Genomic DNA, 72,089 nt, shown 5'->3' with positions numbered 1-72,089 from the left:
ATCCTCCAAGAGAGAATGGATCTGCTGCACAGCGCGCAACAGGTAAGGGCCCAAAGCCAGCCCGGCACTTACTTGCACGCTTACTGGCTTTTGAAGGCCGCTTTCCATTTCTCCGTCCTAGAGGAACAAAGAGCTGAAAGAATTCATCGAAGCTCAGAAGAGACAAATCAAACAATTGGAGGAGAAGTTTCTGTTTCTCTTTCTATTCTTCTCCTTGGCCTTCATTCTGTGGCCCTAACACCAGCTGGTGAGTGAGCTCCAGCGGCACCGCACTCGACACTTCCGATACACCGCCAGCCGGTCTCAGACGTTGGCAGACGCTCCGATGCCGACGTATACCCCCCGCCACAGTGACAGAGGCACCGCGTCACACCGGCGCTCATCCAATCAGAAGGCAGGAAAGGCAAATTCACATGCAGGGCACTCTTGAACCAGAAGAGAGCGCCACAAAAAACGGTTGTTGCCCCAAACGCGCACTAAAAAGGGTCAGAATAACAAGAGTCCCACCGGCCAGCCGGGGCCACCCGTCCATCCATTTCTTCAGGGGGGAAAAAAATTGGAGTCACCGGTGAGTACATTTTGCATTTAGCTCTGCTTTTCTGCTTCTGTCTTCAAGTGTGTGGCATCCTGCGACCAAAGATTCAGCCAACCCCAAAGCGGTTGACCTCAACGTCCCACCACCATGCCGACCAGAGCAGGTGACGTGATGCTTTGGACATCCTTCCGTCTCAGATGCCCAAAAGTACTCTTTGCCACATCTGCGGCAATACGGTGTCTTTTCAAAGGTGCAAATAAATCCAGCGTGGGCGGAACACGCACTGTTAGAGATTTGCTCACTCCAACTTATTTTGCAAGAACCAAACAGAAGACAAGCAAGTTCTTTTAGACACCTGCAGGTGGAGAGTCCATTCGTCGCTGTCTGAACAGCGATTATCGAATGAAGTCTAAAAATCTCCTCCCTGCAAGGGCATATTTATTAGGAGGAACAGAGTGGGGGTGAGTGGACAGGTTTGGTGAACCCCCGGGCTCTGATAAGATCAGAGCAGGGGGTGTTTTACACTGTTGTGGGAAACAGAACAACTTTGATTGCTTCCCCTGCAGCTGGTCAATCAAGCAGAGGAAGCAACCACTTCATCTTACTCTGCATTGTGAGGGCAAGACGTGATTGATTTAATCATTACATTGTGAGGGCAAGACAAGATTGATTTAATCATTACAGTCTACATTCCAACATAATCCTACGATAAAGATAACCTGGAAAACCCTAACATCTCCCTCCTGTTTTATCATATGATTATGCCACCCCAAACAACAACGATAAGCAAGAAGAAAAAAAAAAAAACACATATATATATATATATATATATATATATATATATATATATATATATATATATATATATATATATATATATATATATATATATACGTATAATGAAGAAAGTAGAATGGTAAAAATAAAAACAACAAACAATGATAGCAACACTTTCCAGTGAAGATGAGGCATTACCTCAATACCCCAGATCAAACTTATTGTGTAAGCGAAAAACCTGCTGGCCAGATGTCATTAGCAGGAAAATTCTTACACGGCCCCGTTGCCACAGGCGACCAGAATGCTATCAATAAAAAAGAAAAAGAAAAACACAGAAACAGTACATCTGAGGGAAGAGCGCAAGGACAACTTTGTCTCCGACGGACCATACTTTATGGTCATCTGGAACGTTCGCACCCCAGACAGGGTCATGAGGGTCAAAGGTTGCAACTGCTCTGCGTCGAGTCCAGAAGAGTTGTGTGCTCCTGTCAGCTGATGATGCCATATCCTGTAGGTGTGGTCTGTCACCCACACTGGTGCACACACTCCTGTCCAGTTGGCGGGCAGCATCGGATAAACCTTGTGACCACAAAGCCACCAGCCATTCTGTATGAAGTATGTTCCGTTTGATGGTGTAGCCATGTTGGTTGGAGAGCCCTGACCACCTGAAATGGCTCTCTTATCTTGACACTCATCGGTGATGTCCAGAGCTCCCATCCAGTTTCCTCCTGGAGAGCAGTCGTCGTTAATGCAGACGTGGGTCTTGTTACCTTGGATGTAACATGTGTAATTCACTCCAGCTGGTCTCTCTGTGTAGGCCACTTGTGGTATTGTTCGTCCTTTAACAGTCACATTGAGATTTGCCCAGAAGTGTTCATCATAGGCACCGTCTGCAAGTCCAGAGTGGGATGGGTCGGCATCACTGATTGTGACTGCTCGGCGTTGATATCCAACTCCTCCCATGGATGCCATACGTTTCGCTTCAGTGACATTCATTGCTCTGGCCTCCAAGCGAACTTGCGTGGAGGAAGGGGGGAGTTTCGAACACGCATAGCACGCCTCCTGTGTGTGAGCTCTCACAGTGAACCTGAGGGTTGTCCACCTGTGAGGGGGAGAGATCAGGCGGCAGTAAATTTGCATTGGACACATCTTTCAGTTTGAGCGTCCTGATTAGATAATCTGCCCAGGACTGCTCTTCATCTGTTGCTTGCAACTCTCGTAGTCAATTGTAGTGCCCATTTAACTGGCAAACAGGAGTTTTTTTTTTTTTTTTTTTTTTTTTGTTTGTTTGTTTTTTGTTTTGTTTTGTTTTTTTTTTTGAAACAAGCTCTACAAAAAAAAAATGTTTGTTTTGTTTTGAAAATATTTTGAATATGAATCAAATCCATATGTTGTATAAAGCTGACTGACCTGCCCCACTATCCCTCCTCTTGAGCCATGTGACGCGCACCATGGCTCAATATTGCAGCCCATTTGCATAGGTTCTTTGGTAGGGTAGGTCATTTATAGATGCCCTTCTCTAATCTTGCCCCTGTTTTGACAACTAGCTTAGCAAGTAAATGGATGGCCTCCCCGAATGGGGAGCGACTCAGCTAGCAAATGATTACACATTTTCACTTTGTTGTAGTTTCTTTAGTTACTTTTCAATCGTTTTCTCATTGTTTATCACAAGAATCTTAGAAATTTGAATACAAATCAAAACGTATGTTTTATTTTACTCAATTGTATGATTTAGAGAATCCATATGTAGTAAAGTTTTGTAGTACTACATATGATTTCATCATCATTTAGTTTGACTTTCTTTCCAAAACGCTTCTTAATTTCTCAGTTCACACATCTTCTACATGTGTTACTGGTTCTCCATTTTTTTTCTAGTTAATTATCAATCCAAAAGTTACGTGTTTCTTTCTAACATTCAACCTGCTCAAAATCATTCTTTCATCAAAGTCGCTCTACTAATTTTCCATAGTAGTCGCCAACGACTTCAACCATTCAACCTTTCATTCAGGCAATCATTCATCAATGCTCATCATATGTATCTCACACAGTCTCCAAAAAGGAGTCTTCCTATCACATTGGTCCCAATTCATCCAAGCTCACCACACAACATTCATATATCATTTTCAACTCAGGTTTCCTGGTAGAACAATCCACCAATTCAAAAAAACTTAACTAAAACAAACAATTGGCAAATTAATCTGAATTTTTTCTTTGTTTTTAAATTTGAAGAACTCAATCTCTCAGATTTAGCTTGCAATTAGAATTTTGCATAATCTTATAACACAACCAATCAATTATTCCTATTAAATGTAGCGTTGCAAAATCTTAAATTCACAATTTAGCTTCTTCCAATTCCTGAAAGCATGTTCTGTCATTTTTTTTTTTTTTTTTTTTTTTTTCTTCGAATTTCTCATGTGGGCTCGACACTTAACATGCACTAATGTGGATTAGTTTCTGCTTGCAAACAGATTTCTCTCTTTTTCCTCTCATTTTTATCTTTCAAAATCATTTCTGTTCTGCGGTGCAAATTGGATAGACCACAGTCTAGCAAAATTTTTTTTTTTTTTTTTTTTTTTATACTAAAACTTTAGCCAATGTTCATCATTTTAACATACGCACACACATGCACAGCTCTCGCACGCAAAAGGTAGTTCCCAGCACCAATGATTCGTCACAGGCTGGCCATTTCCTGTGGTCGATCATGAGCTGGTCCCTCCCATGCACACGAGGACAGCACATTCTAATTTTATTTATTTATCTTCTAGAAGCAAGTTGCATTTCTTTACCACTTGAACTCTCAACTTCCTTTCTACTCCATACTTTCTCTTCCACTTCGGCATATATTGCATACAATTAAGAAATCTACTTGCCATGAACTTCTCGTTTTAAAGAAGAGCAGAGCAAGAGATTTACCGTTTTTATTTCCCATATTAATTCTAGTAGTTTTAGATACAATCTCCTTGTCTCAAAAATATTATTATTATTATTATTACTATTATTACTTATTTATTTCTTTAACTATTGCTTTGAGGATCCTCAATGCAGGTTTAAATTGACCTTTCAACAAATTACTAGCCTGTTTTTTTGCCATGGATCAACGCTAGAACTGCTTCTTAGTCAATTTATCCTACCAGTCACACACTCAATCACACTAACTCCAGCGCTTTTTTAGGCCTCATGGCTCGGACAAACCAAAGCCGTATCTCATAGCTCGGATAAACCAAAGCCGAATCTCATAGCTCGGACAAACCAAAGCCGAATCTCATAGCTCGGACAAACCAAAGCCGAATCTCATAGCTCGGACAAACCAAAGCCGAATCTCATAGCTCGGACAAACCAAAGCCGTATCTTTAGCGCTTTAACTTACTTGTCCCCTGGTTCATTGCACCGCCGGATCCCGTCAATCCACCTCTGTCAGACGAAGGCAGACCTAAGATGCTGGCCCAGCGAAGAATTCTCTTCCCAGGACTTTCTTTTCCAGGTCCTCCTAATGGACGCTGGCTTGTCGACAATGCAGCACGTCCTCCTTCGCCGGTCAGATGGTGGGTATGAGGATCCCGGGTCACGGCACCAAAATGTTAGAGATTTGCTCACTCCAACTTATTTTGCAAGAACCAAACAGAAGACAAGCAAGTTCTTTTAGACACCTGCAGGTGGAGAGTCCATTCGTCGCTGTCTGAACAGCGATTATCGAATGAAGTCTAAAAATCTCCTCCCTGCAAGGGCATATTTATTAGGAGGAACAGAGTGGGGGTGAGTGGACAGGTTTGGTGAACCCCCGGGCTCTGATAAGATCAGAGCAGGGGGTGTTTTACACTGTTGTGGGAAACAGAACAACTTTGATTGCTTCCCCTGCAGCTGGTCAATCAAGCAGAGGAAGCAACCACTTCATCTTACTCTGCATTGTGAGGGCAAGACGTGATTGATTTAATCATTACATTGTGAGGGCAAGACAAGATTGATTTAATCATTACAGTCTACATTCCAACATAATCCTACGATAAAGATAACCTGGAAAACCCTAACACGCACGTCTTCGTTTTTTCCCGCTTTGTTTGTGTGTGTGTGTGTGGGGGGGGGGGGGTTGTGCGTGTTGGCTTCACTTGAGTTCAATTTGGTATTTTGGTCAAAAGCGCATGTGGTGAAATTCCACAAAGTAGGATGGGCAAACACATTCCAGTAAACTATTAGTGTCAATTGGGCTCTCGAAATGGCAGGGAAAAGATGCACAGCAAAACGGAAATATGTAGATGAACACAGGACGTTTTTATCAGAGTGGGAAAGTTTCTATTTTTTGTTGAACGTGATGGCAAACCATTCTGCCTGATATGTCAGACCTCAGCGCATTTCAAAGATTCAAATCTTCAGCGCCATGCACTTCAGCTCACTCCATGGCTAACATTGATCAGGCGTCGAACCCGCAACATCATGCTTAAGAGGTGGACATGCTAACCAGTGCGCCATTATGTCAACGCATAATAACTAAGTCTACTGATCAAAACAGCGGTTACTATATGACGTCGCTACGTCGTGGTCAAGTGACGCAGACAAGACATCAATGGACGGACCTTCCTCCGAAATTAGAATCCGTGGGCAGAGTTAACTTGTTTAAAAGGGAGTGGGCAGAAGAAATATTTAATTTATTTAAATCTATTTTGAGTGCACACCATTATGCCAATGCATAACAACTGTAAATCTACTAAATGGAATGTCTGCTGTACGCGCACTTGCTCCTTTTTTTTCTGCTCCTCTTACTTATTTATTTATTGTTGTGTTATTTATTCATTATTTATTCAGCACGCTTTTGTTATACTTGTTTACTTGTTTGTCTGTTCATTGTTCTTCATGTCTTGTCACCGTGGGATAGGGGGGAACGAAATTTCGGTTTCTTTATGTGTCTTTGGCATGTGGAGAAATTGACAATAAAGCTGACTTTGACTTTGACTTTGAAAACAAAACAGCGGTTGCTATAGGACATCTGCCACGTTGTGGTCACGTGACAGACGTGACGTCGATGGGCGAAACTTCCGCCGGAATTCAAATCCGCGGGGAGAGTTAACTTGTTTAAAAGGGAGTGGGCAGAAGAATTATTTAATTTATTCAAATCCATTTGGAGTGTGCGCCATTATGTCAATGCATAACAACTGTAAGTCTACTAAACAAAACAGCGGTTGCTATATGACGTCTGCCACGTCGTGGTCACGTGACGCGGATGTGACGTCGACGCCTACTTTAAATCCCACCGATCACAGGACCCCTCGGCTGCATAACCGCGCCCCCTTCCCAACCAATCGGATTTGCTATACGCGAAAACGACGCCAATGGGCGGGCTCTTCCGCCAGAATTTAAATCCGTGGGCGTGGCTCGCAACAGGAAGTAGGAAAATGTTGACAAAGACACAGCGGATGGTAACATACGACTAACGAGAGAAATATTTTTATTTTCTGCTTGCAACTGGACCGTCCAGAGTGTACACGGTAAGTACAACTCATCGTTTTTAAAAAGAAGTACTTTTGTTGCCCTGAAAAGCGAGTGAGTGTGGCGTTTGGGGGGGAACGTCGAATTTCGACGATTATTTCGACTGGTCAACGGTTGTAAATGATTGCGTTGATTAAAAACTTTATTTAACTCTACTCTTAACTTTGCCGTTTCAGATATGCGGGTATTACACCGCGGAAATGACGTCAATAGGCTGAACTGTCACCAAAATTCAAATCTGTGGGCGCAATGGCCTTGAGCGAGACAACGGATACAAACACGACGACTATCAACAGAAATATCTTTATTTTCTGCTTGCAAGTGGACCGTCTAGAGCACATATGTCAGAGTCAAGGCCCGCGGGCCACATCCGGCCCGCGAGAAGGTTTTGTACGGCCCCTGGGATGATCTTGATTTATTATTAGAACCGGCCCGCAGACCGCAGCAAGCCGGCAGCCCGCAGATCTTTCACACGCACCAATACTATATTTTCCCACAATGCAACGCTGAAGCACCGAGCAGTAGGCTGCTTGATTTCAGTGTTTATTAGCAAAGCAGTCGTCAGCATAACTGTAAAATTAACCCTCAGATACCCATCATAAATGGCAAAAAGGAAGGTGGACACTGAGAACCGGGGGTTTCAAACAAGGTGGGAGTCGGAGTATATGTTCGCGGAGGTAGCTGGAAAATCTGTGTGTCTTCTGTGTGGAGAAAGTGTGGCGGTACTGAAAGAGTATTATCTGAGACATTATGAAACGGAACACGCGGACAAAAACAAGAATATAGACATGGAACAAAGGCTACAGAAGGCCGAGGAATTAAAACGAGGCCTCAAATCTCGACAGGCTCTGTTCTAAAAAGCCAAAACACAAGGCTAGGCTGCTGTCAAGGCCAGTTTTATTTTGGCAGAAGAGATCGCTAAATTAGCCCGGCCATTTAAGGAGGGGGATTTCATCAAAAACTGTCTGATTAAAGTTTGTGTTTTTACTCAGTTCAAGTTTAAAAGTTAAAGTTTAATATTTTTTTCACTGCATGTTACTTATCCTTGAGGAAAGTGTTGTTTTTGATTAACAGATTTCTGCACTTTATTTTATTGTATTTCAATCCAATTATATTTTTAAAATATTTCAGTTGAGTGGATAATAGAAAATTGCTATTATTTTTTTCTTTGAAGTAAATTTAGCTCACTTTTGCTAAAATAGAAAATATAGGTTACTGGTGGTGCCTTGAATAATACAGGTTTCTTTCATTTAATGTTCATGTTATGGGGATTTTTATATAAAGGAAATTTGTCTTTTCTGTCTGTTGAAAATTAAAGATTATTGACAAAGCCATAAGAAAATATTGCTTTATTTATCTGATCATATTGGAATATATTTGTTAGGTTTTCAGTAGGTTCAATTAGGTTCACTAGACTACATGCGTCATTTAAAAAAAAAATTCAATGAACATTCGATCAGTCCGGCCCTCGGCTTGTAGCTAAATTTTTTATTGGGCCCTCCGTCCATTTGACTTTGACACCCCTGGTCTAGAGCGTACACGGTAAGTACAACTCATTGTGTTTAAAAATATTTACGTTTGTGTAGTTTGCGTTGCGTTACATCTGTGAATGTTGGTTGAGGCTAAATGTTAATGTTCAATTTCCTTCCTTTAGGTTCCACGGTGTTTGTTGGCTGTAAGTTTTCCACTGCAAGAAGAGGCTCGTATCATTGACCAGGAGCGAGCTACAAGTATCATTGACCAGGAGCGAGCTACAATGGTGAGTAGCCATAACATTCATGTTAAACACTTCCTATTTCATGTCTAACAGTACTTGATTTAACAAATAACCATAAATAAATACAGTGTGGGCACTGAAGTTAACATATGTGATTATACTGCCTAATCCGTCACCGAGTATATTGTTGCAAAGTAATAAAAGATCCAAAGTTGTAATTCAGAATAGTTTTCAAAAGAAGGCCATTAGAATTATATACAAGTCTGATTACCCTGAACATAATAACAAGCTATTAATTAAATCACAAATTCTTCAACTCAAAGATTTGGTAGATTATCAGACAAATAATGTCTAACAGTAATTGATTTAACACATCACGATAAGTAGATTGAGTGTGGGCACTCTCAAGTTAACATATGTGATTATACTGCCTAATCTGTTACAGAGTATGTTGTTGCCAAGTAATGTAGAATAGATCCAAAGTAGTAATCCAGAATAGTTTTGAAAAGGCCATTAGAATAATAAACAAATCTGATTACCTTGAACATAGTAACAAGCTAAGTGTTTAATATGTCCTATGAAGTCAAAATTGGGCACCATCATGTGGTGAAATTTGGAATTGCATCACATCCAATTTTGCCTGGGAACAAACAGATTAAATAAATCTTAGTTTTGAATAAGCCACTCCTTCTCAAACAAGTAAACTCTGCCCATTTTGCGCAGTAGATGTTCTGTTAATATCTAGTATTTATACAAAGTCATAATTTAAATTGCTTTCAACCTTCATTCATCGGTTCAACCAACATTACTCGCTCTTATTACCAATTTGTATCGATTTAACTAAGCGTTTAATACTTCCTATCAGGTCTCAAGTCAAGATTTGGCAAAATACAATTTCAGCAAATCCAATTTTGCCAGGGAACAAAAATAGATTAAATAAACTAAATAAGTCTTCTTCCCATTAAATACATCAGAAAAGTTTGTCTTGTAACCAGTCCTCTTCAAACAAGTAAAGTCTGCCCATTTTGTGCCGTAGATTTTGTGTCTATGCCTAGTATTTATAAAAAATCATAATTTAAACGACTTCTTTCCTTCATTCACTTTGGAAATTTGGAATTGCAGCAAATCGAATTTTGCCAGGGAACAAAAATAGATCAATTAAACTAAATAAGTCTTCTTCCCATTGAATAAATTAAAGAAGTCTGTCTTGTAACCAGTCATTTTCAAACAAGTAAAGTCTGCCCATTTTGTGCCGTAGATTTTGTGTTTATGCCTAGTATTTATACAAAATCATAATTTAAAGGATTTCATTCCTTCATTCACTTTGGAAATTTGGAATTGCAGCACATCAAATTTTGCCTGGGAAGAAAAGTAGATTAAATAAATTTAATAAGTCTTACTACTTCCCATTAAATAAATTAAATACGTCTTACTTGTTCCCACTCCTTTTCAAAAAAGTAGTTTAAAACGAGGGCCCTTCACTCAACCTTTAACCCTATTTATTCACCTTCTAGGCTAAGTGTTAAAGGCTAAATGTTAAAGGCTAAGTGTTAGAGGCTAAGTGCCAGAGGCTAGGCGCCAGAGGCGAGTTTTTGTGGGCTGAAGTTTTAGTAGGGTTAGTGTGAATACAATCCAAAAGAATACAACAGAATACAATACAATAGAATATAATACATAGATTAAATTCAATAGCTCTTACTACTTCCCATTAAATAAATTAAATACGTCTTACTTGTTCCCAATCCTTTTCAAAAAAGTTGTTTAAAACGAGGGCCCTTCACTCAACCTTTAACCTCAACCCCGCACGTCACATTGTGTTGTATCTGTGAATGTTGGTTGTGGCCAAATGATAGTTTTCTTTCATTCGTTTAGGTTCCACGGTGTTTGTTGGCTATATGTTTTCCACTGTCAGAAGGATGAAAATACAAAGTACAACGCTTGGACGTGGGCAAAGACGTCACCGGTGAGTCCTTCCTGTTAAGGATCGGACAGTACAGCCAAGTGCGGGACGACGGACTTTATTGGAAGGGGATGAGGGGAACAGCCGGCGCTGGAGCGGCGATCGGGCTGGAGAGGACAAACGGTTCTGCGGGGGTTTCGAATAGTCAAGCGAGTCAAGTTTCTCCGGGACTGATGAGCGAAGCAGCATCAAGGGACAGACTGGCACTCGGTTCTGCGCTTGCAGCGCTGATATAGCGCTGTCCATGAATCCGTGGCAGGTGACGGTGATTCCACTGACAGGGGGGGCGTGGTCCCGTCGCAGGTGGCACCAGCACGTGACAGAACCCCCCCCACAAGGGACGGCTCCCGACGTCCCCAGGAACCGAAAACAACAAAACAACAACAAAAAAAATGGAAGGCAATACCCCGGGCGGCCAGGTGGAGGGGTCAGCACACCGCTGAAACGTCCGACACCTCGCCAGACGCAGGCTCGACGGGCGCGGGGGCAGAAGAACCCGGTACCGGTGGGCAAGACCTCCCCGGACCCTCACCCCTGGTCCCCTCGTCCCTCCTCGGGCGCCCGCGCCGAGGACCCGGTTGGTCCGGATGACAGCGATGGAACTCCGTGATGAGCGAACGGTCGAGTATCCAGCGGCTCGGAACCCAGGAGCGGTGCGCGTCGTCATAACCCTCCCAGTCCACGAGATATTGTAGGCCCCGACCACGCCGCCGCGATCGGAGCAGGGAGCGGACAGCGTAAGCCGGGCCCCCATCGACGAGCTGGGGCGGCGGCGGCGGAACGGGCGCCGGCGCCAACGCGCTCTCATGGATGGGCCGCACACGGGACACGTGGAACGTGGGATGAACCTTCATGGAGTCTGGAAGGAGCAGACGGACTGCGGCCGGGCCAATCACCTTCTGGATAGGGAACGGTCCAACAAAGCGGGGCGCCAGTTTGCGGGATCCCGCTCGCAGCGGCAAATCCCGCGTCGAGAGCCACACACGCTGCCCCACTCTGTACTCCGGAGCCGGCGTCCGGTGCTTGTTCGCCTGGCGGGCGTAGCCTGAAACAGAGCGGAGAAGAGTGACCCGGCCCCTCGCCCAGGCACGATGACAACGGCGGACACAAGCCTGGGCCGACGGGCACGCCGCACCACGCTCCTGGTGGGCGAACAAGGGTTGCTGGTACCCGAAGACGCAGTGGAAAGGCGAAAGTCCCGTGGCCGAGGTGGGAAGGGAATTGTGAGCATACTCTACCCAGGAAAGCTGTTGAACCCACCCGCGCTGGTCCCCGGCGGCCATGCATCGGAGAGCCCTGCCCAGTTCCTGGTTCAGGCGCTCCGCTTGACCGTTGGACTGAGGGTGAAACCCCGAGGAGAGGCTGGCCGTGGCGTCGAGGAGTCGGCAGAACTCCATCCAGAAGGTGGACGCGAATTGAGGTCCTCGGTCTGACACGATGTCTTGTGGAAGACCGTGGTGACGAAACACCTCCCGCACCATGATGGACGCCGTCTGCTTCGCAGATGGGAGCTTAGGCAGAGGGATGAAATGCGTCATCTTGCTAAAACGGTCTACCACCGTGAGGACCACCGTGTTTCCCTCTGAGGGGGGGAGGCCTGTGACAAAGTCAATTGACAGGTGAGACCAGGGACGCTGGCGAACCGGCAAGGGTTGAAGCAGCCCGGCCGGAGGACGAGTAGACGTCTTTTAGCGGTTACAGATTGAGCAGGCTCTGACGTAATCGCTGGTGTCCACTTGCCAGGTGGGCCACCAGAAACGCTGTGCCACCACGTACCTCGTGCGTGCAGCGCCGGGATGACAGGCCAGGCGTGAGTCGTGCGCCCATTGCAGCACGGCCAATCGCAGGCCTTCAGGGACGAACAGGCGACCCTCCGGGCAGTTGCTGGGGCCGGGTTGATCGCGTGATGCGGTTTCCACTTGGCGTTCGATCTCCCATGTGAGAGCCGCCACCCGAACCGAGCTCGGGAGGATAGTGGGAGGCGGACCCTGTCCCTCCTCCCCACCAGGAAACAAACGCGACAGGGCGTCCGCCTTCGCGTTACGGGAACCCGGTCTGTAGGAAAGAGAGAACTCAAACCGGTCAAAGAACAGAGCCCACCGTGCTTGTCTCGCGTTCAGTCTCTTGGCCGATCTCAGATACTCCAAGTTGCGGTGGTCGGTCCAGACAATGAACGGAGTGGTGGCGCCCTCCAGCCAATGTCGCCACTCCTCCAAAGCCAACTTGACGGCGAGGAGCTCACGATTACCGATGTCATACTTCCTTTCTGAGGCTGACAAACGGCGAGAAAAGAAGGCACACGGATGGAGACGATCGTCTTGGCGGCTACGTTGAGACAACACCGCCTCGACACCCACGTCCGAGGCGTCCACTTCGACCACGAACTGTCTGTCGGGATCGGGAACTCTGAGGATGGGAGCGGATGTGAACCTCCTCTTAAGCTCCTGAAATGCCTGTTCCCCCTGTTCTGTCCATTTGTATGGGGAGGCGGGGCTGGTAAGGGCGGTGAGTGGCGCGGCCACCGTGCTGTATCCACGGATAAAACGTCGCTAAAAGTTCGCGAAACCTAAGAATTGTTGCAGCCGCTTGCGTGTCTCGGGAACAGGCCATGACGTGACCGCCTCCACCTTCCCAGGGTCCATTTCGATGGATCCCTCACGCACCACGTAGCCGAGGAATTTGACAGAGGAGGCGTGGAACTCGCACTTCTCTGCCTTCACGTAGAGCGAATTCTCTAGGAGGCGTCGCAGCACCGCCCAAACATGCTTGATGTGCTCAGGAAGCGAGCGGGAGAAGATGAGGATGTCGTCCAAATAAACGAACACAAATTTGTCCAGCATGTCTCGTAACACGTCGTTTATCAGGGACTGGAAAACTGCTGGGGCGTTGGTGAGCCCAAACGGAACCACCAAGTACTCGTAGTGTCCGCTCGGGGTGTTGAAAGCCGTCTTCCACTCGTCTCCCTCCCGGATGCGGATCAGGTGGTAGGCGTTGCGAAGATCCAGCTTTGTGAAGATGGTGGCACCCTGAAGGCTCTCAAAGGCGGAAGAAAGAAGAGGCAGAGGGTATCGGTTCTTTACGGTGATCTCGTTTATTCCCCGGTAGTCGATACACGGGCGGAGCGTGCCCTCCTTCTTCTTCACGAAGAAAAACCCCGCTCCCGCAGGTGAAGAGGACGGCCGTATGATACCGGCTGCCAGGGACTCCCGGATGTATTCCTCCATAGCCCGGCGCTCAGGAGCGGACAGGGACTAGACGCGTCCCTTGGGAGGGAAGGTGCCGGGCAACAGGTCGATGGCGCAATCGTAGGACCGGTGTGGAGGAAGAGAAGCGGCCCTGGCTTTACTTAAAACCTCCTTGAGTTCGTGATAAACTGCTGGGACATTGGAGATGTCGGGACTGTACCTGGGCAGGGCTCTGCCGAGTGGGCTGGTGGCCGCCTTCAGGCACACTCGATGGCAGCGTTCGCTCCACTGCCGTACCACCCCCACCTCCCAGTCCAGCACCGGGTTGTGCTGCCGCAACCAAGGGTGCCCCAGGATGAGCTGCTGTCCTAGGAGGGAAAGAAGAAAAAACTGGATGGTCTCGTGGTGATTGCCGGAGAGCATTACCTTAACCGGTTCCGTCACGAAAGCCACCTCGCCAATCAGACGGCCATCAATGGCACGCGCGGGAATGGACGGGCTCAGCGGGAGGAAGCCGACACCCCACTGACGCGCCAGGCTAATGTCCATGATGTTCCCCTCCGCGCCGGAATCCACCAAGGCCGCCACGTTCTGGTCGCCCGCCGCAAGCTGGACACGTGCCTGTAGCGTGAGCGTGCTGGGACTGGGAGAGCCGGTGCTGGTCGAGCTCACGCGGATCCCCCGACGCCGCGTGAGCTCCGGCCTTTTAACGGGCACCCCGCCACCCGATGGCCCCCCTCCCCACAGTAAAAACACAAGCCCAGCGAGAGGCGTCGACGGTGCTCCTCCGAGGGAACCCAAGCCCCTCCCAGATCCATGGGCTCGGCGGGTGGTGTGGTTGACGGGTCCCCAGCAGACGGAGGAATGTGGCCACGCGGATTCCGCGGGGACCTCCTCTCCCGATCGCGCCGCCGCGTCCGGATCCGCCGGTCTACTCGGGCCGCCAAGTCCATCGCGCCCTTCAGGGTTCGCAGGCGATCGTAAGACACCAGTTCGTCTTTCATATACTCGGCGAGGCCGTTTAGGAATGTGCTAACGAGCGCTGGCGCGTTCCATCCGCTGCTGCCGGCCAACGTCTGGAACTTAAGGGCGTACTCCGCGACCGATCGGCTACCTTGACGCAGCGTCGCCAGTTCCTCGGCGGCGTCTTCGGCGGCGGATCCCAGGTCGAACAGGCAGAGCAATTCCTCTGCGAAGGCGTCGAAGGAATCGCATGCCGGGGCCATCCTTTCATACTCTGCCAAACCCCATAGCCGCGCCTCGCCCGTGAGGTGGGTTAGAACGAACCCGACCTTGGCTGATTCTGACGCAAACGTGATGGGCTGGAGGCTGAACATTATGCGACAGTTGGTCACAAACGCCCTCACGTGCTTGGGATCGCCGTTGAACTTCTCGATGTTGCCGAGGCGGGGCTCCGGGACGTCCACGAGCCTCCTGGCCTCGGCAGACGGGCGGTGCTGGGGTGCTGTGACAGCCGGGGACGCAGCCACCGACAGTCTCTGGAGGGCTTGGGCCATCTCCTGCTGCTGCAGCTGTTGTTGCTGACCAACCTCGATCAGGTTCCGGATGTCGGCGGACAGGTTGCTGATGGCGGTCTCGGCTCGCTCCAGTCGGCTCAATGCCGTCTCGTCGTTCGCTGACTGCATAGTGTTGGCCAGTCTGTACTGTTAAGGATCGGACAGTACAGCCAAGTGCGTGACGACGGACTTTATTGGAAGGGGATGATGGGAACAGCCGGCGCTGGAGCGGCGATCGGGCTGGAGAGGACAAACGGTTCTGCGGGGGTTTCGAATAGTCAAGCGAGTCAAGTTTCTCCGGGACTGATGAGCGAAGCAGCATCAAGGGACAGACTGGCACTCGGTTCTGCGCTTGCGGCGCTGATATAGCGCTGTCCATGAACCCGTGGCAGGTGACGGTGATTCCACTGACAGGGGGGGCGTGGTCCCGTCGCAGGTGGCACCAGCACGTGACACTTGCTTCCTATTTATTTACCTTCTAGGTGCTAGAGGCTAAGTGTTAGAGGCTAAGTGTTAGAGGCTAAGTGTTAAAGGCAACACAATCCGAACAACACAACACAATACGAACAACTCAACACAATACGAACAACACAATATGAACAACACAACACAATACGAACAACACAACACAATACGAACAACACAACACAATACGAACAACACAACACAATACGAACAACACAACACATTACTAACAACACAACACAATACGGACAACACAACGATACTGCACTGAACAACACGATACCGCACTGAACAACATGATACCGCACGGAACAACACCATCCCGCACTGAACAACACCATGCCGCACTGAACAACACCATGCCGCACTGAATTACACCATGCCGCACTGAACTACACCATGCCGCACTTAACAACACCATGCCGCACTTAACAACACCATGCTGCACTGAACAACACCATGCCGCACTGAACAGCACCATGCCGCACTGAACAACACCATGCCGCACTGAACAACACCATGCCGCACTGAACTACACCATGCCGCACTGAACAACACCATGCTGCACTTAACAACACCATGCCGCACTGAACAACACCATGCCGCACTGAACAACACCATGCAGCACTGAACTACACCATGCCGTACTGAACAACACGATGCCGCACTGAACAACACGACGCCGCACAGAACAACACGACGCCGCACAGAATAACACAATACCGCACAAAACAACACAATACCGCACAAACAGTTTTAGATAATATTATGTCGCAGTCATGTGACGCGGACATGACGTCAATAGGCGGAACTCACGGCAAAAGTATAATCCGTGGGCGTGACTTGCAACAGGAAGTAGGAAAGCGGCAATGCTGGCAAACAAGACACAGCGGTTAGTAACACGACGACTAACAAGACAAATATTTTTGTTTTCAGCTTGCAACTTGACCGTCTAGAGCGTACAGGTAATTACAACTCATTGTTTTGAAAAATATGTTTTTTTTGTGTAGCCCTGAAAAGCGAGGGAGTGTGGCGTTTGGGAGGAACGTCGAACTCGGCGTCTGCTTCCAGCCACAGACGCCAAATTTCGACGATTATTTCGACTGGTCAACGGTTGTAAATGATTGCGTTGATTAAAAACGTTAACTCTACTCTTAACTTTGCCGTTTCAGATATGCGGGTATTACACCGCGGAAATGACGTCAATAGGCTGAACTCTCGCCAAAATTCAAATCTGTGGGCGCAATGGCCTTGAGCGAGACAACAGATACAAACACGACGATTATCAACAGAAATATCTTTATTTTCTGCTTGCAAGTGGACCGTCTAGAGCGTACACGGTAAGTACAACTCATTGTGTTTAAAAATATTTACGTTTGTGAATGTTGGTTGAGGCTAAATGTTAATGTTTAATTTCATTCCTTTAGGTTCCATGGTGTTTGTTGGCTGTATGTTTTCCACTGCAAGAAGAGGCTCGTATCATTGACCAGCAGGAGCTACAATGGTGAGTACCCCTTTCGTCGTCCATTTATGTGAAACACTTCCTATTTCACGTCTAACAGTACTCGATTTAACAAATAACCATAAATAAATACAGTGTGGGCAGTCAAGTTAACATATGTGATTATCCTGCCTAATATGTTTATCACAAATATGTCACTAATCACTAAAATGTTTGTTTATCACAACACCTTTGGACCTTCAGCAATCGATTATTTCCCTTCATCTACATAGAGACAGAACGATGGTGTCATAAACATCTCATTCATTTCACCAAATAACTTCACGCAGGTGGATAACGGCCGTCTCGGTCACGCTATGTTGCGTGATGCAGTTTTGAAGAACTAAATGCATTTATTCAATGAATAAGTCAAGCTAGATCTATGTTTACGATGTTGTAAGTTACGGTACCGATTGAAGTTGAGTCCGAAGCCAGTGGAAAACAGCACTGCGTTTGTGCTCTCCAGGTACAAATGTTGTGATCTCTGACTGACGACCGGGCGAGACTCGAGTAAGAGATGTCCAAACGAGCTCCGGCAGGGCGGGCCGAGGCGGAGTGAACGGGCACCCTTCAGGCCGCCAATGACGAGCTGAGAGCCAAACTGATGGACGTCCAGTTAGAACTTCAGCAGGAGAAGAACAAGGTGAAAACCTCAACAGACAGACACTGCCTGCCTCCAGTGGCAGAGTTTACTTGTTTGAGAAGGAGTGGCTTATTCAAAACTAAGATTTATTTAATCTGTGTGTTCCCAGGCAAAATTGGATGTGATGCAATTCCAAATTTCACCACATGATGGTGCCCAATTTTGACTTCATAGGACATATTAAACACTTAGCTTGTTATTATGTTCAAGGTAATCATATTTGTTTATTATTCTAATGGCCTTTTCAAAACTATTCTGGATTACTACTTTGGATCTATTCTACATTACTCGGCAACAACATACTCTGTAACAGATTAGGCAGTATAATCACATATGTTAACTTGAGAGTGCCCACACTCAATCTACTTATCGTGATGTGTTAAATCAATTACTGTTAGACATTATTTGTCTGATAATCTACCAAATCTTTGAATTGAAGAATTTGTGATTTAATTAACGGCTTGCTATTATGTTCAGGGTAATCAGACTTGTATATAATTCTAATGGCCTTCTTTTGAAAACTATTCTGAATTACAACTTTGGATCTTATATTACTTTGCAACAATATACTCGGTGACAGATTAGGCAGTATAATCACATATGTTAACTTCAGTGCCCACACTGTATTTATTTATGGTTATTTGTTAAATCAAGTACTGTTAGACATGAAATAGGAAGTGTTTAAGATAAATGTTATGGTTACTCACAATTGTAGATTGCTCCTGGTCAATGATACGAGCCTCTTCTTGCAGTGGAAAACTTGCAGCCAACAAACACCGTGGAACCTAAAGGAATGAAATTAAACATTAACACTTCGCCTCGACCAATATTCACACGTACAACGCAACGCGGCTACACTTCTGCTAGGGTTAGCGCCTCAGCTACACGTTGCTATTACCGTGAACGCTAGCTACATCGACAACTTTAGTCAAACTACACAAACGTAAATCTCCTTAAACACAATGAGTGTTACTTACCGTGTACGCTCTAGACGGTCCAGTTGCAAGCAGAAAATAAAGATATTTCTGTTGATAATCGTCGTTGCTCAGTGGCTCACGGCCATCGCGCCAACAGATTTGAATTTTGGCGGAAGTTCCGCCAATTACGTCATATCCGCGGCACATGACTGCGACGTAATACCCGCTTATCTGAAACGGCAGTTAAAAGTAGAGTTACATCAAGTTTTCTTGGAACCTAAACGAATGAAAGAAAACTATCATTTGGCCACAACCAACATTCACAGATACAACACAATGTGACGTGCGGGGTTGAGGTTAAAGGTTGAGTGAAGGGCCCTCGTTTTAAACTACTTTTTTGAAAAGGAGTGGGAACAAGTAAGACATATTTAATTTATTTAATGGGAAGTAGTAAGACTTATTAAATTTATTTAATCTACTTTTCTTCCCAGGCAAAATTTTATGTGCTGCAATTCCAAATTTCCAAAGCGAATGAAGGAATGAAGTCCTTTAAATTATGATTTTGTATAAATACTAGGCATAAACACAAAATCTACGGCACAAAATGGGCAGACTTTACTTGTTTGAAAAGGACTGGTTACAAGACATACTTTTATAATTTATTTAATGGGAAGAAGACTTATTTAGTTTAATTGATCTATTTTTGTTCCCTGGCAAAATTCGATTTGCTGCAATTCCAAATTTCCAAAGTGAATGAAGGAAAGAAGTCGTTTAAATTATGATTTTTTATAAATACTAGGCATAGACACAAAATCTACGGCACAAAATGGGCAGACTTTACTTGTTTGAAGAGGACTGGTTACAAGACAAACTTTTCTGATGTATTTAATGGGAAGAAGACTTATTTAGTTTATTTAATCTATTTTTGTTCCCTGGCAAAATTGGATTTGCTGAAATTGTATTTTGCCAAATCTTGACTTGAGACCTGATAGGAAGTATTAAACGCTTAGTTAAATCAATACAAATTGGTAATAAGAGCGAGTAATGTTGGTTGAACCGATGAATGAAGGTTGAAAGCAATTTAAATTATGACTTTGTATAAATACTAGATATTAACAGAACATCTACTGCGCAAAATGGGCAGAGTTTACTTGTTTGAGAAGGAGTGGCTTATTCAAAACTAAGATTTATTTAATCTGTTTGTTCCCAGGCAAAATTGGATGTGATGCAATTCCAAATTTCACCACATGATGGTGCCCAATTTTGACTTCATAGGACATATTAAACACTTAGCTTGTTACTATGTTCAAGGTAATCAGATTTGTTTATTATTCTAATGGCCTTTTCAAAACTATTCTGGATTACTACTTTGGATCTATTCTACATTACTTGGCAACAACATACTCTGTAACAGATTAGGCAGTATAATCACATATGTTAACTTGAGAGTGCCCACACTCAATCTACTTATCGTGATGTGTTAAATCAATTACTGTTAGACATTATTTGTCTGATAATCTACCAAATCTTTGAGTTGAAGAATTTGTGATTTAATTAATAGCTTGTTATTATGTTCAGGGTAATCAGACTTGTATATAATTCTAATGGCCTTCTTTTGAAAACTATTCTGAATTACAACTTTGGATCTTTTATTACTTTGCAACAATATACTCGGTGACGGATTAGGCAGTATAATCACATATGTTAACTTCAGTGCCCACACTGTATTTATTTATGGTTATTTGTTAAATCAAGTACTGTTAGACATGAAATAGGAAGTGTTTAACATGAATGTTATGGCTACTCACCATTGTAGCTCGCTCCTGGTCAATGATACTTGTAGCTCGCTCCTGGTCAATGATACGAGCCTCTTCTTGCAGTGGAAAACTTACAGCCAACAAACACCGTGGAACCTAAAGGAAGGAAATTGAACATTAACATTTAGCCTCAACCAACATTCACAGATGTAACGCAACGCAAACTACACAAACGTAAATATTTTTAAACACAATGAGTTGTACTTACCGTAGAGTTGTAGACCAGGGGTGTCAAAGTCAAATGGACGGAGGGCCCAATAAAAAATTTAGCTACAAGCCGAGGGCCGGACTGATCGAATGTTCATTGAATTTTTTTTTTTAAATGACGCATGTAGTCTAGTGAACCTAATTGAACCTACTGAAAACCTAACAAATATATTCCAATATGATCAGATAAATAAAGCAATATTTTCTTATGGCTTTGTCAATAATCTTTAATTTTCAACAGACAGAAAAGACAAATTTCCTTTATATAAAAATCCCCATAACATGAACATTAAATGAAAGAAACCTGTATTATTCAAGGCACCACCAGTAACCTATATTTTCTATTTTAGCAAAAGTGAGCTAAATTTACTTCAAAGAAAAAAATAATAGCAATTTTCTATTATCCACTCAACTGAAATATTTTAAAAATATAATTGGATTGAAATACAATAAAATAAAGTGCAGAAATCTGTTAATCAAAAACAACACTTTCCTCAAGGATAAGTAACATGCAGTGAAAAAAATATTAAACTTTAACTTTTAAACTTGAACTGAGTAAAAACACAAACTTTAATCAGACAGTTTTTGATGAAATCCCCCTCCTTAAATGGCCGGGCTAATTTAGCGATCTCTTCTGCCAAAATAAAACTGGCCTTGACAGCAGCCTAGCCTTGTGTTTTGGCTTTTTAGAACAGAGCCTGTCGAGATTTGAGGCCTCGTTTTAATTCCTCGGCCTTCTGTAGCCTTTGTTCCATGTCTATATTCTTGTTTTTGTCCGCGTGTTCCGTTTCATAATGTCTCAGATAATACTCTTTCAGTACCGCCACACTTTCTCCACACAGAAGACACACAGATTTTCCAGCTACCTCCGCGAACATATACTCCGACTCCCACCTTGTTTGAAACCCCCGGTTCTCAGTGTCCACCTTCCTTTTTGCCATTTATGATGGGTATCTGAGGGTTAATTTTACAGTTATGCTGACGACTGCTTTGCTAATAAACACTGAAATCAAGCAGCCTACTGCTCGGTGCTTCAGCGTTGCATTGTGGGAAAATATAGTATTGGTGCGTGTGAAAGATCTGCGGGCTGCCGGCTTGCTGCGGTCTGCGGGCCGGTTCTAATAATAAATCAAGATCATCCCAGGGGCCGTACAAAACCTTCTCGCGGGCCGGATGTGGCCCGCGGGCCTTGACTCTGACATATGTGCTCTAGACGGTCCACTTGCAAGCAGAAAATAAAGATATTTCTGTTGATAGTCGTCGTGTTTGTATCCGTTGTCTCGCTCAAGGCCATTGCGCCCACAGATTTGAATTTTGGTGACAGTTCAGCCTATTGACGTCATTTCCGCGGTGTAATACCCGCATATCTGAAACGGCAAAGTTAAGAGTAGAGTTAAATAAAGTTTTTAATCAACGCAATCATTTACAACCGTTGACCAGTCGAAATAATCGTCGAAATTCGACGTTCCCCCCAAACGCCACACTCACTCGCTTTTCAGGGCAACAAAAGTACTTCTTTTTAAAAACGATGAGTTGTACTTACCGTGTACACTCTGGACGGTCCAGTTGCAAGCAGAAAATAAAAATATTTCTCTCGTTAGTCGTATGTTACCATCCGCTGTGTCTTTGTCAACATTTTCCTACTTCCTGTTGCGAGCCACGCCCACGGATTTAAATTCTGGCGGAAGAGCCCGCCCATTGGCGTCGTTTTCGCGTATAGCAAATCCGATTGGTTGGGAAGGGGGCGCGGTTATGCAGCCGAGGGGTCCTGTGATCGGTGGGATTTAAAGTAGGCGTCGACGTCACATCCGCGTCACGTGACCACGACGTGGCAGACGTCATATAGCAACCGCTGTTTTGTTTAGTAGACTTACAGTTGTTATGCATTGACATAATGGCGCACACTCCAAATGGATTTGAATAAATTAAATAATTCTTCTGCCCACTCCCTTTTAAACAAGTTAACTCTCCCCGCGGATTTGAATTCCGGCGGAAGTTTCGCCCATCAACGTCACGTCTGTCACGTGACCACAACGTGGCAGATGTCATATAGCAACCGCTGTTTTGTTTTCAAAGTCAAAGTCAAAGTCAGCTTTATTGTCAATTTCTCCACATGCCAAAGACACATAAAGAAACCGAAATTTCGTTCCCCCCTATCCCACGGTGACAAGACATGAAGAACAATGAACAGACAAACAAGTAAACAAGTATAACAAAAGCGTGCTGAATAAATAATGAATAAATAACACAACAATAAATAAATAAGTAAGAGGAGCAGAAAAAAAAGGAGCAAGTGCGCGTACAGCAGACATTCCATTTAGTAGATTTACAGTTGTTATGCATTGGCATAATGGTGTGCACTCAAAATAGATTTAAATAAATTAAATATTTCTTCTGCCCACTCCCTTTTAAACAAGTTAACTCTGCCCACGGATTCTAATTTCGGAGGAAGGTCCGTCCATTGATGTCTTGTCTGCGTCACTTGACCACGACGTAGCGACGTCATATAGTAACCGCTGTTTTGATCAGTAGACTTAGTTATTATGCGTTGACATAATGGCGCACTGGTTAGCATGTCCACCTCTTAAGCATGATGTTGCGGGTTCGACGCCTGATCAATGTTAGCCATGGAGTGAGCTGAAGTGCATGGCGCTGAAGATTTGAATCTTTGAAATGCGCTGAGGTCTGACATATCAGGCAGAATGGTTTGCCATCACGTTCAACAAAAAATAGAAACTTTCCCACTCTGATAAAAACGTCCTGTGTTCATCTACATATTTCCGTTTTGCTGTGCATCTTTTCCCTGCCATTTCGAGAGCCCAATTGACACTAATAGTTTACTGGAATGTGTTTGCCCATCCTACTTTGTGAAATTTCACCACATGCGCTTTTGACCAAAATACCAAATTGAACTCAAGTGAAGCCAACACGCACAACCCCCCCCCCCCCACACACACACACACACACACAAACAAAGCGGGAAAAAACGAAGACGTGCGTGTTAGGGTTTTCCAGGTTATCTTTATCGTAGGATTATGTTGGAATGTAGACTGTAATGATTAAATCAATCTTGTCTTGCCCTCACAATGTAATGATTAAATCAATCACGTCTTGCCCTCACAATGCAGAGTAAGATGAAGTGGTTGCTTCCTCTGCTTGATTGACCAGCTGCAGGGGAAGCAATCAAAGTTGTTCTGTTTCCCACAACAGTGTAAAACACCCCCTGCTCTGATCTTATCAGAGCCCGGGGGTTCACCAAACCTGTCCACTCACCCCCACTCTGTTCCTCCTAATAAATATGCCCTTGCAGGGAGGAGATTTTTAGACTTCATTCGATAATCGCTGTTCAGACAGCGACGAATGGACTCTCCACCTGCAGGTGTCTAAAAGAACTTGCTTGTCTTCTGTTTGGTTCTTGCAAAATAAGTTGGAGTGAGCAAATCTCTAACATTTTGGTGCCGTGACCCGGGATCCTCATACCCACCATCTGACCGGCGAAGGAGGACGTGCTGCATTGTCGACAAGCCAGCGTCCATTAGGAGGACCTGGAAAAGAAAGTCCTGGGAAGAGAATTCTTCGCTGGGCCAGCATCTTAGGTCTGCCTTCGTCTGACAGAGGTGGATTGACGGGATCCGGCGGTGCAATGAACCAGGGGACAAGTAAGTTAAAGCGCTAAAGATACGGCTTTGGTTTGTCCGAGCTATGAGATTCGGCTTTGGTTTGTCCGAGCTATGAGATTCGGCTTTGGTTTGTCCGAGCTATGAGATTCGGCTTTGGTTTGTCCGAGCTATGAGATTCGGCTTTGGTTTATCCGAGCTATGAGATACGGCTTTGGTTTGTCCGAGCCATGAGGCCTAAAAAAGCGCTGGAGTTAGTGTGATTGAGTGTGTGACTGGTAGGATAAATTGACTAAGAAGCAGTTCTAGCGTTGATCCATGGCAAAAAAACAGGCTAGTAATTTGTTGAAAGGTCAATTTAAACCTGCATTGAGGATCCTCAAAGCAATAGTTAAAGAAATAAATAAGTAATAATAGTAATAATAATAATAATAATATTTTTGAGACAAAGAGATTGTATAACCTAAAACTACTAGAATTAATATGGGAAATAAAAACGGTAAATCTCTTGCTCTGCTCTTCTTTAAAACGAGAAGTTCATGGCAAGTAGATTTCTTAATTGTATGCAATATATGCCGAAGTGGAAGAGAAAGTATGGAGTAGAAAGGAAGTTGAGAGTTCAAGTGGTAAAGAAATGCAACTTGCTTCTAGAAGATAAATAAATAAAATTAGAATGTGCTGTCCTCGTGTGCATGGGAGGGACCAGCTCATGATCGACCACAGGAAATGGCCAGCCTGTGACGAATCATTGGTGCTGGGAACTACCTTTTGCGTGCGAGAGCTGTGCATGTGTGTGCGTATGTTAAAATGATGAACATTGGCTAAAGTTTTAGTATAAAAAAAAAAAAAATAAAAAAATTTTTTGCTAGACTGTGGTCTATCCAATTTGCACCGCAGAACAGAAATGATTTTGAAAGATAAAAATGAGAGGAAAAAGAGAGAAATCTGTTTGCAAGCAGAAACTAATCCACATTAGTGCATGTTAAGTGTCGAGCCCACATGAGAAATTCGAAGAAAAAAAAAAAAAAAAAAAAAAAAAATGACAGAACATGCTTTCAGGAATTGGAAGAAGCTAAATTGTGAATTTAAGATTTTGCAACGCTACATTTAATAGGAATAATTGATTGGTTGTGTTATAAGATTATGCAAAATTCTAATTGCAAGCTAAATCTGAGAGATTGAGTTCTTCAAATTTAAAAACAAAGAAAAAATTCAGATTAATTTGCCAATTGTTTGTTTTAGTTAAGTTTTTTTGAATTGGAGGATTGTTCTACCAGGAAACCTGAGTTGAAAATGATATATGAATGTTGTGTGGTGAGCTTGGATGAATTGGGACCAATGTGATAGGAAGACTCCTTTTTGGAGACTGTGTGAGATACATATGATGAGCATTGATGAATGATTGCCTGAATGAAAGGTTGAATGGTTGAAGTCGTTGGCGACTACTATGGAAAATTAGTAGAGCGACTTTGATGAAAGAATGATTTTGAGCAGGTTGAATGTTAGAAAGAAACACGTAACTTTTGGATTGATAATTAACTAGAAAAAAAATGGAGAACCAGTAACACATGTAGAAGATGTGTGAACTGAGAAATTAAGAAGCGTTTTGGAAAGAAAGTCAAACTAAATGATGATGAAATCATATGTAGTACTACAAAACTTTACTACATATGGATTCTCTAAATCATACAATTGAGTAAAATAAAACATACGTTTTGATTTGTATTCAAATTTCTAAGATTCTTGTGATAAACAATGAGAAAACGATTGAAAAGTAACTAAAGAAACTACAACAAAGTGAAAATGTCTAATCATTTGCTAGCTGAGTCGCTCCCCATTCGGGGAGGCCATCCATTTACTTGCTAAGCTAGTTGTCAAAACAGGGGCAAGATTAGAGAAGGGCATCTATAAATGACCTACCCTACCAAAGAACCTATGCAAATGGGCTGCAATATTGAGCCATGGTGCGCGTCACATGGCTCAAGAGGAGGGATAGTGGGGCAGGTCAGTCAGCTTTATACAACATATGGATTTGATTCATATTCAAAATATTTTCAAAACAAAACAAACATTTTTTTTTGTAGAGCTTGTTTCAAAAAAAAAAAAAAACAAAACAAAAAACAAACAAAAAAAAAAACAAAAAAAACAAAAAAAACTCCTGTTTGCCAGTTAAATGGGCACTACAATTGACTACGAGAGTTGCAAGCAACAGATGAAGAGCAGTCCTGGGCAGATTATCTAATCAGGACGCTCAAACTGAAAGATGTGTCCAATGCAAATTTACTGCCGCCTGATCTCTCCCCCTCACAGGTGGACAACCCTCAGGTTCACTGTGAGAGCTCACACACAGGAGGCGTGCTATGCGTGTTCGAAACTCCCCCCTTCCTCCACGCAAGTTCGCTTGGAGGCCAGAGCAATGAATGTCACTGAAGCGAAACGTATGGCATCCATGGGAGGAGTTGGATATCAACGCCGAGCAGTCACAATCAGTGATGCCGACCCATCCCACTCTGGACTTGCAGACGGTGCCTATGATGAACACTTCTGGGCAAATCTCAATGTGACTGTTAAAGGACGAACAATACCACAAGTGGCCTACACAGAGAGACCAGCTGGAGTGAATTACACATGTTACATCCAAGGTAACAAGACCCACGTCTGCATTAACGACGACTGCTCTCCAGGAGGAAACTGGATGGGAGCTCTGGACATCACCGATGAGTGTCAAGATAAGAGAGCCATTTCAGGTGGTCAGGGCTCTCCAACCAACATGGCTACACCATCAAACGGAACATACTTCATACAGAATGGCTGGTGGCTTTGTGGTCACAAGGTTTATCCGATGCTGCCCGCCAACTGGACAGGAGTGTGTGCACCAGTGTGGGTGACAGACCACACCTACAGGATATGGCATCATCAGCTGACAGGAGCACACAACTCTTCTGGACTCGACGCAGAGCAGTTGCAACCTTTGACCCTCATGACCCTGTCTGGGGTGCGAACGTTCCAGATGACCATAAAGTATGGTCCGTCGGAGACAAAGTTGTCCTTGCGCTCTTCCCTCAGATGTACTGTTTCTGTGTTTTTCTTTTTCTTTTTTATTGATAGCATTCTGGTCGCCTGTGGCAACGGGGCCGTGTAAGAATTTTCCTGCTAATGACATCTGGCCAGCAGGTTTTTCGCTTACACAATAAGTTTGATCTGGGGTATTGAGGTAATGCCTCATCTTCACTGGAAAGTGTTGCTATCATTGTTTGTTGTTTTTATTTTTACCATTCTACTTTCTTCATTATACGTGTATATATATATATATATATATATATATATATATATATATATATGTGTTTTTTTTTCTTCTTGCTTATTGTTGTTGTTTGGGGTGGCATAATCATATGATAAAACAGGAGGGAGATGTTAGGGTTTTCCAGGTTATCTTTATCGTAGGATTATGTTGGAATGTAGACTGTAATGATTAAATCAATCTTGTCTTGCCCTCACAATGTAATGATTAAATCAATCACGTCTTGCCCTCACAATGCAGAGTAAGATGAAGTGGTTGCTTCCTCTGCTTGATTGACCAGCTGCAGGGGAAGCAATCAAAGTTGTTCTGTTTCCCACAACAGTGTAAAACACCCCCTGCTCTGATCTTATCAGAGCCCGGGGGTTCACCAAACCTGTCCACTCACCCCCACTCTGTTCCTCCTAATAAATATGCCCTTGCAGGGAGGAGATTTTTAGACTTCATTCGATAATCGCTGTTCAGACAGCGACGAATGGACTCTCCACCTGCAGGTGTCTAAAAGAACTTGCTTGTCTTCTGTTTGGTTCTTGCAAAATAAGTTGGAGTGAGCAAATCTCTAACAGTGCGTGTTCCGCCCACGCTGGATTTATTTGCACCTTTGAAAAGACACCGTATTGCCGCAGATGTGGCAAAGAGTACTTTTGGGCATCTGAGACGGAAGGATGTCCAAAGCATCACGTCACCTGCTCTGGTCGGCATGGTGGTGGGACGTTGAGGTCAACCGCTTTGGGGTTGGCTGAATCTTTGGTCGCAGGATGCCACACACTTGAAGACAGAAGCAGAAAAGCAGAGCTAAATGCAAAATGTACTCACCGGTGACTCCAATTTTTTTCCCCCCTGAAGAAATGGATGGACGGGTGGCCCCGGCTGGCCGGTGGGACTCTTGTTATTCTGACCCTTTTTAGTGCGCGTTTGGGGCAACAACCGTTTTTTGTGGCGCTCTCTTCTGGTTCAAGAGTGCCCTGCATGTGAATTTGCCTTTCCTGCCTTCTGATTGGATGAGCGCCGGTGTGACGCGGTGCCTCTGTCACTGTGGCGGGGGGTATACGTCGGCATCGGAGCGTCTGCCAACGTCTGAGACCGGCTGGCGGTGTATCGGAAGTGTCGAGTGCGGTGCCGCTGGAGCTCACTCACCAGCTGGTGTTAGGGCCACAGAATGAAGGCCAAGGAGAAGAATAGAAAGAGAAACAGAAACTTCTCCTCCAATTGTTTGATTTGTCTCTTCTGAGCTTCGATGAATTCTTTCAGCTCTTTGTTCCTCTAGGACGGAGAAATGGAAAGCGGCCTTCAAAAGCCAGTAAGCGTGCAAGTAAGTGCCGGGCTGGCTTTGGGCCCTTACCTGTTGCGCGCTGTGCAGCAGATCCATTCTCTCTTGGAGGATGCAAGCGTCGCGCTCCCTTAACTCGCACATCAGGGCTCGCTTCCATTGGTCCACGGCGCTCCTAAGCTCTTCTCTCTGATCCGGCGTCAGCACGTCATTCACGCCAGCGTGGCTGGCTTTTTCGCCGTCCGTGGCGGGCCAGTCCCGCTGCGGTAGCGCCTCGTACAATATGGCCTCCAGCTCCAGGATCCTCTGGGCCGCAATCCTCGTCCATCAGTGGTCCGGCGGGAGATTTGAGGGCGGCTTACCTTATGAGCCTGGTCCATGGAACGCTTCCTGAAGTCCAACTCTTCATCCAGGTAGCCCTTCTGCTTACAGAACATATCCTAGCACAGCTCAAGGTCAGAATTGTTGGGGCACATTGCCGGAGTTCCCCTTGGCTGATGTCGCGTGTCTGTCTACCTTCTCACTTTCAATGTCCAACATCTACTGTTGAAGTGCTGACTTGGTCACTTTGATGTATTCTAACCACTGAGGAAAGGCTGCTGTCACATAAGCAGAATGCGAGAGCGTGCGTGGACGTGCCCGTTACCTTCTCGGCTAGGGTGAGAAGGGTCCTGGCGTGAATCACGACCACCTGCTCCTCGTTGGTGAGATTCTGCAAGAGCCCAAAGGCACAGCGTCAACAAGCTTCTTTCAGCGCAAAGCCTTCCAAAAGTCACATTTGAGCCGCCGAGTCTCGTGGAGTGCGAACATAAGGAGTTCGACATACACTTACGGCGTTATCGCCCAGGATGTCCAGCTTCTTCATCAGATCACTGATGACGATGTCCGGGGGAAAGGCGCAAGGAGCAATGTAAGGTGTTCTGGGACCTCGGGTTAAGGTTAGGGTTGCGAGGGACGCCTTACGTACGCTCACGCCCTCGGCCTCGCAGTAGATCTGCAAAGGGCTGAGGCTGTCTGGGAAACGGACTTGCAGAAACTTCAAGACGGGGGAGCGCCATTCCCTCTCCTGAAAGGCAGAGGCATGCATCCGTCCGTCCGTCCGTCTGTCACATCTCTGGCCTCAACACGCTTGTGCGAGTCTTCCCACCTCCAGCTCCAGGATGCGGAACTCAAGCAGTTCGTTTTGGTCTCGGATATCCTGGATGTGCTCTTTCAGACGCGCTTCTTCCGCCTCCATCCGCCTGACCTGAAAAGACAGTCAGACCTCATCTGCGGGGCTTCCCGACGGGTGTGACGCCAAGCGACTCCGCCCAGCGCCTTTCTTTCCGTCACCTTTTCGGCCAACTGCTGATTGCTCTGACGCAGCAGCTGCTTCTCCTCCACCCACTTGACATTCTAGAAGAGACAAACGCGTGGACAGCTTTGGAATGTTGTGTCATTTTCATCCACAAATTCTTTGTTTGACTGGAAAATGACATTTGCTTTTCTCCGCATTTTCCCAGCCACGTTCAGGGAGGGGTTGGTCCAGTAATGCCAGACGAATGAATGACTGAAGAATGTAGCTATTTTGTCTGAGAAAAAGGTGTGCTCATTGATGAGCTTACCTGTCCTTGTTGCTTCAGCGCTGACTCCAGATCTGCTACTCTGCTTTGATAGTGACCCATTTCTACCACCAGCTTTTCTCTGGTCTGAAAGGAGGAGGAGGGAGGCTCCTCCTCCTCCTTTCAGACCAGAGAACACCCGAGGCTGGGTGAGAACGGGGAGGCTGCGACCCGGCCGGGGGTTGCGGGAAGGGGCGCCACCTTGATCTCCTTCTCGGCGTCGTAGTCCCCTCCGCTGGTCTGGGCGAGAAGCGCGTAGGCTCGTTGCAGCGCTTGATATTCTTGCGTCAGCTGGCGGTAGCGAAGCTCCGCCTCCTCATGCACACACCAATGCAACACAGCACTAGTGTTAGGGTTTTCCAGGTTATCTTTATCGTAGGATTATGTTGGAACGCAACAGGTAATAAATACCTTACCTTGTCCTCCTTATCTCAAGGTCGTAAAACATCCCCTGACATGTTTAGACTAGAGGACAAGGGCTTTAGCCAGCCTACCCATACCCCCACTCTGTTTCTCTTAATAAATATCCACGTGCAGGAAGGAGGGCAGATTTCATTCCTGAAGCGAGTGATCTCTCCACCTGCAGGTGTCTAAAAGAACTTGCCTTGTCTCCTGTGTGGTTCTTGCAAAATAAGTTGGAGTGAGCAAATCTCTAACATTTTGGTGCCGAAACCCGGGATCCTCATACCCACCATCTGACCGGCGAAGGAGGACGTGCTGCATTGTCGACAAGCCAGCGTCCATTAGGAGGACCTGGAAGAGAAAGTCCTGGGAAGAGAATTCTTCGCTGGGCCAGCATCTTAGGTCTGCCTTCGTCTGACAGAGGTGGATTGACGGGACCCGGCAGTGCAACGAACCAGGGGACAAGTAAGTTAAAGGCCTGAAGTTGTGTGATTGTGTTGTTGCTTGTGAAACGCGTAAAAAGGAAGAAGTGCACAGGAATAAGTTTTGTGGAAGGAGGGGGTGTTGTAGAGTCCCCCTCTGGATGAGGTGTCTCTTTTGGAGCAGTGGTTCTCAAACTGTTTTAAAATCTCAGTACCTCCGTGAATCATTATTTGACGACCACTGTTCTAGGGAGTACAACCTCGCGTTGGCAGGGCTGGGGACAAGGACTTTTGTCTTTAGTTCCCAGGGAAGGTGGGGGGTGTTGTAGAGTCCCCTCACTGGATGAAGCAGCTCCTTTTTTTAAAAAAAAAGGAGGACTTCGCGTTGGCAGGGCTGGGGACAAGGACTTTTGTCTTTAGTTCCCAGGGAAGGTGGGGGGTGTTGTAGAGTCCCCTCACTGGATGAAGCAGCTCCTTTTTTTTTTAAAAGGAGGACTTCGCGTAGGCAGGGATAACTTGCGTGATTGAGTGTGTGACTGGTAGGATAAATTGACTAAGAAGCAGTTCTAGCGTTGATCCACGGCAATAAAACAGGCTAGTAATCTGTCGAAAGGTCAATTTAAACCTGCATTGAGGATCCTCAAAGAAAAAAAATTGGAAAAAAAATGTAAAACCTTAAACTACTGAAATTAAGATGGGAAAAAAGAACGGTAAATCTCTTGCTCTGCTCTTCTTTAAAACGAGAAGTTCATGGCAAGTAGATTTCTTAATTGTATGGAATACATGCTGAAGTGGTAGAAGTGCTAGAGTGTGGTTGAAATCTTCACAAAGAGATGAGAACGAATTCAAGAGACAAAAGCTAGAAAGATGAAAACTGATGCGGTCACAAGTGTTTGTCAGACCAGGAGACAATAAGGCCCCTGTGAGCAGGTGCAAGGCCGCAGCTCAAGCCGCGGCTCAAGCAAGGGGCAAGAGGAGTTTCCGGTCCTATGCAAATCATGTATCGAAATTTAAAAGATCTGAAACCTCTCCCATATGACAGCAAAACATGTCATTGTCAGGTTATCAAAAATCGTTTTAGATTGTTAGAGCCCCTGTCCACACAAGAAGTATGACAATGCTGTTTGTAGGCCCAATTACAAATGAATAGGGATCAAATTGTGTTACACTGAAGTTAAAATATGCAAATCAAGTGGTAAAGAAATGCAACTTGCTTCTAGAAGATAAATAAATAAAAGTAGAATGTGCTGTCCTCGTGTGCATGGGAGGGACCAGCTCATGATCGACCACAGGAAATGGCCAGCCTGTGACGAATCATTGGTGCTGGGAACTACCTTTTGCATGCGAGAGCTGTGCATGTGTGTGCGTATATGTTAAAATGATGAACATTGGCTAAAGTTTTAGTATAAAAAAATTTGCTAGACTGTGGTCTATTCAATTTACACCGCAGAACAGAAACAATTTTGACAGATAAAAATGAAAGAAAAAGAGAGAAATCTGTTTGCGAACAGAAACTAATCCACACTAGTGCATGTTAGTGTCAAGCCCTCATGAGAAATTCTGAGTTAACAAAACAACAGAACATGCTTTCAGGAATTGGGAGAAGCTAAATTGTGAATTTAAGATTTTGCAATGCTACATTTAATAGGAATAATTGATTGGTTGTGTTATAAGATTATGCAAACTTTTAAATGCAAGCTAAATCTGAGAGATTGAGTTCTTCAAATTTAAAAACAAAGAAAAGAAATTCAGATTAATTTGCCAATTGTTTGTTTTAGTTAAGTTTTTTTGAATTGGTGGATTGTTCTACCAGGAAACCTGAGTTGAAAATGATATATGAATGTTGTGTGGTGAGCTTGGATGAATTGGGACCAATGTGATAGAAAGACTCCTTTTTGGAGACTGCGTGTGAGATGCAAATGAACATTGATGAATGATAGCCTGAATGAAAAGAAATTACAGGTTGAATGGTTGAAGTCGTTGGCGACTACTATAGAAAATTAGTAGAGCGACTTCGATGAAAGAGTGATTTTGAGCAGGTTGAATGTTAGAAAGAAACACATAGCTTTTGGATTGATAATTAACTAGAAGAAAAAAAACTGGAGAACCAGTAACACATGCAGAAGATGTGTGAACTGAGAAATTGAGAAGCGTTTTGGAAAGAAAGTCAACTTAAATGATGATGGAATCGTATGTAGTAAAGAACGCATTCTCCCAAAAAGTTTGTCAAGGTGTGAGGCATGGGCGTTGCCAAGCCTCAAAAAGGGGGGAGTGAGTAGGACAGATAGTGGAAGATAGTAATAATACAACACGTTATGACAATGAATTTTCAAATACATTTGGTGTTATATTGTGGTAATTTTTTTGTTCTGGTGTAGATAGGTTAGCAACACGAGAGATTTAGAGGTTCAAAAGAAAGACAGTTAAAAGAAAACATTTTTGATTTGGACAATTGCAGGCTAACAGGAACATGAGAACGATAAGAACTACGAGGTGGGATCCAATTTCATTGGGGAGATTGAGAATTCACAGCACCATACTCTAAGTCACATTTTTGAGCAAGCATGACAATAACATGTGAGAGGTCAAGACATACAGATCAGGGCTTGATGTGGAAAGCAGACCTCGATGAGTTGATTTTCAATAATGATACTGAAGACAACATACTGTCCGATTAAATTGGAACTATAGATAAAATGTAGCTCAAAAATAGGATGAGTTGCAGGATTTACGATATAAAACCGAGACCGCTGTTATTAGGAGAATTTGAAGTTTGGTAAATAAACGTTACCAGCAAATTGATGGAAGCAGCTACATTTGGAAATAGTCTTACAAGTTTGATGTCCCAGCCTGTCATTCTCAGTGTCAGAGTCCCTGAAACCCAATCCGAGACTTCGCCTGCAGCCGTGAACAACTACAAAATGGTGCCTGGCTCTGAAGCACCTTTGACCTTTGGCGAAGGACAAGAAAAGACTGCTGTTGTGCTTGGAGGAGGACAAGTACACTCCGGAGGACAGACAACATCCTCGGGGACGAGAAAAGACAGTGAAAAGCGGAGGAACTCACAATGATGAAAATTGACTCATTTGAACAATGGACTCATTCAAGAGTGATGGATGGGGTCGCTCTGAAGCAACAACAAAAGAACACCAACTTGAGAGGGTGAAGTGCGGCAAAAAGATATGGACTTGGAGTGTCCGACAACCAAATCGCACTCCTTGCTACGGCGTTCCCAAATTTGGTGAAGCTTGGTTCAAAGTGGAAGGGAGGTTCATTGTGCACTGAGTTTGACAGAACTGAGGAGATTTGATAAATAAATAAATAAAAATTTGAAAAATACGTAGGGCTACAGATTATAATCAGAGATTGAACAGATTTGGATAAAACAAATAGGCTAAAACGGTAGGAAACAAGAGCAAGATCTGATATTTTGGCTCATCAAGCTTAAAACGTAGAGGTCGAGTTATATAAATTCAATGACCCCCGCCTCCCCCGGGACGTGGGAAAAGCTCTGCCGGAGGTGGGAGTTGAAGCTCTTCCTGACAGGAGATTCTGCCAGACGTTCCCAGCAGACCCTCACAGAGTGTTTGGGTCTTCCAGGTCGGACCAGCATCTTCCCCCACCATCGGAGCCAACCCACCAACAGGTGGTGATCAGTTGACAGCTCCGCCCCTCTTTTCTCCCGAGTGTCCAAAACATGCGGCCGCAAATCTGATGACACAACTACAAAGTCCTGGTGCCATTGCCCACGTGAGCATTGAAGTCACCCAGTAGAACGATGGAGTCCCCAGAAGGAGCGCTCTCCAGCACTTCCTCCAGGGACTCCAAGAAGGGTGGGCATAGACACAAACAACAGTCAGGACCCGTCCCCCCACCTGAAGGCGGAGGGAAGCTACCCTCTCGTTCACCGGGGTGAACCCCAATGTGCAGACGCCCAGCCGGGGGGGCAATAAGTATACCCACCACATCTGCTCGACACATCTCACCGTGGGCAACTCCAGAGTGGAAGAGAGTCTAGCCCCTCTCGAGAGGGCTTCTACCGGAACCCAAACTGTGCGTGGAGGCTAGTCCGACTATATCTAGTCAGAATTTTTCTGCCTCGCACACCAGCTCGGGCTCCTTTCCAGCCAGAGAGGTGATATTCCATGTCCCAAGAGCTAGCTTCTGCAGCCGGGGATCAGACCGCCAAGGTCCCTGCCTTTGGCCACCGCCCAGCTCACACTGCACTCGACCCCTTTGGCCCCTCGCACAGGTGGTGAGCCCATGGGAAGGGGGACCAACGTTTCCTTTTCGGGTTGTGCCCGGCCGGGCCCCATGGGCGAAGGCCCGGCCACCAGACGCTCGCCTTCGAGCCCTGCCTCCAGGTGCAGCACAACCAACGTGTGGAAAAGATAATGCGCACGACATTTTTTCTCAAAAGCATGACTTGAAAGAAGGTCCAAACCAGACAAACAGCAGAGGATGGTTTTGATCTATCCACCTCTGGGTTATGGGCCCAGCACGCTCCCGCTGCGCCACTCTGCTGCTCAGTGCTAGCAATTCATCAAGTCCTCTAATCGGCTAACAAGCATTCGGTTCCAACTCGTAACTGGATTCTGACTGTCACTCATTACATTATGAACAAAGCTCAGTCGGGCAGCACTAACCTGGATGCTGGTGGAGAAACCAACTTTTTATCCACTTTCACATTTTATTAGAAATGTCAACAAAATTCAATGTTGAAACTGCAGTTGGTAGGTAGTGTCGCTGAAGCGCTGGATTTAGGCTCTCAGTCTCTACTAAGGCGTGCGTTCAAATCTTGTGTTAGTTCCGCTGTATTCTTCTGGCCTGACTCCTTTTGGCGCAGCCGTTGTACATATGATGACCCTGGAAAGTTCTTGGCAAATTCTCATTTGCCTTTCATGTTCATCGGGTCTACCATTTTAATAGGTATCTACACTGTGTATTTGGATAGAGACTGGTCAAAGGGGACACATATATGCCTCGTGAACTACTACATGCATTACTGCGGATGAAGAAGAGTGAACAAATAAGTCATCAGACAAGTTTGCCGATTTTTTAGTGCCCATTAGAGCAGCACTCTGTTCCGTACTGTAACCTGTTAGGTTTGTTCCCAGTTCTTTATCTTTAATGCTCGATATGCTAACAGTAATTACCAAGAGAAAGCCTTCACAGTTTAACTATTTAATGTATGCCAAAATGATTGATGCACAGCTGTGGAGCCCTTTCTGCGAGATGCAGAAGAAGGTTCCTCTCCCAGCGCCAAGGTTCCTGCTCTTATACTACTCTGGCCGCCTTCCTGCAAGGAGGCGACTGCCTAGCCTGTGTGATAATGTGTGACCTTGTCATCTTAACCGAGAGCGACTTCTACATATGTGCAAAGGGTTTCATAGAGTAGAGAAAGCTAATAAAGCAAGAGAAGTGTTACAGCGATATAATGGCATAGCTCAAGCTCCCTAGCTAATCACATGTGCCAAAGAGGCCTATTCTAACAAACCGTTGGTGAGAATGGGTAGACGGGGAAGCCTGTAAGCGAGTCCCTCACTCGCATACTCCATCGCTTCTCTGCCTTTTGGCTAAGATAAAGTGTAGTATCTGTTCTTGGGTTTGGGGGATTAAGAGAGCTGACCGTAGAAGAGAGAATTTTAACCATACAAGTGGTGATTTTACCCTTGCTTTTACTAATCAGTTCTGTTTTCATCCCAGCAAGTAAGTTGCTTTTAGAATTGGACCGAGCCATTTTTTACTTCACCTGGAAATCCAAGTCAGAGGGACTGAAGAGGGACACCATGAAGAAAAAGAAAAAAAATAGAGGAGAAGGAGTCCCGAACTTAAAACTCTTCCTCGGAAGCAGATATGTTGCCCTGCACCTGCGAAGCGCGCTCGTTACACCAAATGCATCGAAAAGCCAAGCAATGACACGATTCTGGATGGGCTCATACTGTCACGGTTGGGTGGTGGAGCATGGAGCAGGACGACCAAGTGCAGCTCGGACCAGGGTTTATTGAAGCAACTCAAAATACAGACTCGGTAAACTGACATGACTTAAACAATAACTTGACTGACTGACCGGGACGTGGAACAAGAAGACAGCAGGACATGACGGCACCAAGACAGGACGACACACCGAACGACAGGAACCAAAACCAATGACCAAAACCAATGACCAAAACCAATGATCCGACAGGGAGAGAGGGGCAGACAGGACTTTTATACACGACAGGTAACGAGAGGCAGGTGGGAACAATCACACTGATCATGGGCACACAGGAGGGGAGGGGCGAGCACACAGACAGAAACCAAGACAGACACATAGTGGAGCAGGGCGAGACGTGACACATACCTCCGGAAACTAAAGCTAATACCCATCGACCAATGAATTCCTGTGTCTTTTAACGCGCCACCTTCTTATTTCTTCACCAAAAAGTTTTTGAAGAACTTTAAATTAGAGCAAGAAAATAGTGACATTTTAACAAGTCACAGATCTATGATCTCTGTCGTACAGCGGGAAGTGGTTTGTCCAGTGCTCGGACCCGTATTCGGCGAGCCCACAACAGTTTGGCACAACGTCAACCACCCCGCCCTCTCGAAACAAACTTGTTGGGACCTGTCGTGGATGGTGGCCCATGATGGCCTCCCAGTCAGGTCCGTTATGCACTCCCGGGGCATATCAGCGCTCTCAACGTGCCCCCGACCTGGCTGTGGCGCCCAGGAGTCAGTGTGGCACCTGCTCAGGTAGTTCATGGCTGCCGTATACCTGTGGGCGACCTGCAGTTCCCGGCAAGGGAAGTGTTGAATGCAGACATCAACATCTCAACAGACCCTTCGCACCCAGGTTGCAGCCTGTTTGAACTACTCCCCTCCGGACGCCGTTATAGAGCTCTGTACACTAAAACCAGCAGACACAGAGACAGCTTCTTCCCCCAGGCTGTCGCTCTGATGAACTCACACCACTCTTAGAGTCTCAGAGTCATTACTGTGCAATAACATCCCGCTTTCCACACCTTTTTTGTTTACACTGTTTGTACTATGTGTCCTCTCTGCATCCATTGCAGCCTGGTCATCCTCGAAGAGGGACCCTCCCATCTGTGGTCTCTTCTCAAGGTTTCTCATTTCCCCTAGCTGGAGTTATGAGTTTTTCCTTGCCCTCTTGGGAGTTTAAGATCAGTTTAAGATCAGGGGATGTTTGAGAATATCTTTCATTTTTCACATGTTGTTGTTAGTCACCTAAATGTTGAACAGAGGCTGTGATTTACCGAAGTCAAATTCCTTGTTTGGCACGCTCAAACATGGCGAATAAAAAACTCTTGAATCTTGAATCTTGAACCTTGTACTCTATGGGGTGAGCCCGTTGAAAATCAAGCAAGAAGACTTTACAAAGCAGTGGCTCACTTTTGCTGCCATCAAAGACGCCATGTGGACTTCCAGAAATTTGCTGGTAAGGAGGCACAGACAGACAAGGAAATGATGGAATTGGGCTAAAATGGTGCACGAAAACAGTGTGTATTCACCTTTATATTTTGCTTCATGTAGCCTTATCAAAATGAATAAAACTTCTCTCTGTATGTGCATTCACGTGTAACATTGAAGGAGGTAGATATTTTGTTTCAATATTTAAATAAATACCATCATTGTCTATTAAGACACTAAAAGTTGATGGAACATTTTTTGTAGGGCTGCTGTGTTTTAACAAGGAAAGACTCATGTGCTTATGGATGAAGACGACTTGTACTTGTGATTGTGCTTGTGAACAGTAAAGAGGAGTGCTTGTGCAATTGACAGGGTTGGTTATTGTTTTTTATTTAAAAACAATATTTTTTGCCAAATTACAATAGACTGGCATGTGCCAATTCAAATGGGTCCCACCAGAAGTTAAACTGCATTGATAAACGAAGCCCCTTCGTTAGTCATCACTTTACCGTGGAGGAGGGGTTTGCACGCCCCAATGATCCTAGCAGCCATCTTGTCTGGGGCTTCATGCCCCTGGTAGGGTCATCCATGGCAAACGGATCCTAGGTGAAGGGCCAGACAAAGCACGGCTCTCACAAGCCCCTTATGAAGAAAAACATAAATGGATTTTGTTTTCCCTCGCCCGGACGCGGGTCACCGGGCCCCACATCTGGAGCCAGGCGTGGAGGTGGGGCTCGAAGGCGAGCGTCTGGTGGCCAGGCCTTCGCCCACGGGGCCCGGCTGGGCACAGCCCGAAAAGGAAACATGGGTCCCCCTTCCCATGGGCTCACCACCTGCCGGAGGGGCCAAAGGGGTCGGGTGCAGTGCAAAATGGGCGGCGGAAAAAGGCAGGGACCTTGGCGGACCGATCCCTGGCTGCAGAAGCTGACTCTTGGGACATGGAATATCGCCTCTCTGACTGAAAAGGAGCCCGAGCTGGGCGTGGGAGGAGTTTGGCGAGGCCATGGAGAATGACTTCCGGATGGCTTCGAGGAAATTCTGGTCCACCATCCGGCGTCTCAGGAGGGGGAACCAGTGCACCGTCAACACTGTTTACACTGGAGATGACGTGCTGCTGACCTCGACACGGGACGTCGTGAGTCGGTGGGGAGAGTACTTTGAAGACCTCCTCAATTCCACCGACACGCCTTCCATTGTGGAAACAGGGCCTGGAGACTCTGAGGTGGACTCTCCAATCTCTGGGGTCGAACTCACTGAGGTAATCAAAAAAGTCCTCTGGGGCATGGCCCCGGGGGTGGATGAGATCCGCCCAGAGTTTTTAAAGGCTCTGGATGTTGTGGGACTATCATGGCTGACACGCCTCTACAGCATTGCGTGGACATCGGGGACGGTGCCTCTGGATTGGCAGACTGGGGTGGTGGTTCCCCTCTTTAAGACGGGAGACCGGAGGTTGTGTTCCAACTATAGGGGAATCACACTCCTCAGCCTCCCTGGTAAGGTCTATTCAGGGGTGCTGGAGATGATGGTCTGTCGGGAGGTCGAACCTCGGATTAAGGAGGAGCAGTGTGGCTTTTGTCCTGGCCATGGAACAGTGGACCAGCTCTACACCCTGGGCAGGATCCTCGAGGGGGCATGGGAGTTCGCCCAACCTGTCCACATGTGTTTTGTGGACTTGGAGAAGGGGTTCAATCGTGTCCTTCGGGAAGTTTTGTGGAGGGTGCTTCGGGAGTACGGGGTGCTGAGCCAACTGATAAGGGCGGTTTGGTCCCTGTATCACCAATACCAGAGTTTGGTCCGCATTTCTGGCAGTAAGTCAGATTCTTTCCCAGTGAGGGCTGGACTCTGCCAAGGCTGCCCTTTGTCACCGATTCTGTTCATAATGGTTATGGACAGAATTTCTACACGCAGCCAAGGCGTTGAGGGGGTCCAGTTCTGGGACCTCAGCATTGCGTCTCTGCTTTTTGCAGATGACGTGGTGCTGTTGGCTTCTTCAAGCCGTGATCTCCAGCTCTCACTGGGGTGGTTCGCAGCCGAGTGTGAAGTGGTCGGGATGAGGGTCAGCACCTCCAAATCCGAGGCCATGGTCCTCGGTCGGAAAAGGGTGGGATGCCCTCTCCGGATCGGGGATGAGATCCTGCCCCAAGTGGAGGAGTTCAAGTATCTTTGGGTCTTGTTCACGAGTGAGAGCAGGATGGAGCGCGAGATCGACAGGCGGTTTGGTGCAGCGTCGGCAGTAATGCGAACTCTGTACTAATCCGTCGTGGTGAAGAGAGAGCTGAGACAAAAGGCAAAGCTCTCAATTTACCGGTCGATCTACGCTCCTACCCTCAACTATGGTCACGAGCTTTGGGTCGTGACCGAAAGAACGAGATCCAGAATACAAGCGGCCGAAATGAGTTTCCTCTGCAGGGTGTCCGGGCTCTCCCTTGAGAAGCTTGGTCATCCGGGAGGGACTCGGAGCAGAGCCGCTGCTCTTCTACGGTGAGAGGAGCCAGATGAGGTGGCTCAGGCATCTCATCAGGATGCCTCCTGGACGCCTCCCTTTGGAAGTGTTCCGGACATGTCCCACCGGTAGGAGACCTCGCGGGCGATCCAGGACGTGCTGGAAAGACTATGTCTCTCGGCTGGCCTGGGAACGCCTTGGGATTCCCCGGGTTGAGTTGGATGAAGTGGCTGGGGAGAGGGAAGCCTGGGAGTCCCTCCTAAAGCTGTCTCCCCCTCGACCCAACCCGGATAAGCGGAATAGGATGGATAAATGGATGGATGATAAACGAGGTTTTAAACGTGATTGTCTGTCTGCACTCGGCATAATTTCTCTGTTTATGTGAACATGTTCACACGTGCCGGTATAAATTATGTGAACGTATGATTGTTGCACGGAGTATGATATAGGCGGCTATCCGTTGCAATATTGATATTCTTTCGCAGAGCATCAACAAATTGAGATATACTCTTATTGTTCCTCTCCACGGAAATGGTATACTCTTTATTGTTCCTCTCCACAGAAATCTTTAGTAAAAGGCGAAAGATTTATTCGATCTGAAGAGAAACGAGTGATCTGAAAATCTGAGTCAAAACGGGCCACCCCACTGCTGGTCTCACTAAATTCACAGGCGGTCTCACACTCAAATTGCAGCAACCATTCCTTCTAATACAAACAATAGAAGTTGATGGATTTACTATACTTACAAGGACTCAAGCAAAATAGAATGTTTAAACGAGTATTTTGTGTTCATTAATGTCTCACTTACTTTAAACATTGTTGGCGCACAGGATTGTAGGTATCTGATCGAACACTGATGGCGCTCGTTCTTTCAATTATATTGGGCGTCTATTTTGATTATTGATGGTAAAAACAGTTGTATGTCTTGGTACGTGTACTTTTGGTCTGAGAGAACGGGAAATGATCCCATCCCTGTGTTTTATTTGAAAATTTGTAATTTCATAACTTTATTCAACACAAATCGGGAAACAAAATACGATCGTAATTTCTCAAATGATTTTTCAAACTTCGGAAATGCTCTATGTCTCCCTTGTGTCGCAAATAATTGAGGCTTTTGACGTTGCTGGCATGGTTTGGAGTGTAATTCACCTCCACTGCGTTGGTGGCGTTTGATATTTGACATTAGAAAATATTTCTGTCATTTTACTTTAGAAAGTAAAAGTTGTTTTCTAGAAATCCATACTTGTGATGTATGAGGAACAACAATCGGGCGCATTCTTAAAAAGACAGACCTACAGCCGACAAAAAGGTTTTGATACGTTCATATCATATGACGAGTCAGGAACGTGGTAATTACATATTATTTTGCATTTGCTAATTTGGTGAATACAGTTTAACGAGCAAATGCACAGTGTTAGAGATTCGCTCAGTCCAACTTATTTTGCAAGAACCACACGGGAGACGAGTAAGTCCCTTTAGACACCTGCAGGTGGAGAGTCCATTCGTCGCTGTGCGTACAGCGATGTTCGAATGGAGGTCTGACTCTCGCCTCCTGCAAGAGCATTTTTATTAAGAGAAACAGGGTGGGGGTAAGAGTGGACTGAATAGAGAAAGCCCTTGACCTCTAGTCAAAACATAGCAAGGGGTGTTTTACGACTTTGTGTAGGATGGGACACGCTAGGTGATTTATCACAGGTTGCATTCCAACATAAGCATAAAACTAATCTAGCTAGGTTATTTATTACAGGCTGCATTCCAACATAATCATACGATAAGAATAATCTGGAGAACCCTGACACACAGTTCCAGAGTACAGTTAATTACATAATCAAAAGCGTTCAGTGTGTCACAGCATCGCAGACTTAAACTCCATGTGCATACTACTGCGCTTAATTTTTGTTTTCATCAGAAAGACCAGAGGAGAGCGCGAACACAGTCCCCCACTACCAGAAATAATGCAGTCAAGATTCACACAGTAGGGGAATTTGCAGAGGTCAGCACAACCGTAGTGCAATGGCTGAGCCTCACATGGGGTGAACCACCTTCTTGATCATGGGCCGACGTCTTTACCGCACACGCCATTTTCAGTCACGGGCTTAATTGCTAAAAACGTGTGGCACACATACACACTCAGTGGATGAAACAGGATTCGTAGAACTGTTTAAGTCAAAGTCAAAGTCAGCTTTATTGTCAATTTGTCCACATGCCGAAGACATACAAAGAAACCGAAATTTCGTTCCCCCCTATCCCATGGTGACAAGACATGGCCCACAACAGACAAACAAGTAAACAAGTATAACAAAAGCGTGCTGAATAAATAATGAATAAATAACACAACAAATAAATAAATAAATAAGAGGAGCAAAAAAAGGAGCAAGTGTGCGTACAGCAGACATTCCAGAAAATAGCGCAACAGTGCCACACGCTACGCAGAAGGGGGTAGCGAGTTCAGGGCCCTAACAGCCTGGAGAAAGAAGCTGTTGGCGAGTCTGGTGGTGCGGGAGCGCAGGCTCCTATACCTCTTCCCAGAGGGCAGAAGGTCAAACAAAGAGTGAGCCGGGTGACTCACATCTCTGGCAATCGAGGTTGCCTTGCGGGCGAGATGGGAGGTGTAAATGTCCTTCAGGGAGGGGAGCGAAGCACCAATAATCTTACCAGCCGTATTCACTATGCGCTGCAGGGCCTTCAAGTTCTGTTCAGTGCAGTTACCACCCCAGACAGCGATGCAACTGGTGAGGACGCTCTCAATGGTGCCACGGTAGAATGTAGACAGGACTGCCTGAGGAGCACATGCACGCCTGAGCTTCCGCAGGAAGTACAGGCGGCGCTGAGCTTTCTTTGCCAGTGACGAGGTGTTTGCGGACCAGGAGAGGTCCTCACTGATGTGCACCCCCAGGAACTTGGTGCAGCTCACCCACTCCACCACAGCACCGTCGATGATCAGCGGCAGGTGTGTTGTGTGACCCTTCCGGAAGTCAACAACGATTTCCTTGGTCTTATTGACGTTCAGCAGGAGGTTGTTGTCCCTGCACCACATGGTCAGAAGGTCAACTTCCGACCTGTACCGAGTCTCGTCGCCCTTCGTGATGAGACCCACCAGAGTCGTGTCGTCAGCAAACTTCACTATGCGGTTGTCGCTGTAGGTCGCAGTGCAGTCATGCGTCAGCAGGGTGAAGAGCAATGGACTAAGCACGCAGCCCTGGGGGCCCCCGTGCATGCATTGCCTTTTTTAACCTGAGAACCCTAAAACTGTATGAATTTGTATTTATTGAAAACGTCCAACATTACCACTGAATAATATTTTTTTTCCTGAACAAGTTTTGAAAATGACAAATATATCAAATAACAATAACATAAACAGTTCACCGCCACACAGCCCCAAGCACCGGCATCGACTTCCAGGCGTGTGGCAGCGTGGACTTCCATCCCTGGAGGTGGCACTTCCAGCCACAGAGGTCGAAGAGAGCTCCATAGAATAGGACCGGGTGTGCGTGAAACATATAATAGTTTTTCAAACCTTCTGTGTCACTCCAAATCATTAAATCCTTCAAACTAGTGGTAGAGTGTCCGCCCCGAGACTGGAAGGTTGTGGGTTCAAACCCCGGCCGGGTCATACCTATAAAAATGGGACCCATTGCCTCCCTGCTTGGCACTCAACATTAAGGGGTGGAATTGGGTGTTAGATCACCAAATGATTCCCGAGCGCGGCACCGCTGCTGCTCACTGCTCCCCTCTCCCCCAGGGGATGGATCAAAATCACACGGGGATGGGTTGAATGCAGAGGACAAATCTCACCACACCCAGATGTGTGTGTGATGATCATTGGGAAAAAAAAACTCTCTGTCCTCTGTGTCACTTACAAGCAAAGCCACTAAAGATGCCGGTAGTACATGGGGCCCTTCGTCATCTTCGTCATCCCGTGATCGAATCCTTTGTCCTTTAAGTAAACAACCGCCGCGCCGCTGATGTCACTTGCAGTTCAAACTACAGTAATCCCTTGCTACATCACGGTTCGTTTATCCATTTTTCGTTTTTTTTTTATTTTGAAAATTTGTGACAAAAAATCACGTATAAGTTGCTCCTCAGTATAAGTCGCCCCCCCACCCAAACTATGAAAAGAAACGTGACTTATAGTCCAGAAAATACGGTAATGACAACACACAATACAACAAAACACAACACAACAATACTTACCTTTCCTTTAAAATCTTTTTCTCTACCTAACACAGACAGATAATGGGAGAATGTGTCACAATGTGAAGGAGATGTATTGGGTAATGCAGAAACAAAATAAAAACTATTATTTAATGTTAGACACATTATCCACTAGGCTACTTTCCTCTTGACATTCATTAAATTGACAACGAAGGGACTTGAACCCCTTAATCTTCTGATCCAGTCAGTTAACTCCACTTGAATCTAGGCTGTAGATTTACTGTATATGCTCAAAAATCATTGCACTGCTATCACTTGTCAGAATTTCCTGTATGGCTATCTGGCCTAATGGATAAGATTTCAAATCTAAACAGGTATTCATGTCTAGTGTATCATCAAATTGAAAGAGGAAAATATGTCACGGTCGGGTGTGGAGCATGGAGCAGGACGACCAAGTGCAGCCCGGACCAGGGTCCACCGAAGCAACTCAAAATACAGACTCGGTAAACTGACATGACCTAAACAATAACTTGACTGACCGGGACGTGAAACAAGAAGACAGCAGGACACGACGGCACCAAGACAGCACGCCAACACCGAACGACAGCAACCAAAACCAAAACCAATGATCCGACAGGGAGAGAGGGGCAGACAGGACTTTTATACACGACAGGTAACGAGAGGCAGGTGGGAACAATCACACTGATCATGGGCACACAGGAGGGGAGGGGCGAGCACACAGACAGAAACCAAGACAGACACATAGTGGAGCAGTTGGGGGCGAGACGTGACAAAATATAGGTAAACTGTTTTTGTGCTGTTTTGATCTTTGTTGTGGTGACCCCAAATGTCAGTGACAAAAGCCAAAAGAAAGAGGCACATTTTTCATCTGATGTACAATTTTTAATTTGTTTCTCTTGACTCCAGTTGAGCAACCTGTGCTTGCTGATATTCACAATCCCTGCTTACTTTGCTGCCCTACCCCTTAAAAGAAGAAAAAGTTATTTTAGTCTGAGCAACCTGCTCCCTACTGAAAATAGGGTTTTCAACTAAGGTTTCCAACTAGGACTAGGGTTTCCAACTAGGGCTAGAGTTAGGGTTAGGGCTAGTTTGGACTAGGTATATAAAAAGTCTGCCCCACCTGAGGACCGAACTCTTGACCTTTAGATTGTGAGACTGGCATGCTAGCACCTGCATTAATGAGGCTGTGCATTTACAGTTTTACAATTCTTTTTTACTGTAAAATTGATCCAACCACCGGCCATTTCAATCAAACTGAACTTCACAGAAAGATAAAGTGACTTTTAGTCTGAGCATTCTGAAACTAGGGTTTCCAACTCGGGTTAGGGAAGCCAACTAAGGTTTCAAATTGTGGCCAGGGTTTCCAACTGGGGCTTCCAACGAGGATGAGGGTTTCCAATTCGGGCTAGAGTTAGGACTATATAAAAGTGTGCCCTGTGTGAGGGTTGAATTTACGACCTCCAGATTATGAGACTGACACACTACCACTTCCGCGAACGAGGCTATGCATTTGCAATTTGTGCAATTGTTTTTTACTGTAAAATTGATTCAACCACCGCCCATTTTGATCAAACTTAACTAGGCTAGGGCTAGGATTTCCAACTAGGACTAGGGTTTACAGGTAGGGCTAGATTTAGGGTTGGAATATATATAAATCATGCACCGTGTGAGGATCAAACTCTCGACTTTCAGATTACGACACTGACGCGCTACCGCCTGCGCCAACGAGAATTTGTGGCACCTGTCTTAAAATTCTATTTTACTGTAAAATTGATTCAACCACCGGCCATTTCCATCAAACTGAACTTCATCAAAAGAAAAAGGTACTTCTGTCTGACCATTCTCAAAGTTGGGTTTCCAACTGGGGCTAGGGTTTCCAACAAGGGCTCGAGTTAGGGTTAGGACTAAATAAGACATAGCCCCATGTGAGGGTTGAACTCACGACTTTCAGTTTACTAGACTGACGCGCTACCGCCTGCGCTACCGAGGCCATGAATAGTTGGTTTTACAGAGCTATTTTACTGTAAAATTGATTCAACCACTGGCCATTTCAATTAAACTCAACTTCACAGACAGTAAACCTTATTCTATGTATTATTTATTATTCTTTTCTATACTGTCAGAAAGGTTTTGGTTTCTGATTTCTTTTTTGTTGTGCTGACTCCCCCCCAATCTCCATTTTCAGTGCAACAAAGTGACAAAAACCAAAAGAAAAAATGCTTTCTCTATTGCACACTAGAGCCAGCATTTCCAACTAGGGCTAGGGTTTCCAACTAGGGTTCCAACTCCGGGTAGGGTTTCAAACTAGGAATTCCAACTGGGGCAAGGGTTTCCAATTAGGGTTTCCAACTCGGGCTGGGGTTTCCAACTAGAGACAACATTGGACAGCTGCCACTTGTTGGGAACCTTTAAATGTTTAGTCTTATCAACGAATGTGTTTCAGAGGCCAGATTTAAAACGTGGCTTCTGGTTTTCGTGAACCAAACCCATTAAAAAAAGTGAAAGAATGAAACAGTTCTTAATAGGAGAAGCCTGGTTAGCTCAGGTGGTAGAGCATGCAAGTCTTAATCTCAGGGTTGTGGGTTCTATCCCCATATTGGGCAGCCCACACTTGTCGGGAACCTTTGATTCTTTAGTCTTATCAATAGATGTGTTTCAGAGGCCACACTTAAAACATTTCTCTATTTCCCCTAACCCATTCAAAAAAAATGAAAAAATGAAACAATTCCAAGGTCGAAAAGCCTGGTTAGCTCAGTGGGGAGAACATGCGACTCTTAAACTCAGGGCCGTGGGTTCGGTTCCCACATTGGGCATCCTTGCTTGTTGGGAACCGTTAAACAGTCTTATCAAGGCCACACTGAAAACATGGAGTATTTCACATGGCGATGTGGCCTAATGGATAAGGCACCTGACTTCGGCTCAGACGATCCCTTTCATAGTCAATTTAACGTGTCATGCTTTGAAATCAAAAACTTGACTTCAGTCTGAACCAACTCTTGACTGATTGATTGAACTTTATTCATCCCACAGCAGGGAAATTCACTTGTCACAGCAGCGCATATCAGTGCAATAATAATACGAGTGCAAGAATAAAACAAGTGCCAGAATTACAAAAAAGGGTAAATAACAGACAAGGATAAACACAAGTGCTGCTAGTAGAGACGAAACACATTCATTTTATCAGGCGGCATGCATGTTGTAAAGTCTGACAGCAGAGGGAATGAAGGACCTGAGGAACCGTTCCTTCCTACACCGAGGGTGCAAAAGTCTGCCGCTAAAGGAGCTGCTCAGGAACCGCACACTCTCATGGAGGTGGTGAGAGGTGTTGTCCATGATGGATTTAAGCTTAATCAACGTCCTCCTCTCACCCACAACCTCAATGGAGTCCAGGGGACAGCCCAGAACAGAGCTCGCTCTTCTGAGCATCTTATTCAGTCCCCCCCTGTCCCGGTCACTACTGCCCCCACCCCAGCAGACCACAGCGTAGATGATGGCCGAGGCCACCATAGAGTCATAGAAGGTCCGGAGGAGAGCCCTGCACACACCGAAGGACCTCAGTCTCCTCAGCAGATGGAGGCGACTCTGGCCCTTTTTGTACAGGATATGGGTGTGATCAGTCCAGTCCAGTCCAGTTTGTTGTTAAGGCGAACACCCAGGAATTTGTAGTTCTCCACTACCTCACTGTCCGATCCCTGGATGTTCATTGGAGTGAAGATGGGTGCTGTCCTCCCGAAGCTCACAATCAACCCCTTCGTCTTGCTGGTGTTGTTCACCTGATGCTGGTTGAGCTCACACCAGCTGACAAAGTCCTTGATGACCAACCTATATTCCAGATCGTTCCCCTCTGCGACATTTCAAACAATGGCCATGTCGTCGGAGAACTTCTGGATTTGGCAGTGTGCGGTGTCGTGGGTAAAGTCTGACGTGAACAGGGTGAAAAGGAAAGGAGCACCCTACCCTGGGGGACACCAGTGCTGCAGTGCACCACGTCGGACTCACTGCGATGTAACCTCACAAACTGCGGCCGGTCGGTGAGGAAGTCCGTTGTCCATGCAGTCAGGCACTGGTCCACACCCGCCTTCTCCATCTTCACCCTAAGCAGTGACGGCTGGATGGTGTTAAAAGCGCTGAAGAAAACAAAGAACATGATCTTCCCAGTGCTCCTGTTGTCCTCCAGGTGAAGCAGTGTTCTGTGCAGTAAATAAATCAATGCATTGTCCACCCCAACACCAGGCAGGTAAGCAAACTGCAGGGGGTCCAGCTGCGCTCCCACTAGTGAACGCAGGTGACCCAGGATGATCCTCTTCATAGTCTTCATCAGGTGGGAAGTCAAGGCAATAGGCCTGAAGTGGTTAGGCTCCTTGGGGCATGGCACCTTTGGTACAGGGACCACGCAGGAGGTCTTCCACAGTACTGGGACCTTGTTCAGGCTCAGGCTTAGGTTGAACAGGTACCTGACCACACCACTCAGCTGGTCCGCACAATCCCTGAGCAGTCTCGGCCAGATGCCGTCTGGGCCCGGGGTCTTCCCTGCTTTGATCTTTCTGAAGTGAACCTGAAGATCTGTAAAGAAGAGGGGGATGTCGGAAGACCGGGGTGATGGAGTGGAGACAGGAGACAGAAGAGTGACTCCGGGGGAGGGGGTTGGTGAGCTGGCGGGGGGGCTGGAGTGTCGAAGGTGGTAGAAAAAGATGCGGAGCGAGGTGAAGGGGTGGGGGGGAGGCGGAATCAAATCTGTTGAAGAACAGATTGAGTTCATGCACCTGTTGGATTTTGTCCACAATTTAGGGAGTGCACTATCTGCGCCTCACGGCAAAAGTCATTGCCAATCACCAGTTATCCAATTTACTCACTGTGTGCTCGTTTGATTTCTTCAGATTTAGGAAAATGCTAAGACACTGAAGCAGAAATTAGACTTACACAGGTTGGTTGAGTTCAATCACAATTCTTGTTCAGAAAGCTCTGTCTTCAGGAAAGTACAATACAGCGCTGGGCCTTTCAAGAGCGCAAAGTCTCCATTCAGAAAAGGCCACCTTCAAGGTTCTTTGGTCAGCTTATATTCAGTCGGCCAGTGTGGGCCGAGTTTGATGGGTGATGAGTCTTTGGGGTGGGGCAAGTTCACAGGAGAGTTTGATTCCATGGGAGTGGGTGCTGGTTCGGTGAGAGCTGGTTCCGTGGGGTTGGGTGCTGATTATGGGAGATTCGATTTGTGGGGGCTGTTGTTGTCCTTTCCGTCTTTCAGCCTTGACGATCGTCTTTGGCTTGGCTGTCTCCCTCTGGCACCTGCTGGTTTTATCTCCAAGTGACCTTCCTGTAAACATTCTTGCACATATACTGTTCCACCTCATCCATTCATCATTCTTTCAATTTTGTCATTTTGTACGGAATTATGTGAGCTTTTGGCTGTGACATCATCTACCTATTTATTAATGTTCCCTGACCATGCAAAGTTTGTACTCACCACTTACCATGTTTTTGTTTGTTTGTTCTTTTGATCTCCATGTACTTGCTTACGTCATCATATTCTTAGTTTAATCATGCTTTCAACCATATCTTTTCTTTGTTAGGCAAAATATTTCCCTCTGTCCAGAACGTTCAGTAGTAATCGAAAACTGGTGTCTAGAATTAGTCAAAACATAAGATACAATCAAGTACTGAACATTTTTAGACGACTTTGGCAGTGTCCGTGATTTAGAAAATCATCAGGCATGCATTGAACAGTTCCTTAAGGGTCATTAAGCTATTCAGGCAATATATCAAAAAACATTTGTTATTTCAAAGTGCTCAGAAATATATATATCAGATCATAAAGTTATAAAAACCTTTCTCATTACCACTTATCAAAAATGTCTAGTTATGTCTGTAAGGGAACGGACAGTACAGCCAAGTGCGTAGCGACGGACTTTATTGGAGAAGGGGATGATGGGAACAGCGGGCGCTGGAGCGGCGATCGGGCTGGAGAGGACAAACGATTCTGCGGGGGTTCCAAGTAGTCAAGCGGGTCCGTAGCTTCGGGACTGATGAGCAAGGCAGCATCAAGGGACAGACTGACACTCAGGTCTGCGCTGGCGGCGCTGATATAGTGCTGTCCATGAGCCCGTGGCAGGTGACGGCGATTCCATTGACAGGGGGGCGTGGTCCTGTCGCCGGTGGCACCAGCACGTGACAGAACCCCCCCCACAAGGGACGGCTCCCGACGTCCCCAGGAACCAAAAACAAAACAAAAAAAACAAAAAAGGAAGGCAATTCCCCGGGCGACCAGGTGGGGGGGTCAGCACACCGCCGAAACGGGAGCAGAAGACCCCGGTACCGGCGGGCAAGACCTCCCCTCGTCCCTCCTCGGGCGCCCGCGCCGAGGACCCGGTTGGTCCGGATGGCAGCGATGGAACTCCGTGATGAGCGAACGGTCGAGTATCCAGCGGCTCGGAACCCAGGAGCGGTGCGCGTCGTCATAACCCTCCCAGTCCACGAGGTATTGGAGACCACGACCGCGCCGCCGCGATCGGAGCAGGGAGCGGACAGCGTAAGCCGGGCCCCCCTCAACGAGCTGGGGCGGCGGCGGCGGAACGGGCGCCGGCGCCAACGCGCTCTCATGGATGGGCCGCACACGGGACACGTGGAACGTGGGGTGAACCTTCAGGGACTCTGGAAGGAGAAGACGGACTGCGGCCGGGCCAATCACCTTCTGAATAGGGAACGGTCCAACAAAGCGGGGCGCCAGTTTGCGGGATCCTGCTCGCAGCGGCAAATCCCGCGTCGAGAGCCACACACGCTGCCCCACTCTGTACTCCGGAGCCGGTGTCCGGTGCTTGTTCGCCTGGCGGGCGTAGCCTGAAACAGAGCGGAGAAGAGTGACCCGGGCCCTCGCCCAGGCGCGATGACAACGGCGGACACAAGCCTGGGCCGACGGGCACGCCGCACCACGCTCCTGGTGGGCGAACAAGGGTGGCTGGTACCCGAAGACGCAGTGGAAAGGCGAAAGTCCAGTAGCCGAGCTGGGGAGGGAATTGTGAGCGTACTCTACCCAGGGAAGCTGTTGGACCCACCCGCGCTGGTCCCCGGCGGCCATGCATCGGAGAGACCTGCCCAGTTCCTGGTTCAGGCGCTCCGCTTGACCGTTGGACTGAGGGTGAAACCCCGAGGAGAGGCTGGCCGTGGCGCCGAGGAGTCGGCAGAACTCCGTCCAGAAGGTGGAAGCGAATTGAGGTCCTCGGTCTGACACGATGTCCTGTGGGAGACCGTGGTGGCGAAACACCTCCCGCACCATGATGGACGCCGTCTGCTTCGCAGATGGGAGCTTAGGCAGAGGGATGAAATGCGTCATTTTGCTAAAACGGTCCACCACCGTGAGGACCACCGTGTTTCCCTCAGAGGGGGGGAGGCCCGTGACAAAGTCGATCGACAGGTGAGACCAGGGACGCTGGGGGACCGGCAAGGGTTGAAGCAGCCCGGCCGGAGGACGAGTAGACGTCTTGTAGCGGTTACAAATTGAGCAGGCTCTGACGTAATCGCTGGTGTCCACTTGCCAGGTGGGCCACCAGAAACGCTGTGCCACCACGTACCTCGTGCGTGCCGCGCCGGGATGACAGGCCAGGCGTGAGTCGTGCGCCCATTGCAGCACGGACGACCGCAGACCTTCAGGGACGAACAGGCGACCCTCCGGGCAGTTGCTGGGGCCGGGTTGATCGCGTGATGCGGCTTCCACTTGGCGTTCGATCTCCCATGTAAGAGCCGCCACCCGAACTGAGCTCGGGAGGATAGTGGGAGGCGGACCCTGTCCCTCCTCCCCCCCAGGAAACAAACGCGACAGGGCGTCCGCCTTCGCGTTACGGGAACCCGGTCTATAGGAAAGAGAGAACTCAAACCGGTCAAAGAACAGAGCCCACCGTGCTTGTCTTGCGTTCAGCCTCTTGGCCGATCGCAGATACTCCAAGTTGCGGTGGTCGGTCCAGACGATGAACGGAGTGGTGGCGCCCTCCAGCCAATGCCGCCACTCCTCCAAGGCCAACTTGACGGCGAGGAGCTCCCGATTCCCGATGTCATAGTTTCGTTCCGAGGCCGACAGACGGCGAGAAAAGAAGGCGCACGGGTGGAGGCGATCGTCTTGGTGGCTACGTTGAGACAGCACCGCCCCGACACCCACGTTCGAGGCGTCCACCTCTACCACGAACTGTCTGTCGGGATCGGGAACCCTGAGGATGGGAGCGGATGTGAACCTCCTCTTAAGCTCCTGAAATGCCCGTTCTGCCCGTTCCGTCCATTTGTACGGGGAGGCGGGGCTGGTAAGGGAGGTGAGGGGCGCGGCCACTGTGCTGTATCCACGGATAAAACGGCGATAAAAGTTCGCGAACCCTAAGAACTATTGCAGTCGCTTGCGTGTTTCGGGAACAGGCCATGACGTGACCGCTTGCACCTTCCCAGGGTCCATCTCGATGGATCCCTCACGCACCACATAGCCGAGGAATCTGACAGAGGAGGCGTGGAACTCGCACTTCTCCGCCTTCACGTAGAGCGAATTCTCAAGGAGACGGCGCAGCACCGCCCGTACATGCTTGATGTGCTCAGGGAGCGAGCGTGAGAAAATGAGGATGTCGTCTAAATAAACGAACACAAATTTGTCCAGCATGTCTCGTAGCACGTCATTAATCAGTGACTGGAAAACCGCTGGGGCGTTGGTGAGCCCAAACGGAACCACCAAGTACTCGTAGTGTCCGCTCGGGGTGTTGAAAGCCGTCTTCCACTCGTCTCCCTCCCGGATGCGGATTAGGTGGTAGGCGTTGCGAAGATCCAGCTTGGTGAAAATGGTGGCTCCCTGAAGGCTCTCGAAGGCGGAAGACAGAAGAGGCAGAGGGTATCGGTTCTTCACAGTGATCTCGTTTAGTCCCCGGTAGTCGATACACGGGCGTAGCGTGCCCTCCTTCTTCTTCACGAAGAAGAACCCCGCTCCCGCAGGTGAAGAGGACGGTCGTATGATACCGGCTGCCAGGGACTCCCGGATGTATTCCTCCATAGCCCGGCGCTCAGGAGCGGACAGGGAGTAGACGCGTCCTTTGGGAGGGAAGGTGCCGGGTAACAGCTCGATAGCGCAGTCGTAGGACCGGTGTGGAGGAAGAGAAGTGGCCCTGGCTTTACTAAAAACCTCCTTGAGCTCGTGATAAAACGCTGGGACATTGGGGATGTCGGGACTGTACCTCGGCGGGGCTCTGCTGAGTGGGCTGGTGGCCGCCTTCAGGCACGCCTGATGGCAGCGTTCGCTCCACTGCCGAACAACCCCCACCTCCCAGTCCAGCACCGGGTTGTGCTGCCGCAACCAAGGGTGCCCCAGTATGAGCTGCTGTCCTGGGAGGGAGAGAAGAAAAAACTGGATGGTCTCGTGGTGATTGCCCGAGAGCAATAACTTAATTGGTTCCGTCACGAAAGCCACCTCGCCGATCAGACGGCCATCAATGGCACGTGCGGGAATAGACGGGCTCAGAGGGAGGAAGCCGACACCCCACTTGCGTGCCAGGCTAATGTCCATGATGTTCCCCTCCGCGCCGGAATCCACCAAGGCCGCCACGTTCTGGTCGCCCGCCGCGAGCTGGACGCGTGCCTGTAGCGTGAGCGTGCTGGGGCTGGGAGAGCCGGTGCTGGTCGAGCTCACGCGGATCCCCCGACGCCGCGTGAGCTCCGGCCTCTTTAACGGGCACCCCGCCACCCGATGGCCCCCCTCCCCACAGTAAAAACACAAGCCCAGTGAGGGGCGTCGACGGTGCTCCTCCGAGGGAACCCGAGCCCCTCCCAGATCCATGGGCTCGGCGGGTGGTGTGGTTGGCGGGTCCCCAGCAGACGGAGGAATGTGACCACACGGGTTTCGCGGGGACCTCCTCTCCCGATCGCGCCGCCGCGTCTGGATCCGCCGGTCTACTCGGGCCGCCAAGTCCATCGCGCCCCTCAGGGTTCGCGGGCGATCGTACGCAACCAGTCCATCTTTCATGTACTCAGCGAGTCCGTTTAGGAAGGTGCTAACGAGCGCCGGCGTGTTCCATCCGCTGCTGCCGGCCAACGTCTGGAACTTAAGGGCGTACTCTGCGACCGATCGGCTACCTTGACGCAGCGTCGCCAGTTCCTCGGCGGCGTCCTCGGCGGCGGATCCCAGGTCGAACAGGCGGAGCAATTCCTCCGCGAAGGCGTCGAAGGAATCGCAAGCCGGGGCCATCCTTTCATATTCGGCCAGGCCCCACAGCCGCGCCTCGCCCGTGAGGTGGGTTAGGACGAACCCGACCTTGGCTGATTCCGACGAAAACGTGATTGGCTGGAGGCTGAACATTATGCGGCAGTTCGTCACGAATGCCCTCACGTGCTTGGGATCGCCGTTAAACTTCTCGATGTTGCCAAGGCGGGGCTCCGGGACGTCCACGAGCGTCCTGGCCTCGGCAGACGAGCGGTGCGGGGGTACCGTGACAGCCGGGGACGCAGCCACCGACAGTCTCTGGAGGGCTTGGGCCATCTCCTGCTGCTGTAGCTGTTGCTGCTGACCAACCTTGATCAGGTGCCGGATGTCGGCAGACAGGCTGCTGACGGCGGTCTCGGCTCGCTCCAGTCGACTCAATGCCGTCTCGTCGTTCGCTGGCTGCATAGCGTTGGTCAGTCTGTACTGTAAGGGAACGGACAGTACAGCCAAGTGCGTAGCGACGGACTTTATTGGAGAAGGGGATGATGGGAACAGCGGGCGCTGGAGCGGCGATCGGGCTGGAGAGGACAAACGATTCTGCGGGGGTTCCAAGTAGTCAAGCGGGTCCGTAGCTTCGGGACTGATGAGCAAGGCAGCATCAAGGGACAGACTGACACTCAGGTCTGCGCTGGCGGCGCTGATATAGTGCTGTCCATGAGCCCGTGGCAGGTGACGGCGATTCCATTGACAGGGGGGCGTGGTCCTGTCGCCGGTGGCACCAGCACGTGACAATGTCTTCTTTATTGATTTGGTGTGTAGGTATAATTATATGTTTAAAATGTTTCTTTTATTTATTTAATATGTGAATATACTTGTCTGCTTATGTACTTTATTCAATGAGGTTTGAGCCAGGGCTGTGGACTCGGTCGGATTTTTGCACCGAGTCCGGCCTCTTGACCACCGAGTCCGGGTCCCAGTCCGGCTGTCAATTTTTTCCGTTAATTCATGTGACTGCTTCGTCTTTAGTCAAGGCTAATTTAGATCAAAATCTATCAGAACGAACGCAACTGCTTTCACACTGGCTGGTTCGGCTTATATAGGATCCCTTGCTGAGAGGGCGGACGTAAAAGTGAGGCGACGTTCCAATCGGACGTCGGATCGATAACATTTTCCCTGCCCCACCGGAGTTGTGCTAGTTCATAACGTAGATCACTCGAGGCATAGTCATAAATGTACGGTTGACAATTTAACCGATAGAAGTGGATACATTGGAACATAACCTACACTCTAATATATTATTTGACATGGTATTAAATGCGTGGCTTTACAAAAATGGTCATTGAAGCCCACCCTTAGCCCTGAGTGCCATTGGCATGAGGCAAAACGCTTGAAAACACTCTTGCCCAATTAAATAACCATTCTGAAACACGGGACATGTAAGATAATATTTTTTAATCATTAATTACACCATTATAGCTCAGACATTTATCTAAACACAAATAATTAGTGACGACCCCACAACTATCGAAACACATCAATGATATAAGCTGGGTGACATAATCGTCCTTGACATTGGTACATAATGTAAACATTAGCCTAAGTGCAACTCAACGTGGCCGCATTGATCGTAAGCAGGGCTGTGGACAGTATTCCTACTCGCATTCTGAGCAGCATGATGAAAATAAAATTGAACGTGATTTTTTTATTGTCGGACTCGGTGGACTCGGTCAAAATCAGCACCGAGTCTGAGTCCGAGTCCGGCAAAAATGACAGAGTCCGACCGAGTCCAAGTCCAGGAATATAGGTACGTTTTGTGTGCCAAATCTTCATTACAGCCAATAGCAGATTTCTGATTAAAGGTACAAAAAGAAAAGCAATGACTATGTGTGTCCGCTGGTTCTTCTCTGCAACACAGGAAGTTTGCATTCACTACAGTTGTGCCCATCGGCAAAAGGCAGCCCCCAACTACCACATGAGTAGCCGACAGGCCTGTTCTAAAACAACTCACTGATGAGGACGTATTATTTTCAAGGAATGTTCTAGAAGTAATCGTTGTTAAAAAAAAAAAACACATGATGGTGGTTCTTGGAGATCACTGTTTATATATACACACACAAATATATATATTGAGTCTAGGGAGACAAATACACCGCAAACTGTGGGTAGGTGTCAGGTGATGAGCCACAGAAAAAAATCACAGTTGCCACAGAAAGATGACAAGCCTCATTTTGAAGCAGAGCTAAACATCAGGGATGAGAACGGCAAATGAAAAAAAACACTGATATATTGATCAAAACCAGAGCACATTTCTTGGCTTGCTTATCCGAGTCGACAGCATAGACATGGAGACTTTCAAGGCAAGTTACCCCAAGTTGCGCAGCGGTCTGGGTTAGCTACAACAAACATACACCATAAAGGTCAAGCCAGGTGCCGTGCCATATTCAGTAAAAAAAACCAGGAGGATTCCACTACCACTGGTGGGTGAAGTCAAGAGAGAGCTCCAGCGCATGGAAGCTCTGGGCGTCATTAGTCGGGTGAAGGAGCCAACTGATTGGTGTGCCGGCATGGTGGTCGTGCCCCAAAAGGACAAAAGCAGCATTTGAAGACCTAAAGAAAGCTCTGTCCTCTCCTCCGGTGCTGGCTATGTATGACCCGGGCAGAGACACCAAAGTATCTGCTGATGCATCATCATATGGGTTGGGGGGCGTAATTCTTCAGAAATGAGGGGAAGGATGGAAGCCTGTGTCTTACGCATCACGGTCACTCACTCCAACTGAGCAACGATACACACAGGTGGAGAAGGAAGCTCTGGGCCTCACATGGGCCTCACATGGGCCTGTGAACGGTTTCGGGATTTCCTCATTGGAAAGGAGTTTTGCCTGGAGACCGACCATAAACCCCTTCTCATCCTGCTTGGAGCCCAAGCACTGGATCTTTTGCCACAGAGAATCCAGGGTTTCAGGATGAGGGTGATGCGCTACTCATACTCCATCGTGCACGTACCAGGAAAGTCGCTTTGGACAGCAGACACACTTTCACGTGCAACCTGTAAAATGACGCATGTCCACTGATGACCAGGAGCTGATGGAGAGCACAAACATATTTGTGGACTGTGTCACTGAGAGTCTACCTGTCAGCTCATCATATACAGAAAACCTGAAAGAGCAGTTGAAAGCCGACAGTGTCTGCTCGCGTGTCATGACCATGTGCATGGAAGGATGGCCAGCACATGCAAAACAGGAACCAGCGCTAAAAAATGACTGGCCGGAGCGAGCCACATTAACAGTGAAAGATGCTAAAGGACACACGACTGGTAATACCTTCCGCAATGAGGAACGACGTGCTGTTCAAATTACACGAAGGACACTTAGGTGTCCTGGAATGTAAATCACGTGCACGTCAATCTGTGTGGTGGCCGGGACTCAGCCAGCAAGTGAACAAAATGGTACTGAACTGCAGGACATGCATACAAGAGCGACACAACCCAAAAGAGGCACTCGTGCCATCAGGGTGCCCTGAAAGACCTTGGCAAAAGTTAGGAACAGACCTTTCTACACAAGAGGCAGAATAATCCTCTAAGGCAGTGGTTCTTAACCTTTTTGGAGGTACCGAACCCCATCAGGTCCATATGTGCATTCAACAAACCCCTCTTTGGGGGGCGAGTTAAACGAACCCCATCAGTTTCATGTGCACATTCACCGAACCCCTCTATATAGGGGGGGATGACATACCAGCAAATCAGTGTGACTTCTGCTGTTGCCTTTGCAAGAACAGTTCAGATATGCGTTATCACGAATTTACACGATATTCAGGTGTGTTCAGCCATCCGTGGGCGGGGGGGCGGGGGGGGGGGGGGTAGCGGGGCGGGGGCGGGGCAATGACATACCAGCTCTGCCGAACCCCTGAAGCCGACTCACCTAACCCCTAGGGTTCGATCGAACCCAGGTTAAGAACCACTGCTCTAAGGTCTGACGAGACAAAGGCAGTCTACCCTATGATCCCTGGAAAAAGGGAGATGTGGTATTATCGTATGTTGAAACTATAATATTCTATAGTTTGTTATTGGAGGTCTCAAATAATGTTGACAGTTGGGGGCTCTGTGGTGCGCCAGGGGCATTGTACTGCTATGTAAGACATGAGTGGGGAGAAAATAAAAAGTTGCTGAATAAAGAAGTTGCATTCGTGTTCATCTCTACTCCGTATAAACACAACAGTCGTGGACTGCGTTCGCGCTCTCCCCTGGTCTTTCTGATTAAAACAAAAATCACACGCAGTCGTACGTACATGGAGTTTAGGTCTGCGGTGCTGTGACACACTGAATGCTTTTGAGCATGTTATTAACTGTACTATGGAACTGTGCATTTGCTTGCTAAACTGTATTAACCAAATTAGTCAATGCAAAATAATATGGAATTACCACGTTCCTGACTCGTCATATGATATGAACGTATCAAAACCTTTTTGTCGGCTGTAGGTCTGTCTTTTTAAGAATACGCCCGATTGTTGTTCCTCATACATCTCAGTATAGATTTCTAGAAAACAACATTTACTTTCTAAAGTAAATTGACAGATTTATATTCAAATGTCAAATATCGAACGCCACCATCACAGTGGAGGTAAATTACACTCCAAACCATGCCAGCAACGAGAAAAGCCTCAATTATTTGCGACACGAGAGATATAGAGCACTTCTGAAATTTGAGAAATCATTTGAGAAATTACGATCGTATTTTGTTTCCCGATTTGAATAAAGTTATGAAATCACACGTTTTCAAATAAAACACAGAGATGGGATCATTTCCCATTCTCTCATACCAAAAGTACACGTACCAAGACATACAACTGTTTTTACCTTCAATACTCATAATAGACGCCCAATCGATAGGTGACGCTGTTTGAAAGAAGGTTTGATCAGGTACCTACAATCCTGTGCGCCAAAGATGTTTAAAGTAAAAAAGACATTAATGAAAACAAAATACTTGTTTAAACCTTCTATTTAGGTTGAGTCCTTGTAAGTATAGTAAATCTATCAACGTCTATTGTTTGTATTAGAAGGACTGGTTGCTACAATTTGAGTGTGAGACCGCCTGTGAATTTGGTGAGACCAGCAGTGACGTGGCCCGTTTTGACCCAGATTATCAGATCTCTCTTTCTTTTCAGATGGAATAAATCTTTCGCCTTTTACTAAAGATTTCCGTGGGGAGGAACAATAAGAGTCTATCTCTACCCATTCTCACCAACGGTTTGTTAGAATAGGCCTCTTTGGCACCACTTTTATGGTTAAAATTCTCTCTTCTATGATCAGCTCTCTTAATCCCTCAAACCCAAGAACCGAGACTACACTTGATTTTAGCCAAAAGGCCGAGAAGCGATGGAGTATGCGAGTGACGGACTCACTTACAGGCTTCCCCGTCTACCCATTCTCAGCAACGGTTTGTTAGAATAGGCCTCTTTGGCACATGTGATTAGCTGGGTAGCTTGAGCTATGCCGTTATATCGCTGCAACCCTTCTCTTGCTTTATTAGCTTTCTCTTCTCTATGACACCCTTTGCACATATGTAGAAGTCGCTCTCAGTTAAGACTACAAGGTCACACGTCATCACACAGGCTAGGCAGAGTCGCCTCCTTGCAGAAAGGCGGCCCAGAGTAGTATAAGAGCAGGAACCTTGGCGCTGGGAGAGGGACCTTCTTTCGCATCTCGCAGAAAGGGCTCCACAGCTGTGCATCGATCATTCTGGCATACATCAAATAGTTAAACTGTGAAGGCTGCCTCTTGGTAATTGCTGTTAGCATATCGAGCATTAAAGATAAAGAACTGGGATCAAACCTAACAGGTTACAGTACGGAACAGAGTGCTGCTCTTCTGGGCACTAATAAATCGGCAAACTTGTCTGATGACTTATTTGTTCACTCTTCTTCACCCGCAGTAATAAATATAGTTCACGAGGCATATATGCTTCCCCTTTCAGCAGTCTCTATCCAAATACACAGTGTAGATACCTATTAAAATGGTAGACCCGATGAACATGAAAGGCAAAGATGGATAATTCGCCAAGAACTTTCCAGGGTCATCATATGTACAACGGCTGCACCGAAAGAGTTGGGCCAGAATAGAGCGGAACTCATGCAGAAGTGCATGAACACCACCTTGCTGAAAGAATAAAACCAACACAATGCATGAATTCACGACAAATGACATACCACCAAATCGGTGTGACTTCTGCTATTGCCTTTGCGAGACCAGTTCAGATATGCTTTATCACGAATTTATAAATCTGGTGTGTTCGGACCTCCGCAGTGGAGGCTCTGCTGAACCCCTGAGACCGACTCACCGAACCCCTAGAGTTTGACCAAATCCAGGTTAAGAACCACTGGTTTAGAGGCAGTTATTTCTGTCACGTGCTGGTGCCACCTGCGACGGGACCACGCCCCCCTGTCAGTGGGATCACCGTCACCTGCCACGGGTTCATGGACAGCGCTATATCAGCGCTGCCAGCGCAGACCCGAGTGCCAGTCTGTCCCTTGATGCTGCTTCGCTCATCATTCCCGGAGAGAATTGACTCACTTGACTACTCGAAACCCTCGCAGAATCGTTGTCCTCTCCAGCCCGATCGCCGCTCCAGCGCCAGCTGTTCCCATCATCCCCTTCAAATAAAGTCCGTCGTTACGCACTTGGCTGTACTGTCCGATCCTTAACAATTTCTGCAAAAGGAGGATCTACTAAATATTGCTGTCATTTTTCTGTTGGAGTTTCCAAATGTATGCACCTGCCTACTTTTGTTTAAATAATGATTGCACCCTGTCTGCAAATCCTATAAACTTCATTTCACTTCTCAAATATCTGTGTTGATCACTGCCATCATCCGCCATGCATGGATTCGGGCCATCTGATTGGTTCCTTTGCCCCCCCATACACACAGGAATTGGTTAGGACTTGATTAGTAAATGCTAGGAATCGTTTTGCCTGTCTGTTCAGAGCAAGAAACAAGCCACTAGCCCCACGGGAAGTTGTCATTTTTTGTAAGCTTGTGTGTATGTAAATTTGTCATGGTCCAACGTAAGACTGTTTAGGGTGAATAAAAAATAACTGCAACAAGTTTATTCTGCTATTAACCAGATTCAAACTGGGGTTGCAGCCGCCTCATTGCTATATTATGGCCAATATGCAGTTGCATGTTTAGGGTCTTTTCTCTAGGAACTTCAGCCACGACACCCAGGCAGACCATGAAAGAATGTCGATGTTAAAATGTTGGTTGAACTATCCAATAACTACGCAGATCCGATGATTCCTAAGACTTGAGATCAGACAAAATTGGAAAGACTATTTTTTGATGGTGTCTGTGAGTTACTTCAACCCAAAAGTTCACATAAATTACACATAGCTAATGTTGACCACAAAATGGTATGTGAGCTGGCCAGGAGTCCTGGAATCTTTTGATTTGTAGACAGATGCGTTATCCATTGCTCCACGAGCCCCACAGGAATATGTGGCTTATAAACTTGTGTGTAACACTTTTGCAAAAATGAAAAACAAAAAAAAAATGGGTGACATTATTTGAATATGCCATGATGCTTTATCCATTGCGCCATTCGCCCTACAAGTTAAGGCTATCGACCGCAAACGTGAGGAAAATCGTCATTGTCCAAAAGATGGCTGTTCAGCAATAGTGAGCAAGGGACAAATTCCACATAGTTATTTGAGTATGCCATGACCCTGATTCGAACCAGGGTTGCTGCAGCCACAACACCGAGTACTAACCACTATATGATCATGGCCAATATGCGCAACTTATTTAACGCTACTGCATACAGGCCATGATCGTGTAGTGGTTAATGGTTGTGTTCCATTCGAATCCGGGTTATGGTATAATCAAATTACTTTGATGAATTTGTCTGCTGGTCACTGTTGCTAAGCAGCCTTCCTTTGGACAATGACAGTTTTCCACACAAGTTTACAGTCGATACAGTCTTGTAGGGTGAGTGGCGCAATGGATGACACATGACGGCAGATTCAAGTGATGAGAATCGAAACAACAGATTCAAGAGACCCAAGGTAAATGAACACAACCCGTTTCGTTTCAATTGACAGCCCATGTGACATGCACCTCAGATGAAATGGGGCTAGTTGATCAACAGCAATGTTTTAACAAAGGGATCATCTGGGAGTTAAACCCCAGACCTCTCACACCCAAAGCAAGATTCATACCCCTAGACCACTGGTGTCAAACTCGAGGCCCGGGGCCAGTTATGGCCCACCGTATCATTTTCTGTGGCCCGCAACGACAAATTGTGCATTAAATCTATGTCATACTAACATTGCAAATTGTCGGAACTTTTAAGAATCTTCTTAAAATTATTTTTGAAATATGTGAAAAGTTTCCACGAGTCTGATTTGAAAAAGCAATTATTTGTCAGTTTGTTTTGTAGCTTATACTGTATATAATATGAGGCGTTTATTTATTTGGGTTGACAGTCATAATGGCCCATCGAGGGAAACTTTGACTACAATGTGGCCCGCGACAAAAATGAGTTTGACACCCCTGCCCTAGACCAACGAGCCTCAAAGAAAGCTTGCAGACCATGGTACATTCTGTGTAACATTGGCCTGTCATATGAGAAAGGACTCATATGTGAGGTTGCTGTTTGTGGACTTCAGCTCTGCCTTCAACACCATTGTGCCGCAGCGACTCATCTGCAAACTCGATGAGCTGGGCCTCAGTACCTCCCTCTGCAACTGGATACTGGACTTCCTCTGTCAGAGGCCTCAGGTGGTGCGTGTTGGCGACAAAATCTCCGCCAGCATCACGCTGAGCACGGGGGCCCCCCAGGGCTGCGTGCTCAGTCCATTGCTCTTCACCCTGCTGACGCATGACTGCACTGCGACCTACAGCGACAACCACATAGTGAAGTTTGCTGACGACACGACTCTGGTGGGTCTCATCACGAAAGGCGACGAGACTCGGTACAGGTCGGAAGTTGACCTTCTGACCACGTGGTGCAGGGACAACAACCTCCTGCTGAACGTCAATAAGACCAAGGAAATCATTGTTGACTTCCGGAAGGGTCACACAACACACCTGCCGCTGATCATCGACGGTGCTGTGGTGGAGAGGGTGAGCTGCACCAAGTTCCTGGGGGTGCACATCAGTGAGGACCTCTCCTGGTCCGCAAACACCTCGTCACTGGCAAAGAAAGCTCAGCGCCGCCTGTACTTCCTGCGGAAGCTCAGGCGTGCATGTGCTCCTCAGGCAGTCCTGTCTACATTCTACCATGGCACCATTGAGAGCGTCCTCACCAGTTGCATCGCTGTCTGGGGTGGTAACTGCACTGAACAGAACTTGAAGGCCCTGCAGCGCATAGTGAATACGGCTGGTAAGACTATTGGTGCTTCGCTCCCCTCCCTGAAGGACATTTACACCTCCCATCTCGCCCGCAAGGCAACCTCGATTGCCAGAGATGTGAGTCACCCGGCTCACTCTTTGTTTGACCTTCTGCCCTCTGGGAAGAGGTACAGGAGCCTGCGCTCCCGCACCACCAGACTCGCCAACAGCTTCTTTCTCCAGGCTGTTAGGGCCCTGAACTCGCTACCCCCTTCTGCGTAGCGTGCGGCACTGTTGCGCTATTTTCGGGAATGTCTGCTGTACGCGCACTTGCTCCTTTTTTTTCTGCTCCTCTTATTTATTTATTTATTTATTTATTTATTTATTTATTTATTTATTTATTTATTTATTTATTTATTATTGTTGTGTTATTTATTCATTATTTATTCAGCACGCTTTTGTTATACTTGTTTACTTGTTTGTCTGTTGTGAGCCATGTCTTGTCACCGTGGGATAGGGGGGAACGAAATTTCGGTTTCTTTGTGTGTCTTTGGCATGTGGAGAAATTGACAATAAAGCTGACTTTGACTTTGACTTTGACTCCACACAACGATAGACAACAGTGTTTCAAAGAAGAGCTCGTCCGGGAGTTTAACCCGGGCAATCAAAGAACCCTAGGCGAGAATCATTCCCCTGCACCAATGAGCCCCATAGTAGACCAGCTGACCCCATTACATTCCAGCAGAATTTCAAAGATTCTCCCAGAAGGTAAACTTAAAAACACATGGAAGAACACACACAGGTGAAAAAAATGTTTCCTGCTCAGCTTGTGGCCAAAGATTCTCAGAGAAAGGAAGCTTGAAAAGACACACAACAACCCACACTGGTAAGAACCCTTTTTCCTGCTCAGTTTGTGGCCAAAGATTCTCTCAGAAGGTAAATTTAGAAACACATGTAAGAACACACACAGGTGAAAAGCCTTTTTCTTACTCAGTTTGTGGCCAAAGATTCTCAGAGATGGGAAACTTCAAAAGACACACAAGAACCCACACTGGTGAGAAAAACCTTTTGCCTGCTCAGTTTGTGGTCAAAGATTCTCAGGGAAGCGACAGTTCAAAACACATACACAGGTAAGAACCCTCTTTCCTGTTTAGTTTGTGGCAAATATTCTCTCAAAGCAAGCCTTCGACAAGGATGGGATTTGAACCCATGCGTGCAGAGCACAACGAATTAGCAATCCATCGCCTTAACCTCTCGGCCACCTCGTCTTGTGTTGATAAGTCATGTTACGTATGTTGTGCCAAGATACTTTGGATGTGAATGTGAAACCGACGAGGATGTGATATGAAATGATGAGTGGAGAGCACAATGGAGTAGCAACCCATCGCCTAAATATTTCAGCGATCGCATCTCATGCATGAGTTGAATAGGCGACGTGATATGGTATGTACGGTGTAGTATAAGCCGCAAGGTAAAATGATACGATACTTTAGATGTGTAACGAAGAAAAGGTAAGCCACAAAATAAGTGACACTGTAAACAAAGCAAAACGTTTTTTCAATGTTGTCTCACCCCAAATCTTTGGGATCATCGGATCTGCACAGTTGGATAGTTCCACCGACATTTTAACATCAACATTCTTTCATGGGTGTCTTGGCTGAAGATCCTAAAGAAAAGACCCTAAACTTATTGTATGCGATTGCATATTGGTCATGATCGTATAGTGTTGTGGCCGTAGCATCACCGGAACGAATCTGGGTCATGGCGTCAGTAAATTACCTTGCTGAATTTGTCCGTTGTTCACTGTTGCCAAACAGCCTTCTGTTGAACGCAGGCTTCCAGACATTACGTCCACCTATGTTTTAACATCAACTTTATTTCATAAAGTTCTTCCAAATTCATCTTGGTGAAACTCCCTCCCTCAGGTGTTCCCATCTTTTTTTAGGCCTGGCTGCCACGAGGCAGCGGTAGAAACAAAATATGACCCTGAAAGGGCACGCCCAAACCGGCTATGATATTAATCAGAATTCGTTCATCACTAAAATGCAGTCCTCAGGTCCATGTCATATTCGCTACCAATCGGAATGTAACGGACAGATTTATATTCAAATGTCAAATCTCGAACGCCACCGTCGCAGTGGAGGTGAATTACACTCCAAATTCACCTCCACTGCAACGACAAAAGCCTCAATTATTTGCGACACGAGAGATATAGAGCACTTCTGAAATTTGAGAAATCATTTGAGAAATTACGATCGTATTTTCTTTCCCGATTTGTGTCGTTATGAAATCACATGTTTTCAAATAAAACACAGATATGGGATCATTTCCCATTCTCTGATATCAAAAGTACACGTACCAAGACATACAACTGTTTTTACCTTCAATACTCAAAATAGACGCCCAATCGCTGTTTGAAAGAATGTGTTCGATCAGGTACCTACAATCCTGTGCGCCAACAATGTTTTAAGTAAAAAAGACATTAATGAACACAAAATACTCGTTCGTTTAAACCTTCTATTTAGGTTGAGGCCTTCTAAGTATAGTAAATCTATGAACGTCTATTGTTTATATTAGAAGGAATGGTTGCTGCAATTTGAGTGTGAGACCGCCTGTGAATTTGGTGAGACCAGCAGTGGGGTGGCCCGTTTTCACCCAGATTATCAGCTCATTCTTTTTTCTCTTCAGATCGAATAAATCGTTCGCCTTTTACTAAAGATTTCCGTGGGGAGGAACAATAAGAGTCTATCTCTAGCCATTCTCACCAACGGTTTGTTAGAATAGGCCTCTTTGGCACATGTGTTTAGCTGGGTAGCTTGAGCTATGCCGTTATATCGCTGCAACCCTTCTCTTGCTTTATTAGCTTTCTCTTCTCTATGACACCCTTTGCACATATGTAGAATTCGCTCTCAGTTAAGACGACAAGGTCACACGTTATCATACAGATTAGGCAGAGTCGCCTCCTTGCAGGAAGGCGGCCCAGAGTAGTATAAGAGCAGGAACCTTGGCGCTGAGAGAGGGACCTTCTTTCGCATCTGGCAGAAAGGGCTCCACAGCTGTGCATCGATCATTCTGGCATACATTAAAGAGTTAAACTGTGAAGGCTGCCTCTTGGTAATTGCTGTTAGCATATCGAGCATTAAAGATAAAGAACCGGGAACAAACCTAGCAGGTTACAGTACGGAACAGAGTGCTGCTCTTCTGGGCACTAATAAATCGGCAAGCTTGTCTGCTGACTTATTTGTTCACTCTTCTTCACCCGCAGTAATGCATGTAGTTCACGAGGCATATATGTGTCCCCTTTCAGCAGTCTCTATCCAAATACACAGTGTAGGTACCTATTAAAAGGGTAGTCCCGATGAACATGAAAGGCAAAGATTGATCATTCGCAAAGAACTTTCCATGGTCATCATATGTACGAAAGAGTTGGGCCAGAAGACTAGAGCGGAACTTATGCAGAAGTGCATGGACACCACCTTGTTGAAAGAATAAAACCAACACAATGCATGAATTCACGACAAATGATATACCAGCAAATCAGTAGTACTTCTGCTGTTGCCTTTGCGAGACCAGTTCAGATATGCGTTATCACGAATTTATAAATCAGGTGTGTTCGGACCTCCGCAGTGGAGGGAGGCTCTGCTAAACCCCTGAGACCGACTCACCGAACCCCTAGAGTTTGACCGAATCCAGGTTAAGAACCACTGGTTCAGAGGCTGTTATTTCTGCAAAAGGAGGAACTACTAAATATTGATGTCATTTTTCTGTTGGGGTTTCCAAATGTATGCGCCTGCCTACTTTTGTTTAAATAATGATTGTACACTGTCTGCAAATCCTATAAACTTCATTTCAATTCTCAAATATCACTGTGTTGATCACTGCCGTCATCGGCCATGCATGGATTCGGGCCATCTGATTGGTTCCTTTGCCCCCCCCCCCCCCCCCCCCCCCCCCATACACACACAGGAATTGGTTAGGACTTAATTAGTAAGTGTTAGGAATCGTTTTGGCTGTCCGTTCAGAGCAAGGAACGAGCCACTAGCCCCACGGGAAGTTGTCATTTTCTGTAAGCTTGCGTGTATGTAAATTTGTCATGGTCCAACGTAAGACTGTTGAGGGTGAATAAAAAATAACTGCAACAAGTTCATTCGGCTATTAACCAGATTCAAACTGGGGTTGCAGCCGCCTCAATGCTATATTATGGCCAACATGCAGTTGCATGTTTAGGGTCTTTTCTCTAGGATCTTCAGCCACGACACTCAAGCAGACCATGAAAGATTGTTGATGTTAAAATGTTGGTGGAACTATCCAATAACTACGCAGATCCGAAGATCCCTAAGTCTCGAGATGAGACAAAATTGGAAAGACTATTGGTTGACAGTGTCTGTGAGTTACTTCAACCCAATAGTTCACAGAAATTACACATAGCTAATGTTGACCACAAAATGGCATGTGAGCTGGCCAGGAGTCCTGGAATCTTCTGATCTGTAGACAGATGCGTTCGTTATCCATTGCTCCACGAGCCCCACGGGAATATGTGGCTTGTAAGCTTTTGCAAAAAATGAAAATAAAAATAAAAAATGGGTGACATTATTTGAATACGCCATGATGCTTTATCCATTGCGCCACTCGCCCTACAAGTTAAGGCTATCGACTGCAAACGTGTGGAAAATCGTCATTGTCCAAAAGATGGCTGTTTAGCAATAGTAAGAAAGGGACAAATTCCACACAGTAATTGGAGTGTGCCATGACTCGGATTCGAACCGGGGTTGCTGCGGCCACAACGCAGAGTACTAACCACTATACGATCATGGCCAACATGTGCATCTTATTAACGCTACTGCGTACAGGCCATGATCGTGTAGTGGTTAATGTTCGATTCGAATCCGGGTTATGGTATAATCAAATGACCTTGTTGAATTTGTCTGCTGGTCACTGTTGCTAAACAGCCTTCCTTTGGACAATGACAGTTTTCCACACAAGTTTACAGTCGATACAGTCTTGTAGGGTGAGTGGCGCAATGGATGACACATGACGGCAGATGTTAGAGATTTGCTTACTCCAACTTATTTTGCAAGAACCACAAGGAGACAGGCAAGTTCTTTTAGACACCTGCAGGTGGAGAGTTCACTCGCTACAGGAATGAAGTCTAAAAGTCTCCTCCCTGCAAGGGCATATTTATTAGGAGGAACAGAGTGGGGGTGGGAGTGGACAGGTTTGGTGAACCCCCGGCCTCTGATAAGATCAGAGCAGGGGGTGTTTTACACTATTGTGGGAAACAGACTCTGCATTGTGAGGGCCAGACGTGATTGATTTAATTATTACATTGTGAGGGCCAGACAGGATTGATTTAATCATTACAGTCTACATTCCAACATAATCCTATGATAAAGATAACCTGGAAAACCCTAACATCTCCCTCCTGTTTTATCATATGATTATGCTACCCCAAACAACAAAGACAAGTAAGAAAAAAACACATATATATGTATAATGAAGAAAGAAGAATAGGAAAAATAAAAACAACAAACAATGATAGCAACACTTTCCAGTGAAGATGAGGCATTACCTTAATACCCCAGATCAAACTTATTGTGTAAGCGAAAAACCTGCTGGCCAGATGTTATTAGCAGGAAAATTCTTACACGGTCCCTTTGCCTAAGACGACCAGAATGCTATCAATAAAAAACAAAAACACAGAAACAGTACATCATTGTATCCATCACTTGCGAAGCATTTTCGATGGTCAAATCATCAAGTTTCTGTAAAACATGCTCAACAGAACAGCATCTACGCAATCCACGTCTCATTATCATTATCACGTCTGTCACGTCTAAGAAGTTGTATATGTGCTCGTGTTTTCGTCAGCTGATGATGTTCTAGTCTGTAGGTGAGGTCTGTCACACACACTGGCGCACACACTCTTGTCCAGTTGGCAGGCAGCATCGGACAACTCCTGTGACCACAAAACCATGATCCGTACTGAACAGGCACGTGCACTCATAGGATGCAGGTGGGGCAGTGCCTCTGAACTTCTGGCTGAAGTAGGTCCCGTCCGATGGTGCAGCCATGTTGGTAGTAGAGCCCTTACACCTTGAAAACAGCTCTCTCATCCTGGCACACAGCGGTGATGTCCAAAGCTCCCATCCAGTTTCCTCCTGGAGAGCAGTCGTCGTTAATGCATTTGTGGGTCCTGCAACCTTGGGTGCAACATGTGTAGTCAGCAAGACTTGGAATGGTCCCTCCCGTCGTGGCTGGCCCAGTTCCTTCCTTTGATGACCTCGATGTAGACCCAGTCTACTGGATTTATGGGGTTGTCGACCTGTGAGGAGGAAAGATCAAGCGGCAGTAAATTTGTCTTTGACACAGTTTGAGCGTCCTGATCATATAATCTGCCAAGGACTGCTCTTCATCTGTTGTTTGCAACTCTCGTAGTCAATTGTAGTGCCCATTTAACTGGCAAATAGGAATGTTTGCGGGAAGAGTTTGAACACTTCCTAATGATTCCCTTTAACCAAAAACTATTTATGACAGGGGCGTTCCCATTTATTGCCTCCTGGTTTAAAAGAGATTGTCTTATCCATGCCTTCTTTGTCCTCACACGCTCGCACCCACACAGGGTGTGAACACACACACACACACACACACACACACACACACACACACACACACACACACACACACACACGCGCACCCACGCAGACAAAGAGATTCTAATCCATCTCTCATGTAGCTTCTCTTGATAGAATCTCCTGTTGGTAACTGTATAGCAGACGTTTTAGCATATAATCCCATACTCTGCTCTCTCACTTCTACTTTTTCATGTCGGTGCAGTCGTAGGTGGCCCCTATTGCAGTCATTGTCTTGTTAACTGTCGCCTTGTGACTCCTATGCATGACTGTGTGAATGTCAAAAATTGAACGTACCTAACTTTCTGACCATCCAACCTCCACTGTGGTATAAAAACCCTTACTATTGTATTGAGTAGGTACATTGAGCAACCTAGCTTCCTCCTGACTGCCAAATGTCCTGTTCTAAAATTTATATAACTCGACCTCTACGTCTTAAGCTTGATGAGCCAAAATATAAGATCTTGCTCTTGTTTCCTACCGTTTTAGCCTATTTGTTTTATCCAAATCCGTTCAATCTCTGATTATAATCTGTAGCCCTACGTATTTTTCAAATTTCTATTTATTTATTTATTTATCAAATCTCCTCAGTTCTGTCAAACTCAGTGCACAATGAACCTCCCTTCCAC

General features: G+C 46.5%; 3 non-coding genes and 2 pseudogenes across 3 annotated transcripts; 3 read left to right on the top strand and 2 right to left on the bottom strand.

Moving 5' to 3' along the window:
- Window positions 1-36,885: 36,885 nt before the first annotated feature.
- On the top strand, window positions 36,886-37,050 carry LOC125966036 (U2 spliceosomal RNA; annotated as a pseudogene).
- Window positions 37,051-41,711: 4,661 nt separating this feature from the next.
- Window positions 41,712-41,796, bottom strand: LOC125966040 (U5 spliceosomal RNA; annotated as a pseudogene).
- Window positions 41,797-43,097: 1,301 nt separating this feature from the next.
- LOC125966059 (U1 spliceosomal RNA) lies at window positions 43,098-43,263 on the bottom strand. The gene has a single exon (XR_007480037.1). It is a non-coding gene; the product is annotated as a U1 spliceosomal RNA (small nuclear RNA).
- Window positions 43,264-60,653: 17,390 nt separating this feature from the next.
- On the top strand, window positions 60,654-60,763 carry LOC125966047 (U5 spliceosomal RNA). The gene has a single exon (XR_007480026.1). It is a non-coding gene; the product is annotated as a U5 spliceosomal RNA (small nuclear RNA).
- Window positions 60,764-67,499: 6,736 nt separating this feature from the next.
- On the top strand, window positions 67,500-67,611 carry LOC125966057 (U5 spliceosomal RNA). Its single transcript, XR_007480035.1, has one exon. It is a non-coding gene; the product is annotated as a U5 spliceosomal RNA (small nuclear RNA).
- Window positions 67,612-72,089: the final 4,478 nt, after the last annotated feature.

This window comes from Syngnathus scovelli, unplaced genomic scaffold (assembly GCF_024217435.2).
Source record: "Syngnathus scovelli strain Florida unplaced genomic scaffold, RoL_Ssco_1.2 HiC_scaffold_30, whole genome shotgun sequence".
Classification (NCBI taxonomy): Eukaryota; Metazoa; Chordata; class Actinopteri; order Syngnathiformes; family Syngnathidae; genus Syngnathus; species Syngnathus scovelli.
The sequence above is the reverse complement of the archived record's forward strand: the minus strand, read 5'-3'. Positions and strand labels throughout refer to the sequence as shown.